The 60,938-nt window shown below is 42.5% G+C and overlaps 1 protein-coding gene across 2 annotated transcripts; it reads left to right on the top strand.

Annotated features, from left to right (window-relative positions):
* Positions 1–35,108: 35,108 nt before the first annotated feature.
* RAC1 (Rac family small GTPase 1) lies at positions 35,109–59,477 on the top strand. 2 transcript variants are annotated; one of them, XM_049904348.1, is made up of 7 exons: positions 35,109–35,380; positions 44,769–44,840; positions 47,984–48,101; positions 55,104–55,160; positions 56,489–56,551; positions 57,356–57,515; positions 57,836–59,477. In XM_049904348.1, the coding sequence occupies exons 1-7, from the start codon at positions 35,346–35,348 to the stop codon at positions 57,964–57,966; spliced, it is 636 nt and encodes a 211-aa protein (XP_049760305.1). In that variant the 5' UTR covers positions 35,109–35,345; the 3' UTR covers positions 57,967–59,477. The 2 variants fall into 2 exon arrangements, with proteins under 2 accessions (XP_049760305.1, XP_049760306.1); XM_049904349.1 differs by lacking the exon at positions 55,104–55,160 and having other exon boundaries at positions 35,120–35,380.
* Positions 59,478–60,938: the final 1,461 nt, after the last annotated feature.

Below are 60,938 nucleotides of genomic sequence, written 5' to 3'. Positions count from 1 at the left end.
ACTGCTGGTGGGAATGTAAAATGGTACAAGCTGAAAGAACTGACGAAAAAATTCAAGCCCCGAGTTGCAACAGTGAAGGTTTCTAGGGGAAAATATTAAATGATGCAGGAAGCATCAAAAGAAGATGGAAGGAATACGCAGAGTCATTATACCAAAAAGAATTACTCGATGCTCAACCATTTCAAAAAGTGGCATATGATCAGGAACCAAGGGTACTGAAGGAAGAAGTCCAAGCTGCTCTGAAGCCATTGGTGAAAAACAAGGCTCCAGGAATTGATGGAATATCAATTGAGATGTTTCAACAAACAGATGCAGCGCTGGAGGTGCTCACTCATCTATGCCAAGAAATATGGAAGAGAGCTTCCTGGCCAACTGATTGGAAGAGATCCATATTTATGTCTATTCCCAAGAAAGGAGATCCAACTGAGTGTGGAAATTATAGAACAATATCATTAATATCACATGCAAGCAAAATTTTGCTGAAGATCATTCAAAAACAGCTGCAGCAGTATATCGACAGGGAACTGCCAGAAATTCAGGCCAGTTTCAGAAGAGGACGTGGAACCAGGGATATCACTGCTGATGTCAGATGGATCCTGGCTGAAAGCAGAGAATTACAGAAGGAAGTTTACCTGTGTTTTATTGACTATGCAAAGGCATTCGACTGTGTGGATCATAACAAATCATGGATAAAGTTGCCAAGAATGGGAATTCCAGAACACTTAATTGTGCTCATGAGGAACCTTTACATAGATCAAGAGGCAGTTGTTGGGACAGAACAAGGGGATACTAATTGGTTTAAAGGTGTGCATCAGGGTTATATTCTTTCACCATACCTATTTAATCTGTATGCTGAGCAAATAATCCGAGAAGCTGGACTATATGAAGAAGAACGGGGCATCAGGATTGGTGGAAGACTCATTAACAACCTGTGTTATACAGATGACACACCTTGCTTGCTGAAAGTGAAAAAGACTTGAAGCACTTATCAATGAAGATCAAAGACCACAGCCTTCAGTATGGATTGCACCTCAACATAAAGAAAACAAAAAGCCTCACAACTGGACCAATAAGCAACATCATGATAAATGGAGGAAAGATTGAAGCTGTCAAGGATTTCATTTTACTTGGATCCACAATCAACAGCCATGGAAGCAGCAGTCAAGAAATCAAAAGACGCGCTGCATTGGGTAAATCTGCTGCAAAAGACCTCTTTAAAGTGTTGAAGAGCAAAGATGTCACCCTGAAGACTAAGGTGCGCCTGACCCAAGCCATGGTATTTTTGATCGCATCATACGCATGTGAAAGCTGGACAATGAATAAGGAAGACCGAAGAAGAATTGATGCCTTTAAATTGTGGTGTTGGCAAAGAATATTGAATATACCATGGACTGCCAAAAGAACGAATAAATCTGTCTTGGAAGAAGTACAACCAGAATGCTCCTTAGAAGCAAGGATGGCGAGACTGTGTCTTACACACTTTGGACATGTTGTCAGGAGGGATCAGTCTCTGGAGAAGGACATCATGCTTGGCAAAGTACAGGGCCAGCGGAAAAGAGGAAGACCCTCAGCGAGGTGGATTGACACAGTGGCTACAACAATGGGCTCAAGCATAACAACGACTGTAAGGATGGGGCAGGACCGGGCAGTGTCTCATTCTGTGGTGCATAGGGTCGCTATGACTCAGAGCCGACTCGACAGCACCTAACAACAATAACAACAACAACACAACCACTTAGGAAATCAATTTGGCGCTTCCTTAATAAGTTAGAGATAAAACTACCATACGATCCAGCAATCCCATTCATCGGAATATATCCTAGAGAAATAAGAGCCTTTACACGAACAGATATATGCACACCCATGTTTATTGCAGCACTGTTTACAATAGCAAAGAGCTGGAAGCAACCAAGGTGCCCATCAATGGATGAATGGATAAATAAATTATGGTATATTCACACAATGGAAAACTATGCATTGATAAAGAACAGTGAGGAATCTGTGAAACATTTCATAACATGGAGGAATCTGGAAGGCATTATGCCGAGTGAAATTAGTCAGCTGCAAAAGGGCAAATATTGTATAAGACCACTATTATAAGAACTTGAGAAATAGTTTAAACTGAGAAGAAAACATTCTTTTGTGGTTACGAGAAGGGGGAGGGTGGAAGGGTGGGAGAGCGGTATTCACTAATTAGTTGGTAGACTACTTTAGGTGAAGGGAAAGACAACACACAATACAGGGGAGGTCAGCACAACTGGACTAAACCAAAAGCAAAGAAGTTTCCTGAATAAACTGAATGCTTCGAAGGTCAGTGTAGCAGGGGCGGGGATTTGGGGACCATGGTTTCAGGGGACATCTAAGTCAATTGGCATAATAAAATCTGTTAAGAAAACATCCTGCATCCCACTTTGAAGAGGGGCATCTTGGGTCTTAAACGCTAGCAAGCAGCCATCTAAGATGCATCAATTGGTCTCAACCCGCCTGGATCAAAGCAGAATGAAGAACACCAAGGACACAAGGTAATTACGATCCTAAGAGACAGAAAGAGTCACATGAACCAGAGACTATATCATCCTGAGACCAGAAGAACTAGATGGTGCCCAGCTACAACCAATGACTGCCCTGACAGGGAACACAACAGAGAACCCCTGAGGGAGCAGGAGAGCAGTGGGATGCAGACCCTAAATTCTTGTAAAAAGACCATACTTAGTGGTCTGACTGAGACTAGAAGGACCCCAGAGGTCATGGTCCCCAGACCTTCTGTTAGCCCAAGACAGGAACCATTCCCAAAGCCAGCTCTTCAGACAGGGATTGGACTGAACAATGGGACAGAAAATGATGCTTGTGAAGAATGAGCTTCTTGGATCAAGTAGACATGTGAGACTATGTGGGCAGCTCCTGTCTGGATGGGAGATGAGAGGGCAGGGGGTTCAGAAGCTGGCCGAATGGACACGAAAGTAGACAGTGAAAAGAAGGAGTGTGCTGTCTCATTGGTGGGAGAGCAAGTCGGAGTATATAGCAAGGTGTATATAGACTTTGTATGAGAGACTGACTTGATTTGTAAACTTTCACTTAAAGCACAATAAAAATTTTTTAAAATATATTGTGTAAGTACACACACATGCACATAAATACACACATGCATATTCATATCTGCTTTCTTGTTCATTCTTTTTTAATTTTGGTAAGCATATATGTAACAAAACATTTGCCATTTCAGCATTCTTCACATTTACAATTTGGCGACATTAATTATGTTTATCATGTTGTTCGACCATCACCATTATCCATTTCCAAATTTTTCCATCACCCTTAACAGAAAGTCAGTGTCTCCTAACAGTGAGTCCACCTCTTTCCTTCCTTCTCCCCTGCCCCTGGTAACCACTAATAAACTTTCATCTCTATATAAAACAAAAACAAAAAACCTGTTGCCATCGAGTTGATTCTGATGCATGGCGACTCCATGTGTTACAGACACTTGTCTATTCTAGATATTTCATACATAGGATCATATAATACTTGTCCTTTTGTGACTGACTTATTTTACTCAGCATCATGTTTTCAAGGTTCATCCATGTAATAGCATGTATCAGGACTTCATTTCTTTTTACGGTTGAGTAATATTCTATGGTATGTGTGTACCACATTTGGTTTCTCTATTCATCTGTTAATGAATATTTAGGATGTTTCCCTGTTCTGAATAGCTGCAACAAGCATTGATACAGAAGTATCTGTTTGTGTTCCTGCTTTCAGTTTTTTGGGTATAGGCCTAAGAGTGAAATTGCTGGATCATATAGTAATTCTATGTTTAACTTTTTGAGGAACCACCAAAATGTTTTCCTGGTTTTTGTTCTTTAAATGAAAGGATAAACCATAAATTTGTTTTAAAATGATTACCTATAGGGAGAGGGAAAGAATATGGTGAAAGAGACAGAGATAAAAATTATACCTCTCTGAATATGCCTTGTTTTGTAGAATTTGACTTTGGAACCATGTAAATATTTTACACATTTATAAAACAAAATCAATTCTTTTAATCACTTTTATTGTGCTTTAAGTTAAAGTTTACAAATCAAGTCAGTGTCTCACATAAAAACTTATATAAACCTTAATACATGCTCCCAATAACTCTCCCCTCAATGAGACAGCCTGGTCCCTCCTTTTACTCTCTCTTTTCGTGTCCATTTTCCCAGCTTCTAAGCCCCTCTACCCTCCCATCTCCCCGACAGGCAGGAGATGCCAGTATAGTCTCAAGTGTCCACCTGACCCACGTAGCTCACTCCTCACCAGCATCCCTCTCCAACCCATTGTCCAGTCCAACCCATGTCTGCAGAGTTGGCTTCGGGAATGGTTCCTGTCCTGGGGCAACAGAAGGTTTGGGGGCCAGGACCGCCAGGGTCCTTCTAGTCTTAGTCAGACCATTAAGTCTGGTCTTATGAGAATTTGGGGTCTGCATCCCACTGCTCTCCTGCTCCCTCAGGGGTTCTCTGTTGTGTTCCCTGTCAGGGCAGTCATCAGTTGTGGTTGGGCACCATCTAGTTCTTCTGGTCTCAGGATGATGTAGTCTCTGGTTCATGTGACCCTTTCTGTCTCTTGGGCTGGTAATTATCTCGTGTCCTTGGTGTTCTTCATTCTCCTTTGCTCCAGGTGGGTTGAGACCAATTGATGCATCTTAGATGGCTGCTTGCTAGCGTTTAAGACCCCAGATGCCCCTCTTCAAAGTGGGATGCAGGATGTTTTCTTAATGGATTTTATTATGCCAATTGACTTAGATGTCCCCTGAAACCATGGTCCCCAAGCCCCTGGCCCTGCTTCGCTGACCCTCGAAGCATTCAGTTTATTCAGGAAACTTCTTTGCTTTTGGTTTAGTCCAGTTGTGCCGACCTCCCCTGTATTGAGTGTTGTCCTTCCCTTCACCTAAAGTAGTTCCTATCTACTATCTAATTAGTAAATACCTGTCTCCCACGCTCTGTCCCTCCCCCATCTCGTAACCACAAAAGAATGTTTTCTTCTCAGTTTAAACTATTTCTCAAGTTCTTATAATAGTGGTCTTATACAATATTTGTCCTTTTGCAACTGACTAATTTCACTCAGCATAATGCCTTCCAGGTTCCTCCATGTTATGAAATGTTTCACAGATTCCTCACTGCTCTTTATCGATGCGTAGTATTCCATTGTGTGGATATACCATAATTTATCCACTCATCCATTGATGGGCACCTTGGTTGCTTCCAGCTCTTTGCTATTGTAAACAGTGCTGCAATAAACATGGGTGTGCATGTATCTGTTCATGTAAAGGCTCTTATTTCTCTAGGATATATTCCGAGGAGTGGGATTGCTGGATCATATGATAGTTCTATTTCCAGCTTTTTAAGGAAGCGCCAAATAGATTTCCAAAGTGGTTGTACCGTTTTACATTTCCACCAGCAGTGTATAAATGTTCCAATCTCTCCACAGCCTCTCCAACATTTATTATTTTGTGTTTTTTGGATTAATGCCAGCCTTGTTGCAGTGAGATGGAATCTCATTGTAGTTTTGATTTGCATTTCTCTAATGGCTAACGATCGAGAGCATTTCCTCATATATCTGTTAGCCACCTGAATGTCTTTTTAGTGAAGTGCCTGTTCATATCCTTTGCCCATTTTTTAATTGGGTTGTCTTTTTGTGGTTGAGTTTTAGCAGAATCATGTAGATTTTAAAGATCAGGCACTGGTTGGAGATGTCATAGCTGAAAATGTTTTCCCAGTCTGTAGGTGGTCTTTTTACTCTTTTGGTGAAGTCTTTAGATGAGCATAGGTGTCTGATTTTTAGGAGCTCCTGGTTATCTGGTTTCTCTTTGGCATTTTTAGTAATGTTTTGTACTAACCCCCAGTACCTGTGAATGTGAAACAGGGTCTTCGAAGATGTTATCAGTTAACATGAAGTCATACAAGGGTAGCATGGATCCTAATCCCATCTGATTGGTGTTCTTATAAAAGAAGAGCCCTTGTATTAGGGCTCCTAACCTTGTCCCTATTTTTTCTTCCATGATCTTCATCGTTTTAGGCTTTACGTTTAGGTCTTGGATCCATTTAGAGTTAGTTTTTGTGCATGGTGTGAGGTATGGGTCTTGTTTCATATTTTCGCAGATGGATATCCAGTTATGCCAGCACCATTTGTTAAAAAGACCATTTGTTAAAAAGAACCACGTATTTTACACATTTATAAAACAAAATAAATTTTTTTTAAAAAATCCCTAAATATGTAAAGCAAAATGAAACACAGGAACCTATGTATCCAGTTGGTGGCATAAACAGAGAGAGAGGATCCAAGAAACACTAAAACTTATACATCATAGGAACATATGCCCTAAGGATAAAAAATCAAAAACTGCAATAAAATCCTAAACTCTTTTCAGTAATTATATTGCTGGTGGTGGTACTACTATTGTTATTCTGAAACTATTATGTGTTTTTATTGTAGGGTAAAGCAAATCAGTAATTATGTTAGTTTGGTTGAGAACAAGGATTTTTGGCATGGGAGAAAGTAGTTATGAATATAAGCTTGATGAGATTAAGTAAAAATCTTGTAGTCCTGAATTTGAATCAGAAGTATAGAATGAATTCTGATATATATTTAATACAAACAAACAAACAAAAAAAACCAAACCCAGTGCCGTCGAGTCGCTTCCAACTCATAGCGACCCTATAGAACAAAGTAGAACTGCCCCATAGAGTTTCCAAGGAGTGCCTGGCGGATTTGAACTGCCAACCCTTTGGCTAACAGCCGTAGCACTTAACCACTACGCCACCAGTGTTTCCATACATTATATACATTTATCTTAAAATCTGTGTGTGTGTATGCGTGCATGTGTGTGTTTCACAGCTCTATTCATGGAAAAGACCTAGAAATCTTGTAGCAATGAGTACCCCTAGTGCCCAGACTGGAGTCTCCAAATAACATTTCCCACTAAAAGGCAGATACTAGATCTGGGGCAGACAATGTACTAGATGGCCCTGGAACTTCTTGTCATGCCAGAGAGAAAAGACTAGGACTCTGTCAAAACAACCCAGGAACCAACTTTAAAAAGCTTCCACAGGTCAAAAGTAGGGCAATTTTCGTATCAATAAGGTAGGAAGGATAATAACTATAATGGACCGAAACACATCACATGTGTGCAAGTTCCTGAGTTCATTATGGTACTCAATAGCACAAATGAAAACAAAAAAACCACACTGGTCACTGTTATGGACTGAATTCTGTCCCCGAAAAAGATATGTTGAAGTACTAACCCCCAGTACCTGTGAATGTGAAACAGGGTCTTTGAAGATGTTATCAGTTAACATGAAGTCATACAAGGGTAGCATGGATCCTAATCCCATCTGAGTGGTGTTCTTATAAAAGAAGAGAAGAAATACAGAGACCCAAGCAGAGGGAAGAAGGCCATGTGATAATGCATCTACACTACACGCTAAGGAACACCTGAGGCTACCAGAAGCCCGGAAGGACGAAAAAAGCTCTTCCCTTGTTAAATTGGTGTATGTTCTGCTGTGTATTATTCTCTACAACAAAAATAAAATAAAATTATTTTTAAAGGAGGAAAAAAAAAAAAGGATCTTCCCATAGAGACTTCAGAGAGAACACGACCTTGCTGACACCCTGAATTTGGACTCTGAGTCTCCAAAAGTGTCAGACAATAAATTTTGGTTTTGATACCAAACTCACTGCTATCAAGTCAATTCCATCTCACAGGGTTTCCAAGGAGCAGCTGGTGGATTCAAACTGCCAACCTTTTGGTTAGCAGCCAAGCTCTTAACCATTGTGCCACAGGGCTCCTTAGTCATGATAACCCAACCAATTTGTGGTACTTTGTTTTGGCAGCTCTAGGAAACTAATATATCCTTCAAGCCAGAACTGGGGTGTCTGGGGAAGAATGCTGGCTGGCTTGACATCCTCTTCTATATTGGGGCTCCCTGGAGAGCATCCACTTGGTGGTTGGTCTCTGAGGAAGCCGTATGTCCACTCTGAGAAGTCTGTCCACAAGCGCCTTCCCTAGTAAGCCTACCTCCAGACCTCCAGTAGTGTACTTTCAAAGTCTCTGACAACGTGAACACAATGTTGAGCCCCCGTCCAGAAAGCAGTGAGGATCTTAAATCTTAGCTCATCTCTCTGGCTAGGAAAAGTGAACAATGAGATGTTCTGCTCAAAATTATGCCCATGAGAGGATTTCTCTGGGTGGGACTACAATACTATAGGCATCTGGTCTGGCTGGTGACAGCATGTCATGCAAACCCAGTTGCAAATCAGGCTCACAGTTTGTTACTGTTAGTTAACTGGTTATAGTATGAATGTGAGTCACCTGCTTATGGTGGGATGGATCAAATAGTACCAAGGTCATGGGGGGGGGCTCAGGTCACAGGGTTACCTGGTGTCCCTTGGTCAGTCTCTACCAGGACTAAGAGGCAAATTTTACAGTAGTTTCCCAAAAGAAATAGACAATGTTAGTTGCTAAAGAGGCTTTGCTCCAAATCCTGTCATCTGCCTGTGATTCTGCAAGCTCTGTGTAGTATCCCTGTCTGCCACAGGTTGAAAGAAAAAAAGTAGTGACAATGTTGGCCAGGTTGAGTAACTCAGGCTGCAAAGGGAAATTTGGCTGTTCCTATGCAATGTGAGCAAGGTAAAGGATAACTTTAACTCAGGAAACTCTTCGGATGCCATTGTTGTGCCTCCACTCCCAAGTATGGCAGTTAGCCTCCAAGATGGCCCCACTGATTTCTGAATCTTGGTATTCACACCCTGGCATGGTCCCAGCCCACACTGTAAAGAGCTGACCTCTACAACCATTAGGATATTGGGGAAATGATCGTTTGTGGCTTCAACCTTGCTCTTTCTTAGATCGCTCAATCTGGAGGAAGACACTGCCATGTCATGAGGACACTCAAGCAGCCCTATGGAGAAGTCCACATGATCAGGAACTGAGTCTGCCTTCCAATAACCAGCAAAGAGCTGAGGCCTCCTGCCAACAGCCACATGAATGGACCATTTGGAAGCAGATCCTTTAGCCCCAATCAAGCCTTCAGATGATGGCAGCCCCCGTCAACATCTTGACTGCAATCTCATGAGAGACTCCAAGCTATGATGTCATTGATTGAACTGTGTCCCCCCAAAATCAACGCCCATGAAAGCAGCAGTCAAGAAATGAAATGACACATTGCATTGGGCAAATCTGCTGCAAAAGCCCTCTTCAAAGTGTTGAAAAGCAAAGACGTCACTTTGAGGACTATGGTGTACCTAACCCAAGCCATGGTATTTTCAGTCATCTCATATGTATGCAAAAGCTGGACAATGAATAAGGAAGACCAAAGAAGAATTGATGCCTTTGAATTATGGTGCTGGCAAAGAATATTGAATACACCATGGACTGCCAGAAGAACGAACAAATGTGTCTTGGAATAAGTACAGCCAGAATGCTCCTTGGAAGTGAGGATGGAGAGCTTTGTTTCAGGTACTTTGAACATGTTATCAGGAGAGACCAATCCCTAGAGAAGGACATCATGCTTGGTAAAGTACAGGGTCAATGAAAAAGAGGAAGACTCTTGTTCAGATGGGTTGATACAGTGGATGCAACAATAGGCTCAACAATATAACAATAATTGTGAGCATGGCACAGGACCGGGCAGTGTTTCACTCTGTTGTACGTAGGGTTTCTATGATTCAGAACCAACTCAACAGCACTTAATAACAACAATACTGTTTGTCATAGATTGAATTGTGTCCCCCCAAAATATGTGTCAACTTGGCTAGGCCACAATTGTGTGGTTGTCTACCATTTTGTGATCTAATGTGATTATCTATGTTTTCTGAATCCTAACCTTTATGATGTTACTGAGCCAGGATTAGCATCAGGTATGTTCACGAGGCAGGACACAATCTATAGGATGAGGCTGTATCTTGAGTCAATCGCTTTTGAGATATAACAGAGAGAAGCAAGCAGAGAAAACAGGAACCTCATGCCACCCAGAAAGAAGCCCCAGAAGTAGAGCACATCCTTTGGACTGGGGGTCCCTGTGCTGAGAAGCTCCTAGACCAGGGGAAGATTAATATCAAAGACCTTCCCCCAGAGCTGATGGAGAGAGAAGGCCTTCCCCGGGAGCTGGCACCCTGAATTCCAATGTCTACCCTCCTAGACAGTGAGAGAATAAATTTGTTTGTTGAAGCCACCCACTTGTGGTATTTCTTTCTTTCTTTCTTTTTTAATAGTTTTTGTTGAGCTTTAAGTGATCGTTTACAAATCAAGTCAGTCTGTCACATATAAGCTTATATACACCTTACTCCATACTCCCACTTAATCTCCCCCTGAGTCAGCTCTTCCAGTCTCTGCTTTCATGACAATTTTGCCAGTTTCTAACCCTCTCTACCCTCCTATCTCCCATCCAGACAGGAGATGCCAACACAGTCTGAAGTGTCGACCAGATACAAGTAGCTCACTCTTTATCAGCATCTCTCTCCAACCCATTGTCCAGTCCCTTCCATGTCTGATGAGTAGTCTTCAGGAATGGTTCCTGTCCTGGGCCAACAGAAAGTTTGGGGACCATGACCGCTGGGATTCCTCTAGTCTGTCAGACCATTAAGTATGGTCTTTTTGTGAGAATTTGGGGTCTGCATCCAACTGATCTCCTGCTCCCTCAGGGGTTCTCTGTTATGCTCCCTGTCAGGGGAGTCATCGGTTGTGGCCGGGCACCATCTAGTTCTTCTGGTCTAAGGATGATGTAAGTCTCTGGTTCATGTGGCCCTTTCTGTCTCTTGGGTTCATAGTTATTGTGTGACCTTGGTGTTCTTCATTCTCCTTTGATCCAGGTGGGTTGAGACCAACTGATGCATCTTAGATGGCCGCTTGTTAGCATTTAAGACCCCAGACGCCTCATTACAAAGTGGGATGCAGAATGTTTTCATAATAGAATTATTTCGCCAATTGACTTAGAAGTCCCCTTAAGCCATAGTCCCCAAACCCCCGCCCTAGCTCCGCTGACCTTTGAAGCATTCAGTTTATCCCGGAAACTTCTTTGCTTTTGGTCCAGTCCAGTTGAGCTGACCTTACATGTATTGAGTATTGTCCTTCCCTTCACCTAAAGTAGTTCTTATCTACTAACTAATCAGTAAATAACCCTCTCCCACCTTCCCTCCCTCCCCCGCTCATAACCACAAAAGTAGTGTGTTCTTCTCAGTTTATACTATTTCTCAAGATCTTATAATAGTGGTCTTACACAATATTTGTCCTTTTGCCTCTGACTAATTTCACTCAGCATAATGCCTTCCAGGTTCCTCCATGTTATGAAATGTTTCACAGATTCGTCACTGTTCTTTATCGATGCGTAGTATTCCATTGTGTGAGTATACCACAATTTATTTAACCATTCATCTGTTGATGGACACCTTGGTTGCTTCCAGCTTTTTGCTATTGTAAACAGAGCTGCAATAAACATGGGTGTGCGTGTATCTGTTCATGTGAAGGCTCTTATTTCTCTAGGGTATATTCCGAGGAGTGGGATTTCTGGGTTGTATGGTAGTTCTATTTCTAACTTTTTAAAAAAACGTGAGATAGATTTCCAAAGTGGTTGTACCGTTTTACATTTCCACCAGCAGTGTATAAGAGTTCCAATCTCTTCGCAGCCTCTCCAACATTTATTATTTTGGGTTTTTTGGATTAATGCCAGCCTTGTTGGCGTGAGATGGAATCTCATCGTAGTTTTAATTTGCATTTCTCTAATGGCTAATGATCGAGAGCATTTTCTCAAGTATCTGTTAGCTGCCTGAATATCTTCCTTAGTGAAGTACGTGTTCATATCCTTTGCCCACCTCTTGATTGGGTTGTTTGTCTTTTTGTGGTTGAGTTTCAACAGAATCATATAGATTTTAGAGATCAGGCGCTGATCGGAGATGTCATAGCTGAAAATTCCTTCCCAATCTGTAGGTGGTCTTTTTACTCTTTTGGTGAAGTCTTTTTTTTTTATTATTATGAGCATAAGTGTTTGATTTTTAGGAGCTCCCAGTTATCTGGTTTCTCTTCCTCATTTTTGGTAATGTTTTGTATTCTGTTTATGCCTTGTATGAGGGCTCCTAACATTGTCCCTATTTTTTCTTCCATGATCTTTATCGTTTTAGTCTTTATGTTTAGGTCTTTGATCCACTTGGAGTTAGTTTTTGTGCGTGGTGTGAGGTATGGGTCCTGTTTCATTTTTTTGCAAATGCCAGCACCATTTGTTAAAAAGACTATCTTTTCCCCAATTAACTGATACTGGGCCTTTGTCAAATATCAGCTGCTCATATGTGGATGGATTTATATCTAGGTTCTCAATTCTGTTCCATTGGTCTATGTGCCTGTTGTTGTACCAGTACCAGGCTGTTTTGACTACTGTGGCTGTATAATAGGTTCTAAAATCAGGTAGAGTTAGGCCTCCCACTTTCTTCTTCTTTTTCAGTAATGCCTTACTTACCCGAGGCTTCTTTCCCTTCCATATGAAGTCGGTGATTTGTTTCTCCATCACATTAAAAAATGTCATTGGAATTTGGATCGCAAGTGCATTGTATGTATAGATGGCTTTTGGTAGAATAGACATTTTTACTATGTTAAGTCTTCCTATCCATGAGCAAGGTATGTTTTTCCACTTAAGTAGGTCCTTTTTAGTTTCTTGCAGTAGTACTTTGTAGTTTTCTTTGTATAGGTCTTTTACATCTTTGGTAAGATTTATTCCTAAGTATTTTATCTTCTTGGGGGCTACTGTGAATGGTATTGATTTGGTTATTTCCTCTTCGATGTTCTTTTTGTTGATGTAGAGGAATCCAAGTGATTTTTTGTATGTTTATCTTATAACTTGAGACTCTGCCAAACTCTTCTATTAGTTTCAGTAGTTTTCTGGAGGATTCCTTAGGGTTTTCTGTGTATAAGATCATGTCATCTGCAAATAGAGATAATTTTACTTCCTCCTTGCCAATCCGGATGCCCTTTATTTCTTTGTCTAGCCTAATTGCTCTGGCTAGGACCTCTAGCACAATGTTGAATAAGAGTAGTGATAAAGGGCATCCTTGTCTGGTTCCTGTTCTCAAGGGAAATGCTTTCAGGCTCTCTCCATTTAGAGTGATGTTGGCTGTTGGCTTTGCATAGATGCCCTTTATTATGTTGAGGAATTTTCCTTCAATTCCTATTTTGGTGAGAGTTTTTATCATAAATGGGTGTTGGACTTTGTCAAATGCCTTTTCTGCATCTGTTGATAAGATCATGTGGTTTTTGTCTTTTATTTATATGGTGGATTACATTAATGGTTTTTCTAATATTAAACCAGCCTTGCATACCTGGTATAAATCCTGCTTGGTCGTGGTGAATTATTTTTTTGATATGTTGTTGAATTCTATTGGCTAGAATTTTGTTGAGGATTTTTGCATCTATGTTCATGAGGGATATAGGTCTGTAATTTTCTTTTTTTGTGATGTCTTTACCTGGTTTTGGTATCAGGGATATGGTGGCTTCATAGAATGAGTTAGGTAGTATTCCGTCATTTTCTATGCTTTGAAATACCTTTAGTAGTAGTGGTATTAACTCTTCTCTGAAAGTTTGGTAGAACTCTGCAGTAAAGCCGTCGCGGCCCGGGATTTTTTTTGTTGGGAGTTTTTTGATTACTTGAACAAATAGAAAGTGAGCAACAAAAGAATCCATCAGGCACCAGAAGAAAACAAATAATAAAAATTAGAGCTGAACTAAATGAATTTTAGAAAACAGTTATGGGTCTATTTAGTTGTTCTACTTCTGATTGTGTTAGTTTAGGTAGGTAGTGTTTTTCTAGGATTTCATCCATTTCTTCTAGGTTTGCAAATTTGTTAGAGTACAATTTTTCGTAATAATCTGATATGATTCTTTTAATTTCAGTTGGGTCTGTTGTGATGTGGCCCATCTCGTTTCTTATCCAGGTTATTTGTTTCCTTTCCTGTATTTCTTTAGTCTGGCCAATGGTTTATCAATTTTGTTAATTTTTTCAAAGAACCAGCTTTTGGCTTTGTTAATTCTTTCAATTGTTTTTCTGTTCTCTAATTCATTTAGCTCAGCTCTAATTTTTATTATTTGTTTTCTTCTGGTGCCTGATGGATTCTTTTGTTGCTCACTTTCTATTTGTTCAAGTTGTAGGGACAGTTCTCTGATTTTGGCTCTTTCTCCTTTTTGTATGTGTCCATTAATTGACATAAATTGACCTCTGAGCACTGATTTTGCTGTGTCCCAGAGGTTTTGATAGGAGGTGTTTTCATTCTCGTTGCATTCTATGAATTTCTTTATTCCCTCCTTAATGTCTTCTATAACCCAGTCTTTTTTCAGGAGGGTATTGTTCAGTTTCCAAGTATTTGATTTCTTTTCCCTAATTTTTCTGTTATTGATTTCCACTTTTATGGCCTTATGGTCTGAGAAGATGCTTTGTAATATTTCGATGTTTTGGATTCTGCAAAGGTTTGTTTTATGACCTAATATGTGGTCTATTCTGGAGAATGTTCCATGTGCACTAGACAAAAAAGTATACTTTGCAGCAGTTGGGTGGAGTGTTCTGTATAAGTCAATAAGGTCAAGTTGGTCGATTGTAGCAATTAGGTCTTCCATGTCTCTATTGAGCTTCTTACTGGATGTCCTGTCCTTCTCCGAAAGTGGTGTGTTGAAGTCTCCTACTATAATTGTGGAGGTGCCTATCTCACTTTTCAATTCCATTAAAGTTTGTTTTATGTATCCCGCAGCCCTGTCATTGGGTGCATAAATATTTAATATGGTTATATCTTCCTGGTCAATTGTCCCTTTAATCATTATGTAGTGTCCTTCTTTATCCTTTGTGGTGGATTTAACTTTAAAGTCTATTTTGTCAGAAATTAATATTGCTACTCCTGCTCTTTTTTGCTTATTGTTTCCTTGATATATTTTCTTCCATCCTTTGAGTTTTAGTTTGTTTGTGTCTGTAAGTCTAAGGTGTGTCTCTTGTAGGCAGCATGTAGACGGATCGTGTTTCTTTACCTAGTCCGAGACTCTCTGTCTCTTTATTAGAGCATTTAGTCTATTTACATCCAGCGTAATTATAGATAAGTATGTGTTTAGTGCTGTCATTTTGATGCCTTTTTATGTGTGTTGTTGACAATTTCATTTTTCCACTTACTTTTTTGTGCTGAGACGTTTTTCTTCATAAATTGTGTGTTCCTCATTTTCATAGTATTTGACTTTATGTTTGCTGAGTCGTTATGGTTTTCTTGGTTTTTATTTTGAGTTATGGAGTTGTTATACCTCTTTGTGGTTACCTTAATATTTACCCCATTTTTCTAAGTAAAAACCTAACTTGTATTGTCCTATATCACCTTGTATCCCTCTCCATATGGCAGTTCTATGCCACCTGTGTTTAGTCCCTCTTTTCAATTATTGTGATCTTTTACATATTGACTTCAATGATTACCTGTTTTGAGCGTTTTTTTCTTTTTAAAATTAATCTTAATTTGTTTTTGTGATTTCCCTATTTGAGTTGATATCAGGATGTTCTGTTCTGTGACTTTGTGTTGTGCTGGTATCTGATATTATTGGTTTTCTGACCAAACAATTTCCTTTAGTATTCCTTGTAGCTTTGGTTTGGTTTTTGCAAATTCTCTAAGCTTGTGTTTATCTGTAAATGTTTTAATTTCGCCTTCATATTTTAGAGAGAGTTTTGCTGGATATATGATCCTTGGCTGGCAGTTTTTCTCCTTCAGTGCTCTGTATATGTCATCCCATTGCCTTCTTGCCTGCATGGTTTCTGCTGAGTAGTCTGAACTTATTGATTCTCCTTTGTAGGAGACCTTTCTTTTATCCCTGGCTGCTTTTAAAATTTTCTCTTTATCTTTGGTTTTGGTAAGTTTGATGATAATATGTCTTGGTGATTTTCTTTTTGGATCAATCTTAAATGGGGTTTGATGAGCATCTTGGAAAGATATCCTTTCGTCTTTCATGATGTCAGGGAAGTTTTCTGCCAACAGATCTTCAACTATTCTGTGTTTTCTGTTATCCCTCCCGGTTCTGGGACTCCAATCACACACAAGTGATTCTTCTTGATAGAGTCCCATGTGGTTCTTAGGGTTTCTTCATTTTTTTTAATTCTTTTATCTGATTTTTTTCAGCTATATTGGTGTCAATTCCCTGGTCCTCCAGATCTCCCACTCTGCATTCCAATTGCTTGAGTCTACTCCTCTGACTTCCTATTGCATTGTCTAATTCTATAATTTTATTGTTAATCTTTTGGATTTCTGAATGCTGTCTCTCTATGGATTCTTGCAACTTATTAATTTTTCCACTATGTTCTTGAATAATCTTTTTGAGTTCTTCAACTGCTTTATCAGTGTGTTCCTTGGCTTTTTCTGTAGATTGCCTAATTTCATTTCTGAGGTCATCCCTGATGTCTTGAAGCATTCTGTAAATTAGTTTTTTATATTCTGCGTCTGGCAATTCCAGAATTGTATCTTGATTTGGGAAAGATTTTGATTCTTTAGTTTGGGGAGTTGTAGAAGCAATCATGGTCTGCTTCTTTATGTGGTTTGATACCGACTGCTGTCTCCGAGCCATCACTAAGATATTGTAGTGATTTATTCTATATTTGTGCACTGAGTCTTATCTTGTTTTGTTTTCTTTCAATATACACAGATGGGCTACTAGATTGCGCTATCTTGATTGTTGTAGCCCTTGAATCACTTATGTCCTATTACCAGCTGGTTTGGGTTGTTACCAGATATATAAGCCTGAGTCCATTCACTATTCTTGAGTAGAATCTGATTTTGGGTCATCAAGTGTGTGGTGCAGACTGTCACCTATCCACCTAGAGAAGTAGTGGTGATAGTTGTGTGCACCAGATTCTGGTAGCAGCAGGGGTTCACACTCCAGTGGGGGCAGGATGCTGACAGGCTTCCCCCAAGTGTCAGTGAGGTAGGTGTGTCTCTATTCCTAAAGCACTTTGGTGGGTGGGCTCTGCAGCTGTACCTTAGGCCCCCAGTGCAAGTACCTGTACAGATTGGTAGGTTCCACCCTCCTTAGACCCCTAAGGCAGGAGGCTAGGTGGTCTGGGGGGAGCTTCAGCCCTCAGTTCCCTGTTGTGGGTCAGTAAGGGCTCTGTTGAATATGCAGAGGTATCAGACCTGGGAAACTTGTCTTTCCAGTAATCCGCTAAAACAATTACAGTCAGATCCCTATCAGAAATGCCTTTGCATTATAATAGCCACCTTGTTCCCTGTGGGGATGAAAGCTCAAGACTGTGGATCACATATGCTTGGCTGGAGCTGGTTCTGTGTTTTTAGTCCAATTAGGGAAGGATTTTTGGTCCTGGGGTTTTTTGTAGCTGCTTCTCTCAGGCCAGGAGAATGGGTTAGGAAAAGACCAAAAAAAAAAAAAAAGAAGAAAGAAAGAAAAACCGCAGCGCAGTTTACTCTCTGGCTCAGGAAATTCCAATGTTAATGAAGCCACCTGGGAAGGGGAGGGGAGGGTTCAGATAAATAGGAGAGAGTAGCACCCCGGAATATAGACAAAGTTACTTATCTTGCTTGGGATGACTGTTTTATCTGAGATTCCTGAGGGGCGTGTCAACTGTGTGCACTGGCTGGGTAGAGATTGCCCCCGAGGGTCAGGCCTGCGTCCTGTGCTTGTGCTGTCCCAGAAGCCGTGGTTAGTTCCTCCGCTCCCAGTCCAAAGCCCAGCGCCAAAGTTCCCTGGCTGGGATGCTGCACTCCCGGCTCCAAAACCAGTCGCTGCCTCCCGGTGACTTCTCCTCCTGTCAGCCGCGTCACTGCGCTGCCTGTATGCACTGGCTGGGCTTCCCCTGAGGTCACTTCTGGGGGCTAGGGCTGCACCCGTGTTTCCACCGTCTCGATGCCATGCTCAGCTCCCCTGTGCCCAGTCCAAAGCCCAGCGCCAAGGTTTCCTGACTGGGACGCTGGCTCCAGGCTCCGAAAACAGTCGCTGCTTCCCCATAGTTGTTTGTTCTCAGTCTCTGTCACTCAGGTCAACTCTTTAGATCTGTGTTTGATGGTCAGGGTTCATAGATTGTCATGTTATGTGATCGATTCACTTGTTTTTCCGAGTCTTTGTTGCAAGAGGGATCCGAGGTAGCTTCTACCTAGTCAGCCATCTTGGCCCCCTCCTCGTCACTTGCGGTATTTCTATTACAGCAGCAGTAGATACCTAAGATGTTGTTTTAAATCTCTACGTGTTGGGGTAATTTATCACTCAGCAACAGATGACTGATAGATCAATGACAAAGTTTTAAAACATGCCAGAATCCTACCACGACTACCAAGGGCTCAGACATTTCAGGGATGAAGTTTTGGGTTACCCAACTGTCTTAGTTATCTAGTGCTGCTGTAACAGAAATACCACAAGTAGATGGCTTTAACAAACAGAAATTCATTCTCTCACAGTCTAGGAGGCTAGAAGTCTGAATTCAGGGTGCCAGCTCCCAGGGAAGGCTTTCTCTCCCTGTTGGCTCTGGAGAAAGGTCCTTGTCATCAATCTTCCCCAGTCAAGGAGCTTCTCAGCACAGGGACTCCCAGTCCAAAGGAAGTGCTGTTCTCCTGGCTTTTGATTTTGGTGATATGAGGTCCCCATGTCTCTCTGTTCACTACTCTCTTTTATATCTCAAAAGAGTTTGGTTTAAGATACAATCTAATCTTGTAGATTGAGTCCTGCCTCATTAACATAACTGCCTCTAATTCTGCCTCATTAACATCACAGAGGTAGGATTTACAACATATAGGAAAACACACCAGATGACAAAATGGTGGATAATTACACAATACTGGGAAGTACAGCCTAGCCAAGTTGACACACATTTTGGGGGGACACAATTCAATCCATAACACCAACTGTTCAAAGAACCTCAACTAACTTTGGTGATAGCCAAAGGAAGAGAATCTTACAAAAGGCAGTGAACAAGGAAGTGATAAATGCCAGATACTGGTTTGTGACTGTAGAAATGGGAACTGTAATAGTATCTACCTGTATTTCCTTGTTTGTTGTGTCATATTATTATTTTTAAAATTTCCCGTCTCTTTCCTCCACCTTTTCCTCATTGTTTTATATAGGGTTGGTTAGTGGTGATTAAACTTTTGTTTGGTTCACAGGTTGCAAAATACTGAGATGGGATTGAAGAAAGAGGACATTGCCCCTAGGTCCTAGACTTAGACCTTCTGTGTACCCGGACCTGACTGTGTTGTATCTCTTGAGGAGGGGTAAGTTCACTCTTGGTTGAGTATGAAATTATGATGGTTCTATTATGATGGGTGGGAGCATTTAGAAATGTTAAACGTGTGAAAAGACTGTATACATGTAAGTACTAGGTACTCAGGTTGCACGTGGTAGATATGGCAGGACCTAATAATTACCCAGTTGCTGATGAGTCGATTCCAACTCATGGCAACCCTATAGGACAGAGGAGAACTGCCCGTGGGAGCCCTGATGGTACAATGGTTAAACTGCTTGACTGCCAACCAAAAGGTCTGCAGTTCAAACCCACCAGCTGCTCTGCAGGAGAAAGACACAGCTGTCAGCTTCTGTCAAGGTTACCCCATTGCTGTCGAGTTGATTCCATCAAGCCACCCTATAGGACAGAGTAGAACTGCCCCCATAGTTTCCAAGAAGCACCTGGTGGATTTGAACTGCTGACTTTTTGGTTAGCAGTCATAGAACTTAACCACTACACCACAAGAGTTTCCTCTGTAATCATTACAGCCTTGGAAACCCTATGGGGCAGCTCTACTCTGTCCTATACGGTCCTATGAGTCAGAATCAACTTGACGACAATGGCTTTGATTTTTTGGTTTTAATAGTTATCCTCTAGGGATCATTCTTCTCTTTTTTAGGGGTAACAGAAGTTTTGGTGGGGCAATGGCTGTCAGCATAAAGCCTATGTTTCCCAGCCTCCATGGCAGCTTGGTGTGGTCATAGGACTAAGTTCTGCCCAATGGGATTTAGGAAGAAGTATGACACCTTCCCAGAAACATACTGAAGAAACATTCTCTTTGCTTCCTTTTCTATTTTTCCTTCCTGTTCTTGGAACTTAAATGGGATGGCTAGAGCTCCATCTTGGCCCATGAGGAAGGATCTGGGCCTTGAGGCTTCATGGATAAGAGCCATTTAAAACAACCCTGAATTATTTACCTCTGGATTTTTACATGCACGAGAAAGAAACTTTAATCTCATTCAAGCCATTGTCACTGTAGTTCTCTGTCATTCGCACTGAACCTGATCCTAATGAACACGATGATATCTTTTATTTTTGCCTACCCAACCACAACTTCCCATTCTTTTGCGTTCTTTTGGGGGGACTTCCTCTGCTTCATTCCTTGTGGTTCTGGTGGACTGTGAGTCATTGTGTCCATCCCTTTTCCCCAGCTGGCAGGTGACCAAACCAGACCAACCACACTTCCCCTTCTTACTCCTGCCAAGAATGGACCTTGGGTGAAGTGGCACCGGGGCCCCGAGGCAGGTGGGTGTAAGTTATTGTGATAACAGTGCCTCAGAAAGAACGTACTCCAGGGTGTTGAGCCAGAACAACAGGAGCGGCTCTGGTTCCTGTCATTCCTGAGTCCTGGTTACTCCATTTTTCCTTTGTTTTTCGATTCTGCACGTTGCCTGGTATTCTTTCCATTAATATCTTTTCTTCCCCCCTGAATTCAGAGTAGCTTTGTGTTTTCTGCAGCCCAAGAACCACTCCTGATGGATAATGATCTCCCACATGCTCTGTACCTTCCCACAAGGGTGTCAGCAGGGCCATGTTCTCTCCAAAGTCCCTAGGGGAAGATCCTCGTCCCTCTCAGCTTCTGGTAGGCCCAGGCATTCCTTGGCTTGCAGCTAAGCACAACTCTGTGTTCACATGACTGTCTTCCCTCAGTGTGTTTCTCCACGTTTCTTCTCTTTTATTGGAAACCACCTTACTCCAGCATAGCCTCATGTTAACTGATAACATCTTCAAAAACTCTATTTCCAAACAAGGTTACATTCACAGGTACCAGAGGTTAGGCCTTCAACATAACTTTTGGGGGACATAATTCAATCCATAACAAACGGTGACCAAGAGAAAAACTAAAATAGTGATATATACAGTAAGGGGGGAATGAATTGTGGTATCAGTGAGGTAAATCCTCACTGATCAATGCAGAATGTCAAGAGATAGTGTTTATAGTTGAAAAAGCAAGAAATAGTGGCATAAGCTTGTTACATGGAGACATAAAGGAAATTACCACAAGAAAACTGATACAGTTAAAAGTGGTTACCTACAAACAGTGCATTTAGGTTTTATGTGCTTTTCTTTGGAAACCCTGGTGGTGTAGTGGTTAAGTGCTGTGGCTTCTAACCAAAAGGTCAGCAGTTTGAATCCACCAGGTGTTCCCTGGAAACTCTATGGGGCAGTTCTGCTCTGTCCTATAGGGTCACTATGAGTCAGAATCAACTTGACAGCAATTGCTTTGGGTTTTTTTGGTTTTGGTCCTTTTCTGTGCTTGTATTTCACAATTTTTAAAAAACTAGTTGCCCCTTAGGGACAGGACTGGGGGTAGGGAGACCCAGGGAAAAGCTGGACAGGGGATTGTGGTCTTTAGAATAACTCTGCTGTACTAGTTGATGTTTTAACAATGTGCATGTATGACTTTAACAATAATAACTTATAAGTCGTTGGTACATTCTTGTTCCTTCCCCTCTTTACAACCCTTGCTGGACTTGTGGACCCATCACGTTGAGATCACAAGGTTCATTCTCCTTGTTGTCCAGATTAGCAAAAAGGCTTAATGACTTAGCAGTCAGAGCCCACTGGTGTGGAAGCTGGGGGCAGGCCAGGGCAGCAAGGAGTAACTCCTGGGCTCTGAACTCAACACCCCTTCTTCTGTATCCTAATTCCAATGTTAAATGTCAACAAGCATTACCTGATTAAGAGAAGGCTTTCTATGGGCCACTAGGTGCTCATATTTGAAGGAGTCTAGATCCTACTTTGGGATTTTTACTTTTTTCACCAAAATAGCAAAATATGTTTACACACTTTAGAACTTTTTTTAATATACTTTTTAAAACCTATTAGAGTCAGTTTAATTTTTATTCCTATCTTGATCAGGTAATACGTTCTGGCAGTACGAAGTTTGAAAGGAGCAGAGGGTAATCAGTCAAAGTCTCCCTCACACCCTTTCTTACCAGCCCCCTCCATGAAAGCCACCACTGTTACCAGCTTCTGGTGTCTCTTTCCAGAGAGAGTCTATGCATGTGTAGCAAGTATATATAATGGAGATCCCTGGGCGGCAAAAACAGTTTCCATTCAACTACTAGCCTAAAGGGTGGTGGTTTGAACCCACCCAGCAACACCTCAGGAGAAAGGCCTAGTGATCTGCTTCTGGAAAGAGTACCTGTCAAGTCAATTCCGACTCATAGCGCCCCTATAGGACAGAGTAGAACTGCCCCATAGGGTTTCCAAGGCTGTAAATCTTTACAGAAGCAGACTGGAACATCTTTGTCAGCGGACTGGCTTGGGGGTTCAAACCACTGACCTTAGCAGTTGAGCGCTTAACCACTGTGCCACCAGCACTCCTTTCCATAAAGATTACAGCCAAGAAAACCCTATGGGGCAGTCCTAATCTGTAACACATGGGGCTGCCATGAATCAGAATCAATTCAACAGCAACGAGTGTGGTTTTTTAAGACAGAATTTTTATTATTTGGGAAAATTTGTGTTTTGTTTTACCTGCAGTCCACAGGGAACAGAAGGCTCTTGCCAAGTTATTGGTTAAAAGAGGGGTACACTAATAAATACACACTCACACAAATATTCAACATCGTTAGCCATAAGGGAAATGCAAATTAAAGGCATAATGAGATACCACTAGAAACCAATCAGAATGAGCAAAATTAAAAAGACTGACAATGCCCAGCATTAGTGACACACATTGTTGGTGGGAATGTGAAATGGTACAATCCATTTGGAAGTCCCACAATTTCTAATAAAACTAAATATACACCTACCTTATGACCTGACAATTCCACTCCTACATACTTACCCAAGATAAATAAAAACATGTATCTAAAAAAAGACTTGTACAAAAATGTTCTTAACAGCTTCATTTATGATAGCACGAATTGGAAACACCCCAGGTGCCCATCAACAGGAAATGGATAAACAAACCATGATGTAATGCTACAAATGGATTACTACTTACAGATAGAAAGGAAAGTATTTCTGATAGAAGCAACAACACGAGCAAATCTCCAAAGCATTACGGTTAGGGAAAGAACTCAGACACAAAAGAGTACATACTGTATGGTTCCATTTATAAGAAATTCTAGAGCAGGCAAATCTACTCTATGAAAAAGATCACAGCAATGGTTGCCTCTGGGGGTGTGGGAAGGGGCATGAGGGAAGTTCCTGGGTGATGGTAATGTTTTATATATTGATGGGGTTTTGCATTTCACTGGTGTTTGCATTTTTCAGTGAAAGGAACTTTACATTTGCGCATTTCATTGTATATAATTTTTACCTATAAAAGAAAGGAACTATAAACAAATGTTGTTATTAGGTACCGTCAGGTCGTTTCTGACTCATAGCGACCCTGTGTACAACAGAACGAAACACTGCCTGGTCCTGCGGCATGCCCACAATCGTTTTTATGCTTGCGCCCATTGTTGCAGCCACTGTGTCAATCCATCTCGTTGAGTGTCTTCCTCTTTTCCAGCGGCCCTGTACTTTACCAAGCATGATGTCCTTCTCCAGGGACCGATCCCTCCTGACAACGTGTCCAAAACACGTAAGGCGCAGTCTCACCATCCTTGCTTTCAAGGAGCACTCTGGCTGTACTTCTTCCAAGACAGATTTGTTAGTTCTTTTGGCAGTCCATGGTATATTCAATATTCTTCTCCAACACCACAACTCAAAGACGTCAATTCTTCTCCCGTCTTCTTTAAGCTTTCGCATGCATATGAGGTGACTGAAAATACCATGGCTTGGGTCAGGCACATCTTAGTCTTCAAGGTGACATCTTTGCTTTTCAACACTTTAAAGAGATCTTTTGCAGATTTGCCCAATGCAAGACCTCTTTTGATTTCCTAACTGCTGCTTCATTGGGTGTGGACTGTGGATCCAAGTAAAATGAAATCCTTGACAACTTCAGTCTTTTCTCCATTTATCATGATATTGCTTATTGGACCAGTTATGAGGATTTTTGTTTTCTTTATGCTGAGGTGCAATCCATACTGAAGGCTGTGGTCTTTGATCTTCACCAGTAAGTGCTTCAAGTTCTCTTCACTTTCGGCAAGCAAGGTTGTATCAGCTGCATAATGCAGGTTGTTAATAAGTCTTCCACCAATCCTGAGGCCCATTCTTCTTCCTACAGTCCAGCTTCTCAGATTATTTGCTCAGCATATAAACTGAGTAGGTATGGTGAAAGGATACAACCCTGGCACACACTTTCGTGACTTTAAACCATGCAGTATCCCCTTGTTCTGTGTGAACAACTGCCTCTTGATCTATGTACAGGTTCCTCATGAGCACAATTAAGTGTTCTGGAATTCCCATTCTTTGAATGTTATCTGTAATCTGTTATGGTCCACACAGCAGAATGCCTTTGCACAGTCAATAAAACGCAGGTAAATATCTTTCTGGAATTCTCTGCTTTCAGCCAACATCTACCTGACATCAGCAATGACATCCCTGGTTCCACGTCCTCTTCTGAATCCGGCCTCAATTTCTGGAAGTTCCCTGTCGATATACTGCTGCAGCCGCTTTTGAATGATCTTCAGCAAAATTTTACTTGCATGTGATATTAATGATATTGTTCAATAATTTCTGCATTCGGTTGGATCACCTTTCTTGGGAATAGGCATAAATACAGATCTCTTCCAGTTTGTTGGCCAGGTAGCTGTCTTCCAAATTTCTTGGCATAGACAAGTGAGCACTCCAGCACTGCATTCGTTTGTTGAAACATCTCAGTCGATATTCTGTCAATTCCTGGAGCCTTGTTTTTCGCCAATGCCTTCAGTGTAGCCTGGACTTCTTCCTTCAGGACCATCAGTTCCTGATCATATGCTACCTCTTGAAATGGTTGAAAGTCAACCAATTCTTTTCGGTTTAATGACTCTGTATATTCTTTCCATCTTCTTTTGATGCTTCCTGCATTGTTTAATATTTTCCCCATTGAATCCTTCGTTATTGCAACTTGAGGCTTGAATTTTTCCTTCTGTTCTTTCAGCTTGAGAAATGCTGAGTGTGTTCATCCCTTCTGGTTTTCTATCTCCAGCTCTTTGCACACATCATTATAATACTTTACTTTGTCATCTTGAGCCACCCTTTGAAATCTTCTGTCCAGTTCTTTTACTTCATTTCTTTCTTTTGCTTTAGCTACTCAATGTTCAAGAGCAAGTTTCAGAGTCTCTTCTGACACCCATTTTGGTCTTTTCTTTCTTTCCTGTCTTTTTAATGACCTCTTGCTTTCTTCACGTATGCTGTTTTTGATGTCATTCCACAACTCATCCGGTCTTCGGTCATTAGGTTTGAACATATCAAATCTATTCTTGAGATGGTGTCTAAATTTTTTTTTTTAAATAATTTTTATCGTGTTTTAAGTCAAAGTTTACAAATGAAGTCAGTCTCTCACATAAAAACTTACACGCACCTTGCTACATACTCCCAATTACTCTCCTCCTAATGAGACAGCCTACTCTCTCCCTCCACTCTCTCTTTTCGTGTCCATTTCGCCAGCTTCTAACCCACTCTACCCTCTCATCTCCCCTCCAGGCAGGAGATGCCAACATAATCTCAAGTGTCCACCGGATCCATGAAGCTCACTCCTCACCAGCATCCCTCTCCAACCCACCGTCCAGTCCAATCCATGTCTGAAGAGTTGGCTTCGGGAATGGTTCCTGTCCTGGGCCAACAGAAGGTTTGGGGGCCATGACCACCAGGTCCTTCCAGTCTCAGTCAGACCATTAAGTCTGGTTTTCTTATGAGAATTTGAGGTCTGCATCCCAGTGTTCTCCTGCTCCCTCAGGGGTTCTCTGTTGTGTTCCCTGTCAGGGCAGTCATTGGTTGTAGCTGGGCACCATCTAGTTCTTCTGGTCTCAGGATGATGTAGTCTCTGGTTCATGTGGCCCTTTCTGTCTCTTGGGCTTGTAATTACCTTGTGTCCTTGGTGTTCTTCATTCTCCTTTGATCCAGGTGGGTTGAGACCAATTGATGCATCTTAAATGGCTGCTTGTTAGCGTTTAAGACCCCAGATGCCCCTCTTCAAAGTGGGATGCAGAATGTTTTCTTAATGGATTTTTTTATGCCAATTGACTTAGATGTCCCCTGAAACCATGGTCCCCAGACCCTAGCCCCTGCTACGCTGGCCTTCGAAGCATTCAGTTTATTCAGGAAACTTCTTTGCTCTTAATTTAGTCCAGTTATGCTGACCTCCCCTGTATTGTGTGTTGTCTTTCCCTTCACCTAAAGTAGTTCTTATCTACAAACTAATTAGTGAATACCCCTCTCCCACCCTCCCACCCTCCCCCCCTCGTAACCACAAAAGAATGCTTTCTTCTCAGTTTAAACTATTTCTCAAGTTCTTATAATAGTGGTCTTATACAGTACTTGTCCTTTTGCAGCTGACTAATTTCACTCAGCATAATGCCTTCCAGATTCCTCCATGTTATGAAATGTTTTACAGATTCCTCACTGTTCTTTATCAATGCGTAGTATTCCACTGTGTGAATATACCATAATTTATTTATCCATTCATCCGTTGATGGGCACCTTGGTTGCTTCCAGCTCTTTGCTATTGTAAACAGTGCTGCAATAAACATGGGTGTGCATATATCTGTTCGGGTAAAGGCTCTTATCTCTCTAGGATATATTCCAAGGAGTGGGATTGCTGGATCCTATAGTAGTTCTATTTCTAGCTTTTTAAGGAAGCGCCAAATAGATTTCCAAAGTGGTTGTACCATTTGACATTCCCACCAGCAGTGTATAAGTGTTCCAATCTCTCCACAGCCTCTCCAACATTTATTATTTTGTGTTTTTTGGATTAATGCCAGCCTTGTTGGGGTAAGATGAAATCTCATTGTAGTTTTGATCTGCATTTCCCCAATGGCTAATGATCGTGAACATTTCTTCATGTATCTGTTAGTTACCTGAATGTCTTCTTTAGTGAAGTGTCTATTCATGAGATGGTGTCTAAATTCAGGTGGGATATACTCAAGGTCATACTTTGGCTCTCACAGATTTGCTCTAATTTTCAGTTTCAACTTGAACTTGCATGTGAGCAACTGATTGTTGTGCAGTCAGCCCCTGGCCTTGTTCTGACTGATGTGTTTTTCCATCATCTCTTTCCACAGATGTAGTTGATTTGATTCCTTTGTATTCCATCTGGCAAGGTCCGTGTGTATAGTCGCTGTTCATGTTGGTGAAAAAAGGTATTTGTAATGAAGAGTCATTGGTCTTGTAGAATTCCATCATGTGATTTCCAGCATCGTTTCTATCACCAAGACTGTATTTTCCAACTACCAATCCTTCTTCTTTGTTGCCAACTTTCGCATTCCAATCACCAGTAATTATCAGTGCATCCTGATTGCACGTTTGATCAATTTCAGACTGTAGAAGTTGTTAAGAATCTTCAGTTTCTTCATTTTTGGCCTTAGTGGTTGGCACGTAAATTTGAGTAACAGTTGTATTAGCTGGTCTTTCTTGTTGGCATATGGATGTTATTCTATCACTGACAGCACTGTACTTCAGGATAGATCTTGAAATGTTCTTTTTTGATGACAAATGCAACACCATTCCTCTTCAAGCATAGTAGACCATATGATTGTCTAATTCAAAATGGCTAATACCAGACCATTTCAGCTCACTAATGCCTAGGATATCGATGTTTATGTGTTCCATTTTATTTTTGACAATTTCTAATTTTCCTAGATTTATCCTTTGTACATTCCAGGTTCTGATTAAAATAGATGTTTGCCATTGTTTCTTCTCATTTTGAGTCATCCCACATCAGCAAATGAAGGTCCCGAAAGCTTGACTCCACCCACGTCATTAAGGTCAACGCTACTTTGAGGAGGCAGCTCTTCAGCTCTTCCCCAGGGGGCTCATCTTCCAGCACTATAGCAGACAAAATGTTCTGCTGTTATTCACGAGGTTTTCATTGGCTAATTCTTTTCAGAAGTAGACTTCCGGGTCCTTCTTCCTAGTCTTAGTCTGGAAGCTCAGCTGAAACCTGTCCGCCTTGGGTGATCCTGCTGGTATCTAATACCAGTGGCACAGCTTCCAGCAAGCCCCCACAGTATGACAAACTGACAGACATGTGGGGGCAAATAAACAAATATTGACCTCAAATTAATGATATACATTCTGAGGTGTCTAGGGGTGACATGTACTGGTTTCTATAACTTATTTTGAAATGCGCCAAAAAATTACATGAATTGTTAAAATGGATAGATACATAGATGTGTAAAAAAGTAAGTACAGAAAAATGTTAATTGTATCTATAGAGACAGGGGAGAGATCAATGGTTGCCAGGGGGAGGGCAGGGTGAATAGGTGGTGCACAGGGCATTTTTAGGGCAGTAAAATTGTTCTGTATGATACTGTAATGGTAGACACATGACATAAAGCATTAAGCATTTGTCAAAATCCATAGGACTGGACAGGACAAGGTCAGCAGTTTGAATCCACCAGGCACTCGATAGAAACCCTAGGGGCAGTTCTACTCTGTCCTATGGGGTCACTAAGAGTTAGAATCAGCAGAGGGTTTTGGTTTGGTACAACACAAAGTGAACCCTAACGCAAACTATGAATTTTACCTAATAATATATCAATATTGCTTTATCAACTGTACCAAATGCACTATAGGAATGCAAGATGTTAATAGGAGAAAGTACGCGCAGGGGCAGGTTCCTGGGTAGCGTGAATGGTTGCTAACCGAAAAGTTGTAGGTTCAAGTGTAGCGAGTGGCACCTCAGAAGAAAGGCCTGGCAATCTGCTTCCAAAAATTCAGCCGCTGAAAACCCTATGGAGCATAGCTCTACTCTGACACAACCATGGGGTTGCCATGAGTCGGAATTGATTCCACAGCAAGTTTTTTTTTTTTCCTGTGTGCAGGGGGGGAGAAGGTAGATGAGAACTCTGTACTTTTCGCATAATTTTCCTGTAAATCTAAAACTGGTCAAAAAACTAAAGTCATCTAAAAATTAAATTTATTCCTGAATCTAGATGAACATATGGGTGTTCACTGTATATTTCTTTCAACATTTCTGCATGTTTGAAAATTTTATAACAAAATGTTGGATACAGAAAAAAAGCCCAGGCTCCAGGTTAACCATTCCCATCAAGCACATACTTCTCTATCGTCTCACTGTTGTCACATCCCTGCCCTGTCTTCACAGTGGAGCTGGTCAACAAGAGTGCTGGTTTGTCTTCACTCTCCCTGGCCATCTACCCTGGGGTAAATGGCCATGGTCTGGACACAGACCTCAAAGTTTTCTGCTCTAATGTGGGCTGGTCTGTGCCACAGTCACCATCATCCAAGGGCCCCAGCTACCTTCTGCTGTGTGGATCTCTGGTTTCTGGGTCTCAAGGCTTCTTCTTGCTTTCTTTCCACCTCCTGGAGAAACACATGTTCCACCAGCTTCCTGGGAAATGGTGTGTGGGGTTCCGCCAGCTTCCTGGGAAATGGTGTGTAGGAAGTAAAACTTCTTGAGAACTTCCTTGTCTGAAAAGGCTCTCATTTTATATTACTTTTAATTGTTTGTGGTTTTATACATACATATATAACAAAACTTTTGGTGATTCAACATTTTTTTGTGTACAATTCAGTGACACTGATAATGTCCATCACATTGTGCAACTACCGCCACCATTAACAGAAATTCAGTGCCCCCTAAGCCGGTTCCCCTTTCACCTCCCTCCCACCCTTGGTAACCACTAACAAACTTTGGTTTCTATGTATCTGCCTACCTCATATAAGCAGGATCATATACTATTTGGCCTTTTGTGACTGACTGACTTCACTTAGCATCATGTTTTCAAGGTTCATCCATATTGTGGCATGCATCAGGGACTTCATTTCTCTTTATGGCTAAGTGATATCCCATTGAAGGTATGTATCACGTTTTGTGTATCCACTCATTTGTTGTAAACCCTGGTGGCGTAGAGGTGAAGAGTTATGGCTGTTAACCAAAAGGTCGGCAGTTCAAATCCACCAGGTGTTCCCTGGAAATCCTGTGGGGCAGTTATACTGTGTCCTAAACTATAAGTTGGAACTGACTGGATGGCAATGGGTTTTTTTTTTTTAATTCATTTGTTGATAGACACCTCGGTTTTTTCTACCTTTTGGCTACTATGAAAATGTTATTTTACCCTCCCACTTGATCAATCCTTTGGCTCTGAGGAGTTCTTCAGGATTTTGAAGGCATTTTACTCTAGTAGGGTAACTGGAAACCTGAAGCCATTCTGTTTCCTGTTTCCTTATGACCTGTGTTTTCTCTTTGGAAGCTTGTAGAATCTTATCAATTCCATTGTTCTGAGATTTTACAATGTGGTGGGTCTGTTTTCCTTCTCTAGACTGGCTCTTTCAATCTGTAAACTCATGTCATTCTGGTCTGGAGAATTTTCTTGAACATTTTCATTGATGATTTCCTCCTTTGCTTTCTCTGTGTTCTTTTTTTGTAGAACTTCCTATTATTAGTATGGTTGGACCTCCTGGGCTGTTTCTAATAATGTTCTTACTATTCCCTCCTCCATTTTTCTATCTTTCTGTCTTTTGGGTCTTTTCGGGAAATTTCCTCAAGTTGATGTTTCAACCTGTCTATTTTTTTCATTTTGCTAGCTTTCTTTTATTTTCCAAGAGTTTTTTTCCCCTTAATCTTCTGAATGTTCTTTTTTTGTAATACAAAAAAAAAAAAAAAATTGCCATAGAGTCAATTCCAAGTCATAGAGACCCCATATATCTTATTTAAATTATATTATTTTATCTGAATATTCTGATAGCTTTAAAAAAAAAAAAAAAGTTCTCTTCTCCCTGCCCTGTTTTTGTTTTCCTCAACTTTATTTTCTAGCTTCCCTTCTGGAGGATTTCCTGAGCTACCTGCTTAGGAGTACAGGCTTGCTGGTGATCCCTCCCCATATTGTATCTGTTTTTCCCGTCTGCGCAAGGCAGGTTCTCCAGAGAAGGGCCCTCCACACTCTTAGGGAAGGGTGTATCTCTTGGGCTTCCTGGAGCCATAGGGGCAAAGTGAAAGCTGGGAGGGACTGAGGTCTCTGCCTAAGGCTACTAAGTTCCTTTGTTTTTGTCTCATTATCTAAAGATTCCCTGGTTCATCTTGTTTTAGAAAGGAATCTCCAGTCTTTTGTAGAGGGGAGGGAAGGTGGCCCCTCTGCTTAGTGCATGGTGGGAGGCAAGGTAGGGGGCTCCAAGCTTCTCAGCTTTCGCCCCATCCTCCTTATCTTTCCCTTCATCCATAAAGACCCAGTGCTGCTGGTTTTGAGCCTCTGATTTTCTGCTACAGAGCTGGTGTGGATCAGCTTTTCTCACTACCAGTCTAGGTCTGTTTCAGGTGGCTAAGTCAGTTGCAACCACTCTGTCCCCTCATCTACTTATCTGGTTTCAGCTTCTGACATCAGGATGTCTTTTTCCCCATTCCCTGTTCCAAGATTCTTTCTTTCTTTCTTTTTAATTCCTTTATTGAAGTTCTTACAAGGTTTTTGGTGGACATGAAATTAGATCTCTGTGATCCACCATCTTAACCTGGAAATGAACTGCACTGTATTGTATATTTACTTGCCCATTATGCACCTCCCCTACTAGAATGTAGATTCTCTGATGATAAGACAGGGCTACAGCCATTTTCTTAAAATTGTTGTCTCCTCAGGACAGCCCCTCACCCAGCCCATTTCCTAAAGTTGTTTTTCTTCTCAGAACTTCTTTGAAAAGAAATAGCCACCGGCTAGCCAAAATCGACCAAAACAGGTCCTGCCCTCCATCTTGGCACTAGAGATAACCTTTAGCTCATTAACTGCCTCATGTGTGGTAAATTCTCTGCACCTGGGTTGAGAGCTAACATGCTAACAAACAAAAATGGCTAACTTCCTCCTCCATGAGGAATTGAACCCAGGACTTAGAAAATGCTTACTCATTTTAAAATGCTCTGTGCCTGCACCATTTTGTATTCTGAAACTAATCTTTCCTATATAAACCAGCCTTTTTTTTTTTAACAAACTGCCCGCCAGGCAGTCTTGGATGGCACAAAGTCGCGACTGTCTTCTTGCTTGCCTTTCCCTCTTCCCAACTCAGTCTCTGTGATTTTGGATGGAGTAGTGCTGAGCAGAACCTGGAGCTCCTAGCAACAATGGCAGGGCTCTGTTTTGTTCATTTCACACTTTCAACGCCTAGACAGTGAATGGAACAGAAGTGGGTGCTCAGGAAATGAGTAAATGAATGACCTTGAATGAAGGACCTAAACAGGGTACAGGATTCCATACACTTGATAAATGAGTTAACCAGGTAGCACGTTCAGAAACACGCATGGTCTAATTGAGTATTTATTTGCTTTTATTAATTTTAATTGGAACTTTTTTTGATCACTTGTTTCTGTGGGGAAAATTATAAGTAGATACTGAAGGAAAAACTTGGAGAAGGGTGATCACTGAGTTTTAAATTAAGAATGATTTTTATATGTGCACTGAACATTAGTTTGGTTGCTTCGCAGTCGAACCTCTTTATAGTGGACTTCTACTTTACCAATCTGGAGAAATAATAATTTGAATTTTATTGTGTCACTTCTTGAATTAATAAAATGAGGAATATAAGAATAAAGTCCAGATTCAATGCAGTTTGTCATCCAGCCTGTGAATACTTCTCTGGATTCGAGACCTGAACAGTGCAAACGCTTGTCTTCTCTGTGTCACATCTGAGGACAGCCTACTCTTCTGCTGGCCATGTAACCTATGAATAAAGTCCTCTCTGTGGAAAACTCTTTTCTTCTTGCTCCATCAATACCCACTAAAAATCCTATCCAAATCCATCTTCCAACTCTCAGCTCAACTGTCATCTCTTTGAAGAAAACCTTTTTGTAGGCATGAATATCTTTTCCATGCTTTGCCTTCTGATAACCACCATACTTGTAATCTACTTATAACAATGAGCACAGTAGGCCTGGTGTCCTGGCAACTATGTCTCTGTCTGGTTTATTTACTACCAGTTCATTACAAAACAACAGCACAACACTGATATTTCTTGAACTGTATTACTGATGAGTCCCCACCCTTTTATCTGGCCCTGGTAACACATGAAGGTAATCATGCTGAGTAGTTAGGTTTGTCAACTAGAAAATTTTTTCAGCAGTGACAGAAAACAGGATGTTGTTTCTCTATCACCTTTGAAATTTCAACTATTCCTCAAGGGTGATCTTTATGAACAGAGCAAAAAGAAGGTGCCCTTTGCCCTGGGAATATGTTTATTTTGAAATAATTGTAAGCCAAAAATGCTTTAAAAATTAAAAAAAATATATACTTGTATTCAAAGGGTCTGATTTCAGAAAACTGGTTCAATACTGGGCAAAAGAGTAAGTCATAGGGAAAGAAGGTCCTACTAAGATGAAAATACAAGTGGAAATTAACTTCTCTGGAGGGTCCACTCTCAAACAGTGCTGATAGGAGTGTAAACTGATTATCAGCTTCCAGGAGGGCAATTCAACTACATGTATGTATAAAAGCTTTAAAAACATTCACAGGTACTGACCCAGTAACTGCATTTATGGTAAAAGTAGTCATGCAAATGGTTAATGAGCTTGGCTGCTAACTGAAAAGTTGGCAGTTCAAGTCCACTCAGAGGCACCTCAGAAGAAAGGCCTGGCAATCTACTCCGGAAAAGTCAGCCCCTGAAAGCCCTATGGGGCATGGCTCTAATCTGACATACATGGGCACACATGGGACTGCCATGAGTCAGAATCGCCTAAACAACAACTGGTTACTGGTAGTCCAAAGAAATAAAACTATAGGAAAACATTCTTCCATAAACACGCTCATTCCAGCATTGTTTATAATAAAGATTAGCGACATTCCAACTGTCCAGTAACAGAAGAATTGGTTAAGTTACGTGGGCATAATAGAATAGCAAGCAGCCATTAACGATGTTCTAACATTGATCTCTCAATTTTATTAAAACCATGTTCTCTATGTACGTACGGAAGACCTGGCGGTGTAATGGTTAAGTTCTACGGCTGCTAACCAAGAGGCTGGCAGTTCAAATCTGCCAGGCGCTCCTTGGAAACTCTATGGGGCAGTTATACTCTGTTCTATAGGGTCGCTATGAGTCAGAATTGACCCGACGGCAGTGGGTTTGGTTCTCTACGTATATAAAAAATTAACTAGGAAATATACCGAACTTTAGTGCTTTGGTATAAAGACAAGGGCATTTTTGTTCAGTTTCATCTCTAGAACTTGGTACAAAACATAGGGCACAGTTGGCCCTCAATACATTTTAAAAATAATACAAGATGATAACACAGAAGAAGAAAATTAAACACTTTCTTTTGCTGAATGAACATGGGTTCTCTCTGAACACTGGTGCGGTGTATGTTTTGATATAGTTTTCGGTTCCGAATTTTCTAGAAAGACCTTAGGTGACTATCACAATAAAATGGATAATAAAAAGTGTGGGCTGGAATCAATACCCTTCAGATGACCTCGGACAGGAGCTGATCTGCGTAAGCGTGGCTCCTGGAACTCAGTGCATCTTTCAATGCCTAAATCCTGGGGGCTGTGCCGAGAAGAATCCCCCACTCCAAGGCCGGTCCCCGAGGCGCAGGGCGCCCCCACAACCTCGACCGGCCAGAGACAGGCTCGTGACCCCAAGATGGCAGCCCTCCCCGCAGCCGCCGCCGAGCGCTTCCGGGCGTTCCCGAGCGTCTCCGAAGCCAAGAGGAGCCCCGCCCGCCAAGCGGCCCTCTGAGGCTCGCCCTGCGGTCGCAGCCGAGCGCTTCCGAGAGCTTCCGGGCGTCTCCGAAGCCCAGAGGAGCCCCCCGGGAGCCGCGCGGGCGGGCCGGCGGGCGCTGCCCCGCCCCGGAGCCTGGGAGCGGCGGCGCCGGCGCGGGGGAGGGGAGGCCGGATGTGAGTGGAGCGGCCATTTCCTGTTTCTCTGCAGTTTTCCTCCAGCTTTGGGTGGTGGCTGCCGCTCGGCTCCGGCTCGCAGTCTGCTGAGCGCAAGGCGGCGTGGACAGCGGCCCCGGCACTTCGCGCCCCGCCGCCCGCAGCTGCGCGCCTGCCCGCCGCGCCCCGCGCCCGCCGCTTCTTGCTTCACCGCGCGGCCGCCGTCGCCTCCCCGCGAGCGGCCCAGATGCAGGCCATCAAGTGTGTGGTGGTGGGAGACGGGTGAGTGCGCGGGGCCGGGCAGGGCGGCCGCGGGCGGGGGTCGGGCCGCGGGCGGGGGGCGGCCCTGGCCGGGGAGGCCGGAGCCGCGGGCTCGCCTAGGGGCCGGGCCCGGCCTCCCCTCCCCGGGCCGGGCGGCGGCGGCGCGGACCCCCTCCCCTCTTCCCGGGACCGGGCTGCGCGGGCCTGGTTCCGCCTTTTTTTGTACGTGGAGGAGGGAATGAGCGCCGGCTGGAGGGAAAGTGAACTCCACCCTCCAGCTCCTGCCCTGCTCCCGGGCCCGCGGTGGGCGCCGGGGCCGGAGTCGCCGAATGCCCAACTCCCCTCCCAGCGCTGCTCCCCACGCTCCCCTTACTTGCCTGTCGGTTAGGTGGGATTTAGAGTCGCCTTTTAAAAAAAAGAAGGACCGTCGGCTTTTATAGGATCCTCTCGTGCCCCATGCACCCCATTGAGCGCTTTCGTGGGCAACAGTGGCCAAGTTAATAATGTTGGATGAATGTTTTCCTGGGCGGGGTTGGCGACCCCAAACTTCTTTGTGATGAGATATCTTCGACTTGCGCTTCGCCGGTTCTAGGGCTTTTAGATGATTATTTTTGCTATTTCTTAGAGAAACTTTTTAAATATATTTCATTTCATTTTGTTGTTGGGAATGTGCGCAGAGCATTCATCAATTCACCAATTTCTACACGTCCCATTCAGTGACATTGATTACATTCTTCGAGTTGTTCAACCATTCCCCCCTCTCCTTTTCTGAGTTGTTCCTCCCTCGTTACCATAAACTTACTGCCCCCTAAGTTTCCCATCTACTCTTTTTGTGCTGCTTTTGTCAATTTGCTCTCTGGGAGAAGCGTTTAAGATTTTAGCTGTGAAGAAAGGAGCTGGGTGTGATTAAGATTGTTCCCTTCGTTGAACATGATGTGGTCCCCCCACCAGAAAAAAAAAAAAAATTGGCCTTCGCTTAATGCGTTAGGTATGGGGTGTAGCAGAACAGGCTGCCAGAGCGGAGCTGCCCTGTGACTCAAGGCATTTCTTTTCATTACTGTCTGGGGGGGTTCCAGGCCCTAGAGGAAGACAAGACTTGTCTTATGCAGGTTTTTTTTCCTCCCATAGAAACAAGACTCTCAGTATAATCCGAGCGGTGTTGTGCGTCTCAGCCTCGCTCGTGTAGTTTGGTGTTAACAGGGAAGCTTGAAAACTCACTACCAGTTTCGTCACGTTCAGAACGCAACTGATACATTCTCAAGTGTGTAGAGTCGAAGGAGACGTTCTGGAGTCACTGATCTTTTAATTAGCGTGCTTCAAACTTGTCATCAGTACTGATTGTGCGTGTATGCCTCTAAGTGAATTTATTAATTCTAAGTTTGACATTTGAAATGATCTCTGTGACAATTGAGATGCAAGAACAATTAGACATTTGATTGACTTGTCGGACTTAGAGGTGAGAAGGGTGTTAATACTTGGTGGTTCTATACATATAACTGAAAATTGTTTCTCTCACTTAAGAATTTGTAAAAATTTTTTGTTTTTCTGTTTTTAAACCTTTTAAAAGCTTTAAGGCCCCTGCGTGGCGTAAACGGTTTGCACTCAGCTGCTAAGCTAAGGGTTGGCCAGTCAAACCCGCTCAGCAGTACCTCAGAAGAAAGGCCTGGCAATCTGCTTCTGTAAATATTTCAGCCAAGAAAACCCTATGACGCAGTTCTACTCTGTAACACATGGTGTCACCCTGAGTCGGAACTGACTCCACGGCAACGAGTTAGGTTTGCTTTCTGTCATTTGACTAAAACACGTTCAGTTAATTGGCTTAAGTGTGAGATCAATAGATTCAGTTAAATGAAGTTTTGATATTTGCATAATGAATTAATTAAACATGTCACTTTTTCTTAGGAACATTTTTAATTATCTGAATTTCCTTTAAAAGTTAGAAATGCTAAATCTATAATGCCTACGACAGCCAAACTCATTGCCACTGAGTCGATTGTTACTTATAGCGACCCTATAGGACAGAGTAGAACTGCCCCATATGGTTTCCAAGGAGCGGCTGGTGGATTCAAACTGCCAACCTTTTGGTTAGCAGCCATAGCAGTACCACAGCTCCCAATACTTTGAATATGAACTAATACATAGTATTTTTTTAAGTCAATGAATTGCTGATAATTCCATATTCAACCATAGGATGTAATATTCTTACCTTAAAATATCAGAAGGGAAACCATAAGTGCTAGCAGATATGTTTAGCTACTATTTGTATTGACTAGTTTATAGTCCAACAACTTATTGACTGCCTACCATGAGATCTGAATCCTCCCTTCAAATCCCTGCCCACCACTTATGGGGTAACCTTGAGCAGATCATTATCCCCCAAGAGAGGTGCCTCAAGGGGAAGTCTCGCGGATTAAACAAGATGCTGTATATTAAGTACCTCCCAGGTGCCTGGCCCCCGGGTGAGTGCTTAGTAGTGCCAGCTTCCATTATTCTTATTTTTGCTGCTTCTGTTACTGTGAGGCACAGCTAGGCTCCGTGAGGGAGTGCTAGGCATAAAACACAGTTCCTGACCTGAGTTTTCAATAAGCCTTCTAATGCTGTACTTGGTATTCTCGATGTTGTAGTCAAGAAGCAATATTAGGCTAAGGCTGAGCAACATTAGAAGTGAAATGTACCTTTACAAAAAACTGAAGCTGTATTACTTGAAATAAGGACTGGTAAGGAGCAAATGGAAACCCTGGTGGCGGTAGTAGTTAAGTGCTGTGGCTGCTAACCAAAAGGTCTGTCGTTTGAATCCGCCAGGCACTCTTTGGAAACTCAGTGGGGTGGTTCTACTCTGTCCTGTAGGGTTGCTATGAGTCGGAATCCACCCAATGGCAATGGGTATGGTTTTTTTTAAGTAGCAAATACAACATAGGGAAAATGTAGATGCATGGCTTTCCAGACCAAAAATACTTTTCAGCTTTTAATGGAATAAAATATATTCCTGATGATACAGATGGAATGTTCTTTTATTCAAAATTTGTTAAAGCTGTAAGTATGGATCTGAATTTTGTGGGGCTGAGAAGTCAGTGTTGTGGAATTTCAAGCAATTTGAGCGCAATTTAAGCAATAATGGAAAACTGATTGAAGCTTGCCTGTGTAAAAATACTTATTGTACATACAAAAAAAAAAAAAAAACCCAGTGCCGTCAAGTCGATTCTGACTCAAAGCGACCCTATAGGACAGAGTAGAACTGCCCCATAGAGTTTCCAAGGAGCGCCTGGTGGATTTGAACTGCCGACCCTTTGGTTAGCAGCCGTAGCACTTAACCACTACGCCACCAGGGTTTCCTAACCTACATACCAAAAAAAACCAACATAGATAACCTAAATATTACATATTACATATCTAAATATCAAATATTTAGACTATTTTAAAATATTCTTAAGAACTATAGTTAAAAGCTGTGTTATAACTATAAAATCAGTCATCATGTGTTCTAAATGGAATATTTCCCGTATAGTAGTCTGATGATATTTGGTATAAAATATGAGATGAAATTGGATACTTTTTTATTCTGTTAAAATAGTCCTTCCAGAACTCAGTACTTATTAGCTCCTTGTGGGGAACCTCTGCCCCTAGATTTTACCTGGGGAAGACAGCATCTCATATTCAAATAGATGTAAACAACCATTTTTAATTGGCTTTGTTTTGCATTTTGGCTTTGGTTGTATAGAAAGATGGGAGAGAATGAACTGAAGTCCTCCTTATTTTACTCATACAAAATGGTGTCTGCTTTGGGCCGGTAGTCTATTCAGCCCAGTGTCTAACATTGCTGTCCAGAAACTCAGTTGATCATGATAAAAGCTTCCCATGATGTCATCCTCACAGGAATGTATACCGGTTACTCTACTTCCATTGAGCAATCAGGGGTAGTGTGACCTGTGAATTTGTTTAAGCTGTTCATGAATGGTCTTTGTGTGTTTTCCTTTTGCGACGTGGGATTCAGTATTTATTCTTAACCTATCGCAAAGGTATTTGGATTCTCTACTGGTTTCCAAATTTAGGTTTAGTATTTGACTGTGGTCTAGTTTCGTAAAATTATACATCATTATTTATTTTTAAATTTCAAACGGGAAAGTTTGGGATTGGGTTAAGTGGGGGGGTATCAAAAATCCATTTTTGGAAACCCTAAGGTCAAGTTTTTATAATGCTCTATCTTTTACATTAGTCACCTAAACTCTTGGTACTTCCTGCTTTTTTACCTCTGCGTCATCAGGTAGCTCTATCTTATAATTGCTGTCTTCCTAGAAAGGAGATGTTTTTTCAGAGTCCTGCTTCCAAGGCAGTTACTACATGTCAACAGAGAGAATGTTTTTCCTCCAACATCCTACTAAGAAAATTCAAACATACAGAAAAATTTGAAAGAATTGTACAGTGAACACCCGTATGTTATTACCTATTTTCTGTAATCACCATTTTGCTCTATTTGCTTTATCACATACCTCCCCAATATCAGAAGGGATGTTTTAATAGAGGATTTGATTTCAAAGGAGATGGGGGTGGTGTGCAGTTAGGAATAAATTCTTATTTTTGAACTCTAGATCTTTGGCTGACTTAAATGCCTGCAACCCGAGGGTTAGACTTGATGGTTCTAGGAGGGTGGTCTAGAGTAAAGCCTGTTTCAGATTTGAAATCTGTTGTAGATAGTATCTTCAGCCTTGACTATTCTAGAAACTTTACACAGAATCTTATTTTTGGAAGCCTGTAGTGGTGATAATGGTTAGCTTTCTGTAAGTTGGTTGTGATGTCTCCTGATAGTAGCAGAACATCAGATTATCAGATTGGGTTTGGGGTTTTTGTAGTACTAAACTGCTCTGTTAGTTCATATATTTTCTGAACATATTATCTGCAGTTATGCATTTATTAATGGCCTACTGGTACAGAATCCCCACGCCCTTTTTCTCAGTGTAAATCAAGCACCTTCAGGGTCTTAAAGTTATTCAGCAAGTATAAGTATCTGTTTGGTCGTTAAAATTCACATTTCTACTGCAGATCTAGGTACTTCTAGAGAGCAGTTGTTGTTGTCCAGTCATTTCAGACTCATGGCAATGGCCATGCGTGCAGAGTAGAACTGCTTCATAAGATTTTCAAACGCCGACTTTTTGGAAGCAGTTTGCCAGGCCTGTCTTCCAAGGCACCTCTGGGTGAGTTCTGACTGACCTTTTGGCTAGTGATCGAGCATTTGCCGTTTGAGCCACCCAGGGACTCCTCTGGATAGCAGTACTGGCTCCATATTTTGCTTTATAGTTGTCTTTAGAGTCACCAAAAGGTCAGCAGTTTGAATCCACCAACAGCTCCTTGGAAGTCCTATGGGGGAGTTTTACTCTGCCCTGTAAAGTCGCTATGAGTTGGAATTTACTCCATGATAATGGGTTTTTTTGGGTTTAAGATCAGTTTATAAGGAGGACAAAAACAGAAAATTCCTGAATCTCCTCCCCGCCTTTTTTTTTTTTTTTTAATGTGAGGAAGTCGACACCGTTTCTAGATTTATTGGTCAGAGTACTGTTTAGTTTTGGCTTGTAGATTTCATGAAGTAACATCAGAATTTGTAAAGAAAAAAAAAGTTTAAAAAGTTTTTAAAGTTCTTCTTAATGGAAAAATGAAGACCAGAATAGGAGCTTAAGTTACTGTTTTGAATCTTGGTTATTTCTATGAGCTGGGGTAGGAGAAACATGCAAGTTTTTTGTGTTTTTTTTTTTTAAATGTAATGTCATGAGCTAGGGGCAAATCCAGTGTAGAGCCAAGTGAGCTTTCTTCTGATAGACTCATGTTTATTTTCTAGAGTTACAGCATCTTTCAGTGTTTCAGAGAAGTTGAACCAAGTGGCAAAATATATAAAATTTGAAATTCCAGAGCAGCTGTAACTTCCAAAAATTCTGGGCAGCATCAGTCAAAGCCGTGACGAAATACAGCTTCCATTCTTTACGGGAAGAAGGCTGTTACTTTGCCTAGTGCTGATGTTGACTTTGGCCCCTAGAGTTTATTGTGTAGTGTGTTTATTAAAAGGAGTGAGTAAATACACTAACGGGAGGTGAACAACCGTTTTCTCTTTTTTTGTTGTCCATTAAAAAAAAATACTTAATCAAAGGTAGAATGTACACTTATTTTAAAAAGTCAGAATTCTACAATTTAATCATTTTTTATGCACTAGAGATTTGTAGCAAATAAAGGACTGGGTGGGTAGGTGAGGGATAGCTGGATAGTACCTTCACTACAGGGCCGACGTCTGAAGGTGAGCCCAGTCATGCAGTCCTGATTTAGGTTTAGGGCTGTGGAGCCACAGCAGGGAGCGAAGTGAGCTTTAGGTGGATGGGCCCTGCCAATGCTCGCTGGCAGAAGGGTGAGGGCAGTGGTATGGTAGGGGAATGGGCTGGTTGGGCCAAGTTAGGGTACCACTACTGAATGCTTACTATCTGCTAGGCATCATGAAGTTGGAGACCCACCCAACAGGGAGCAGTAACAGCATTTTTACGCAGTGACATTTGTAGTTTTGAAAATGCTGCTGGTTGTGCCTAGCATGTTTCTTCTTATCCTGCCCCCACTTCTCATAAGCCTCAGCTGCATTGTGGCCTCCTCACCACCCCGGGACCAGGTCAGGTCCTTCTTCTGTACATTTCCAGTGCATCCTCAATAACACTTACCATGCTTGAAGTCCTGGTGGGAGAGTGGTCAAGAGCTACCCTGCTAACCAAAAGGTTGGAAGTTCAAATCCACCAGTCGCTCCGTGGAAACCCTGTGGGGCAGTTCCACTCTGTCCTGTGGGGTCGCTGTGAGTCAGAATCAACTCAACAGCAACGGGTTTTACCATGCTTATCATTTTTTACGTAATGACAGTATTCTTATTGTTTTTATTTAATAACCGAATAAACTCCATGTGGTTCTGTTCATTGCAGTATCTTTTTTTTTTTTAATTTTTGTGCTTTAAGTGAAAGTTTACAAATCAAGTCAGTCTCTCGTACAAGAATTTATCATTGTAATATCTTCAGCATCCAGTACACTTCTGGCATGAAACATGATTTGCTGGCATGAATTGCAATTGAATTAATGTCCCCAATAGTTCTGTGATGGAGCTGGCATAAGGGAGTTGAAACTTGCCAGTCAGTTACAGCCAGTAAGTGATAGAGTTGTCTGTGGGTCTCACATCCAGAGTTGTGACTCCAGAGCTTAGGTTTCTGCTCATAACAGGTTTATTTGACACTCTGAGCTTTTCAGAAAAAGTATGTCCAATGAGTCATTTCCGTGTAGAAAAGCTTTTAGGAGTTAGAAGTTACCTCCTAACTGATGATGTAATGTTTGACTCAGTGAGGTCTTTGGGTTGGACAGTTCCAGCTTTTTGTTAAGACTTAAACAATGTTAGGAGTGAAACAAGTCTTGGCAAGACTGGATGGGCCTGTAGTCTCTTGTTGAGAGGTTCTTGCTTTAAGCTAGGAGTGTGAGGGAAAATAGAAAAACACTTTCTTCGTGGTGAACATACTGATTTATAGTAATCGAGGTTGAATGACAAAATATTGTAAATCAGAGCTTCATCGTATCACCAGGACCTTAGTATGCCAACAGAGGATATCAGGGCCGTTTAAGGAGACCATCTGGCAGATCCTTAGGATGTCAGTGAATGAGGCGTTCAGACGCCCCTGTGGTGGCCATGAATGTTGTAAAAGTTGGAGACCTTTTCTTTGCTAATGGTGCAATGATCTTCATTTTTTTTTTTTTAATTAATTAGGTGAAGGTTTACAGAGCAAATTCCTTTCCCATTGAATAGTTTGTGCACAAATTGTTCCGTGACATAGATTGCCCTCCCCATAATGTGTCAGCACTCTCCCCGTTATCACCCTGAGTTCTGCATTTCCATTCGTCTGGGTTTCCTGCCCCTTCCTGCCTTCTCATCTGTGCTTTTGGGCATATGTTGTCCTTTTGGTCTCATGTAGATGATTGTTCTAAGGAGCACTTTCCTCACACTTGTTATTGTGACCTTAGTTTTAGCTGAAAAATTTGCGAGCAGCTTGGACCTGGCACCCACCCCTCTGAGTTCTGTCCGTTGGCATCATACTCCGTATCCATCACCAGCTATGCAGGCGGAGTGTCCATCTCTGGAGTGTGTCCACATGTTTCTCGTTTACTTTCTTCTCTGCAGCTTTTTGGGAAGTTTACTCCATTGTCCCTGAGCCACATATTGATATGTCTGCAATACACTGCGTTGCCAGGACTTGCCTGCACATTGTGCTATAGCCCTTGCTTTAAAAGCTGGTGGTGCCAATTCTCGTAAAAAGACCAGACTTAATGGTCTGACTGAGACTACAAGGACCCTGGTCGTCATGGCCCCCTGACCTTCTGTTAGCCCAGGACGGAAACCATTCCCAAAACCAGCTCTTCAGACAGGGATTGGACCGGACAATGGGATAGAAAAGGATGCTGGTGAAGAGTGGGCTTCTTGGATCAAGTAGATACTTGAGACTATGTTGGCATCTCTTGTCTGGAGGGGAGATGGGAGGGCAGAGGGGGTTAGAAGCTGGTGGAATGGACATGAAAAGAGAGAGTGGAGGGAAGGAGCGGGCTGTCTCATTAGGGGGAGAGCAATTAGTATATAGCAAGGTGTATATAAATTTTTATATGAGACTGATTTGATTTGTAAACTTTCACTTAAAGCACAATAAATATTTTAAAAAAAAAAAAAAGCTGGTGGTGCCCCGTGAGGATTGGGGGTGAGGGAGGGGCACACAAAAACAGGTGAATGAATGTGAGAACAATTAATATGTGTGGTGTATTGACTAAGCATGGCTTCTTAAGAGCGCACCATTACTGCCTGGCAGAGGGAAGGCTTTAGAAAGGTGGTGGGATTTTGAGCTGTACCACTTAAAGGTGGCAAAATAAGTTACTTATAAAAGTCACAAAGTATTACGTTGCAAGAGGAAGCTATGTTTGCATATTAGTGTTACTCACAAAATAATTTGAAGATAGAATTTAAGATTCTTGGATGAAAGACACTTATACGGATCTTTACAAAAAGACTTAAATTTTAAAGTATTTTCCCTCTTGAATAGGACCTTGTGCTTATTTAACAACTATTTCTTGACTGTCAGAGTTAATACTATGTACCTGGACAGAATGAAAAGGTTCCTGACTCTACCTTTCTGAGGAACTCTAGTTTGTTTACTTTATATTTCAGGATAAAACTGGGTGTGTATTGTTAAATAAAAGGTTATAGAAACTGATTGTTTTCTTTAATGCTAAGCACTTAGTGTGTATTAGTTGATTTTCTAAGCAATTATTTTAACAGAATAATGAAAGCTAGGGTTATATCATAATGGTAGAAGTTCAGTATTTATGTTGACGAAGCAACTTACACCTTTTCTCTCTCTCTCTTTAGAGCTGTAGGTAAAACTTGCCTGCTGATCAGTTACACAACCAATGCATTTCCTGGAGAATATATCCCCACTGTGTAAGTATCTTTGGTTAAATCGGGAGTTAACTTGGATTCCTTTGACCATTTGTTTTGCCATAAAGCCAACAGATCACATCAGTAGATATGATTACTTTTCCTCTCATTCACTGAAGTCTAATTAGAAAGTATTTTGCCCCCCCCCCCTTTTTTTAACTACTTAGACAATCTGGTATAAAGTTTCCTCATACTGATAGAACAAATGCAGCTTTCCTAATTGATTTTTAGTCACTGAGGGAACAAAAGAAGGTTTACAAATTAATTCTCAAGTATAGAGAGGAAAATACAAGCATTTGAGATCCGCTTGGGTCTCTGGGCTCTGTCCATGATGGAGCAGGGAATGACCGTGAAACATTCCTTTATGTTTTAATTGGCCTTTTCTGGCAAGGAATCATGTCAGTGTTGAGTTAAGGGGCTTTGGGATTGAAACCAGAGTGTGGGGGCCGGTGTGTGGGAGGACGAAATTGGCGATTGGCTTCTGAGTGGCTTATTCCCAATGGGCAGCACCATTGGGTGGAGATGACAAAGTGCTTTCTGATGCTGGGGTTACCAGGGAGCCCCGTGTAGCTAGGGCTGCTGATGCAGGCCCTGGTCCTTCTGCGTCCCCCTCCTGGTGGGGGCAGGATGCTGGTGGGAGGGAGCCCCTAAAGTCCCACCTGTGCACTGTCTCTCACACGCGTGCACGCACGCACACGCGCACACACACACACACACACACACTCTCTCTCTCTCAGATGTGCTCTCTGAAGTGTCATGCAGGTTTTTTTTGTTTCTTTGTTTTTTGATGTAAGTGGGATCATACCGTCCTGAATTTATTGTGGACGACTTCCTTGTCTGCAGATGTAGACAGAGCTCAGTCATAAACAGCTGTTAATGATTATGAAGTACTGTGGCTGACTTAACCACTGGTCATTTAGGTGGTTTCCTTTTTTTTTTTTTTTGTCTTTACAAACACTGCTGTGTTAAACAGCATTGCACACATTTGCCAGTATTCCTGTAGGATATGTTATTTGAAGTGGATTTGTGACAAATCAAAAGGGAATCTACGTTTTAAAGTTTGAAAGATTTTACCCAGTTGGTCTTCAAAAGGTTGTCACTATCACTGGTGGTGACTGAAACCAAAAGCCCAAACCTGTTGCCGTCGAGTCGATTCCGACTCATAGCAACCCTATCAGACAGAGTAGAACTGCCCCGTAGAGTTCCCAAGGAGCACCTGGTGGATTCAGCTGCCGACTTTTTGGTTAGCAGACATAGCCATTAACCACTACACCACCGTGGTTTCCAGCTGTGACTGAAGCTGCCCCTTTATACACACTGTGGTTAACCTGAGTAAAAAAAAATTATCTCATTACTGTCATTTGCATTTCTGATCATCAGTGAGGTCAGATCTTACTCAAAAGGTTTACTACCCATGTGTAGCCTTCTGTGACTTGCCCACAAAAAATCCTTTGCTTAGTTTTCCACTTTAAGTTTTTCCTGCTGGTGGAACTTTTTGTACATGAGAAATATCCATCCCCTCTGTCTCTCGCTTGTCTTTGAACTTTGTTATGGTGTCTCCTCCCATCTAGAAGTGACCATTTTTATGTACACATGCCACTTGTCCCCTTTCCTGCTCTTCGGTCTGAGTTTTTATGTCTTATTTAGGCAGGCAGTCCTTGAATGATGCAAAAATATTCTCTAGTATTTTTTTCTAGGCTTTTCATGGCTGAAGTTTTTTATATTTAATTCATTTAGAATTTGTTTTTGGTGTAGTATGAGGCAGGCAGATCCCTGGTAGCACAGTAGTTAAGTGCTCAGCCGCTAACCAGAAGATTGGGAGTTCCAACCCACCAGCCACCCTGTAGGAGAAAGACCTGGCAGTCTGCTCCCGTAAAGATTACAGCCTTGGAAACCCTGTGGGACCGTTCTACTCTGTCCTATACGGTCCTGAGGAGTCGGAATCGACTTGACAGCAGTGAATTAGTTTGATGAGCCAGGCATCCTTTTCCCAGATTGAAAACGATTGTCATGGTACCGGTTCTTGAATAATCCCTCTTTACTGAAGGAGGATTACCACATTCATCAGACCTTTCCTTTATGAAAGTTAATCTGGCCTTAAAACTGTATAGGCCACGTTGGAACCTTACTCCGACTTTGCTACTGTAGTGTAGTAAGATTCCTGAAGTTTTGGTCTGAAAGGTATATACAAAGAAGTTCTTGGGTTTTATTTTAAAGGCTGTTATGTTTTCTTCTCAGTTTGGCACTTGCTTGGTTTGAATTGCAGTGCCAGTTTTTTGTTCGGTTTTTAATGACCTGCTCTCTGGGACAGTTCAGCATACTTCGGCAGTGATTTTACAACATCAGTTTTATTTTTTCTCTCAGCCAATAGGCTTTTCTAGGCTGCCTCTTCTAATTTGTGTGTAGTAGCAACTCGAAGTTAACTGAAATACTTGTGTAATCTGGTACACTCACTTGACCGCTGTATGCAATAGCTTCTAAAATCAGGTTTGTGTCATGTTACAAGCACTCTGGTTACAGGCCCAGATGACCAAGACTTTACTAAGTACCAGCCTGTAAGCCCTGGTGGTGTAGTGGTTAAGAGCTCAGCTGCTAACCAGAAGGTCTGCAGTTCGAATCCACCAGGTACTCCTTGGAAACTCTATGGGGGCAATTCTTCTCTGTCTAATAGGGTCGCTATGGGTTGGAATCAACTTGACGGCAGTGGTTTTTTGTTTTGTTTTGTTTTGTTTGATGCTCAGGTAGGCATTCTGGAAACAGCAGAGGACAGCTACAGTACCATGCTTGTTGAAAATGAACAAAATATGTATGTGAAAACGTACAGTTGGGTCTTGAAAGAGGGACTAATTTTATACTTTGTTTCTTCCTGGAGGGAAAAGTCTTGAAGACTTTTTATTCCTGATGGTAATTTGCTTTCCTTAAATTCAGTAGCTTGTCCTTTGTTTCTCCCGCCTGCATTTGTTTCCCATACACTTCAGCCCCTGCTTCCTCACTTTGAAGGTCTACGGGTTATCCTCAGGCCTGCAGGGCATTTGCTGGCTGGCAGCCTCAGGCCCATCCAGCCTTCTCAGCACCCAGCTCCTCTCTCCCACCTCTGCCTTTGTGCTCCAGGGTTAAAGACGAATCGTTCTTGTTCCACCCCACAGCTTCGACAACTACTCTGCCAATGTTATGGTAGATGGAAAACCCGTGAATCTGGGCTTATGGGATACAGCTGGACAAGAAGATTATGACAGACTACGCCCCCTCTCCTATCCGCAAACAGTAAGGAGCGCAACTGGTTTTTACCGTGTCCTTTACGAGGCACAGTCGCTGAATGTTGAGTTGCATGCCACCTGTGGGTTTGCTCATCCGGCTGTCATTGGGTATATCAAGTAATCGCAAATCAAGTTAAATTAGTTAAGTTATAAATATTCCCCTGGATGCAAACTAGGTTGCTTTTTTTCGTTTTGCTTCTTTTGAGCATTACCAGTTACTGAACACAGGCACTGTGTATTTTACATACCTTCTTTCATTTAGTTTTAGGATAACCGTATGAAATAGGTACTGCTTTGTTTTGGTTGTTTGTTTGCCTTGTGACAGTTTTATACCACAGAATCAAATTACGAGGTTAAGATTAAGGGTTCTGAAGTCACCTTGGTAACTAATCCTATGGGTATTACACTGTTCTCTCTATAAAAAGACCTATAGGTGGTCCCCAACTTACGACATATTTGAGTTAAACAACAAACCACAGTTAGGACTGCCTTTTTTTGGTACATGATATCATTAGTAATGTGTACTACATACAACGTTAAAATATATCTCTAAGTTCATATGTAACCCCCAAAGACAAAGATTGGATTTGTAAAGATGTTAATAATAAAAGGCAATAATAATGAAAGCTTAAAGAGATACTCAACATGTGAAAACCCTTTTCCCACAGAGTTGGTGAAAGGGAACCCTGTCATAAGGAGGGGACTACCTGTAATTATCTTCTCTGGCTTCAGTGCCTAAATCTTTTCGGTGCAGATTGAGGTTTCAGTTTTGTTAAGATTAATTTCGCATCTACATCAGAAACCAAATGTATTTACCACAGCCAGTTAGAGCAGGAGCTGGTTAGAGTAGGCACTTGGAAGACAGTGGTCAGGGCTAGAAGCAGCCTTTCTTTAAAAGGGCGAGTGGTTTTTGTTTTATGTTCCATATTCTTCATTTAAAAAATGAAGTTCCATATTCTTCACTTAAAAAAATACATTTCAAAACAACTTTGGAGACAGATCAGTAACTAGTAGAAGCAAAACAAATATGCACGAGAGATAGTAGAGCAGATTCCTTGAGTTCATATCCCAGGTCTCCCACTTCCTAGCTGTGTGATATTTGGAGGTTTCTTCTTCACTAGTTTTTACCTATTTCGTTGTAGGATCAGATGAGTTAATGCCTGTAAAGCACACATCACAGGCCTGTAGTAGAAGCACTTTATTGACAGAGCCCTGAGCTACTGGTTTTTAGTTGATAGCCAGAACCCATTGCCATCAAGTCGATTCCAACTATGGCAGTCCTATGTGTCACCAGGTAGAACTGCCCCATAGGGCTTTCTTGGCTGTAATCGTAATGGAAGCCAATTGTCAGGGTCTCTTTTGCAGTATTGCTGTTGTTGTATGCCGTCGAGTTGATTCCGACTCATAGTGACCCTATAGGACAGAGTAGAACTGCCCCATAGGGTTTCCAAGGAGCGGTTGGTGGATTAGAACTGCCAACCTTTTGGTTAGCAGCCGTAGCTCTTAACCACTGTGCCACCAGGGCTCCGGCAGTACTGCTAGGTGGGTTCAAGCCACCAACCTTTAGGTTAGTAGTTGAGCGCAGACCCTTTGCATCATCTAGGGACCTAAGTTTCTAGCAGAATACACTAAAATCCTTCCCTCTGAGAATGGCACATTTAAGCTTTCTGAATTGCTTTCCCCGCCTCTTAATAAAGCTACCCAGTAACCATCTTACTTTGGCTATAAGGTGACTGTTATAAAGAATCCTGGGTAATTCCAGCCCTGGGGTCTACTCATTGAAGCTGCCGATTATGACAGTGACTCCTGCCCTTTCTGGAATTGCAAAAACTTGAGGATCTTTCTCTGCCCTTTCTTCTACTAAAAAAAAAAAAAAAAAAGAATTTGAAAATACGCCAGAATCCCACTCCCCCTGCTTGAGGAATCACAAACCAGAACCAGGCGTCAGGGCCCCCTGTGGCACGGGGTTTTGTAAAAAATTGATTCATATGAACCTCAAAGAATTTTATTTCAAGAACTAATAGGACATTTTTATGTGGCAGTTTCTTTTGAACCTTGCTTTAGCAGCAACGTTGGGCACTGAGGACTTCAGTAAGCCTTTAATACAGGCACAGTTGAGAAATATGCTTAGAGTTTTTTTTTAGTTCCTCATTCAAAAATTTATGTACAAATTGTTTTTGCAGCATTGGTTGCAGTCCGTGCAGTGTGTCAGCACTCTCCTCTCCCCTTTTCATTTACACTCAGGGTCCCCGTGTCCAGTTTTCTGTTGCTTCCTGCCTTCTCATCTTTGCTTTTGGGCAGGTGCTGCCCACTTGGTCTCATATACTTGATTGAACTTAAGAGGCATGTTCCTCACATGTGGTATTGTTTGTTTTATAGGCTTGTCTAATCTTTGGCTGAAAGTGAACTTGAGGAGTGGCTTCAGTTCTGAGTTAGCACCGTGTCTGGAGGCCATAGTCTTGGGGGTTCCTCCAGTGTCTGTCAGACCACTAAGTCTGGTCTTTTTTGTGAATTTGATCATATGTTCTATATTTTAATCCCGCTCTGTCCAGACCGTCTATTTGTGATCCCCGTCAGAGCTGTTGGTGGTGGTAGCCAGGCACCATCTAGCGCTTCTGGGCTTAGGCTGGTGGAGGCTGTGATTCAAGTGGTCCATTAGTCCTTTGGACGAATATTTTCCTTGTGTCTTTGATTTTCTTCCTTCTCTTTAGCTTCAGACAGGATGGGACCTTTAGATGTATCTTAGATGGTCGCTTGCAAGCTTTTAAGACCCCAGATGCTAGTCACCAAAGTGGGGTGTAGAACATTTTCTTTATGAATTAGGTTGTGCCATTTGAGCTAATTGTCCTTCAAGACCATGGTCCAGCCTCTAGCCCCAGTAACTCAGTCCCTCAAGGTGTTTGGATGTGTCTAGGAAGCTTCTATGACTTTGCCTTGGTCAGGTTGTGCTGACTTCCCCTATATTGTGTGTTGTCTTTCCCTTCACCAGAGGTAACACTTAAGAGATTTTTGAAGTTGTAATTGGGGTTCCAGGACCCCAGTTTAACAGCTGGACGGGCAATATTACCACTTTGTCTTCTGGTAGAATTTAGAGTAATTTGCAAATATGTCCAAGTTGAGCTTGCGAAGCTGAATCTAATCCACTGGATAGGTCTGAAAGGGCGTGGTGTCACTTCTGAGAAATGAGACTCGCCCTCCTGTGACTCAAGGGCCGCAGGGTGGGGTGTGGCCTTTTCTCTGAGGGAGTCGCTCACAGTCACAGGTGAGTTGGCAAGCTCCCACTCTGTGCTAAAGAACACATAGATAAGTAACACGTTTAGACTCCCCTCAGACTGAATGAAGCCGTCACGTTTAAGGCCTGAAATCAAAGTCCTTATGGGGTTAGGACATTGCATTTGTGTAACACCGCAGACTAGTTTCCTATAAAATCCTTGAAAAGCAGAAAGGGAGTAGGAAATGATCTTGTCATCAAGTAGCTCACAAAAGGGTAAGTCGATGGCTGTGTAATATGTCACATACCTGCGTAGAGGTGTGAGTAGGGTACTTAAGGAGCAAAGAGGGGAAAACACTAGCTAGCAAAGACATGTCTGTGTGGACACTTGGAGATGACATCTAAGGAGCAGGAACCCTGAATGCTGAATTCCTGGTGCCTGAAAGATCTTGTTCCTTTGGTAGTCGTGGCTGGCACCTTCATCTTTTGTTGGCAAAGAGAAAAGTGCTAAGCTTCATGTTAAATGGAACACGATCTCGGATTGTCGGCTGTGTTGTGTGGTCTGCAGGCTTATCTGTGTGGCTCAGACATGACCCACACCGGAAAGACCAATTAGAAGGCGTCTTATCTAAGGCATTCTAAAAAAGAGACCTTCCGTTTTCTGTGGTTATTTAACATAGGCGTCCTTCTCAGTTGGGTAGTTCCGGGGAGCTCAGTCATTAGCTTTTGTTTAGCTCTCTGTGCGGTGGTGAGCAGGTCCTCGTCATTACCAGGGTAAATTTCCTTTCAGGTTTTTGGTTTTCCAAATTAAATGCAAGACTTCTACCGCTTAATAAGTTATTTTTATTTTCTAAATAAATAAATAAATAAAATTTTTTGTTCCGTGAACGAAATAAGTCCATTGCAAAAAGACAAATACTATATGATCTAACTTATACGAAATAAGCAAATATAGAGAAACCAGATGATCAGTGGTTCCCAGGCGTGGGAGGGAGGGAATAAGGGAGTGTTCTTGTCTGGGGGACATTGACCTTACGTAATTATGTAAATGGTGTTGGAATGTTTTGGAAAAGGACAGTGGTAATGGTGGCAGGACATGAGAAATGTAATCGGTGTCATTGAATTGTAAATGAGGAAGTTGTGCCGGTGAATGTTTTGGTGTATTTTCACCACAATAAAAATGTTTCATAAGTTCTACAGACTCGTCTTGACTTTGCATGCTCAGCAGCAAGGTGTGACCAATGTAATGCTCATGTCCAGCATCCTGTACCATGTCAGGTGCCCTGTGTCTGCCTCCTTGTACCAGGATTTAGTGGTGTGGGTGGGAGCAGAGTGACCTGCCGGAGTCACACAGGTTTGTTCTCTATGTGTCTGAGAGACCCACGCTGCCCAGCCCATTCACTCGATCCTGGGCCTCTGCCTTGGGGAGCTGAGGGGTGGGATTGGGCTTGTGTTGGGTAATTTAGGAGAGGGTTCAGGGTAGCAGGGGTTTGCTCTGGATTGGGTTCTGTCAGAAAGCAAGGGCGATTCTGTGATCGGGCACCTTCAAAAACCATCGGGATGTGGGGGAGTGAAGCAAGGCTAATTAATTAAGGCTGTGACGGGTGAAGGGGGAGCCGTCACCCACTCTCCCAGTGGGGAAAGGGATGTTGGGTGTGTTTGTAGTTTGCACAGGGACCTTGCACTTGTCTATACTTAGCCAAGATTATGCAGTGGTCTTTTATTTATTCATTGGGTTTTGGTCTCATTTCATCATGGTGACAGAGTGTCCTGGTCTGATGTCGGAGTTCTGGGAGACTGTTCTATTGAAAAGGAACATGCTGAGGCCTGGCTGTCAGGGGCTGTGTTCCCCTTTTTCCTAAGATTGTTCTAGCAGCTCCACATTGACGACATGTGTGCCGCTTTGGGGACGCTTTTATTTCTGCCTTTCCTCCGCGTGTTTATATACTCTGGTCCTTTCCCCTGTGCATAGTATACCTATGGAAAAAAAAACCCAAGCCTGAAAGTAAAAACCAGGTGGAAAGCATTTGGAAAAGAATAAAGTGAAAGAAAGAAGTGATGCTGTTTTAGAGTAGGGTGAGTTCAGCCATCCACACGTCTGCCCGGTCTCCTTGCATTTGAGTGAAGCTATGGACCAGTGAAGGTAGAGAAGGCAGCAGGAAAAACGGCTGCTCTGACTATAGCTTGAGCAGTGAGGAATAACTGTCTGTGGGGTGGAAGTCACAGGGAAATTAAAGACCTGACTGCATTCATAGTAGGCACAATTGGAGTCCGCTGTAGTCCCTGAAGGTCTAAGGGAAGTAGCGTACAAGTCCAGAGGACAGATGAGACAGCTTGGGCAGAAAAGGGGCTCTAACGCACAGGTGATCCTGCAAGGAAGAGAAGCAAGTGTCCCTCAGGAGCCGCACAGGTGGTGCTTTTGAGAGCTCTGAACTGTCAAGGACCCAGTCCAGGTGAACAGCCCAAGCACCATGTGGGGTGGCAGGAAGGCACAGGGGCAGAACCAATCAGTGCTAGAAAACACACCCCAGAAGCGCTAGAAATGTCTCCTGAATGCTATATTTAGGCTGGGGAAAGAAGGAGTGAAGAAGGAACAGGCCCCCACTTGGGACAGATGGTGTGACGCTGGCATGTGATGGGTGAGGAACGGCTCCTGCTGTGCCTGTTTCTTCTGTCAGAAATGGTGCTCTTAAAAGCAGAAAAGGTAGAGCCAAGGAGGAGCTTTGAAGCGGTGTTTCTGTGCCTGGTCCCAGGTGGGGCGCAGGCAGGTTGCTAATCCAGGGGCCGTTTACACAATACAGATCGGGCATCATTCCAGGTCCTCGGGAGGACAGATCTTCAAAAATCCTCTGTAGATTCAACCCAAAAAGCTATGGAAACCTCCTGTCACGTGAATTGGAAATCGCGGAAGCTTGAGTAGGTGAAGCGCAGATAATTCTCTTGTCTTTTTCTTGAAAGAATTCCAGGGTTCTATATTGTCTCACAGGGAATGGCTGAAGAGCAAATCTTTGCTTTGATTAGAACAAAGGAATGGACTGAAAGCGCTGTGATGAGCTGCAAGTGCTGTCAGCTCCATCACTTGGAGCTGAGGGCAGCCTCCTCCAAAGCTGTCAAGGGTCCCACGATCACAGGGCTTGGTGGCAGTATCCCTGTCATGTCAGTAGTGCAGGCCCATTAGATTCACGCCCTTCCAGAACTCGGTGGAGGAGAGGAACACAGTCTCTGCAGGGGATACTCCTGGTGCTCAGAGACTCTGAGCTCTAAGCTCTCAAACCTGGAGGCGTCCTGAGATCTTCCTCCGGCTGGGCATGGTTTATAGACAGGACGTCCCTGTGTGCTGTGGCTTCCACTGTGCTTGTGGAAGAGCTTTGAAAGGCACGACTGTCCCTGTGGATGCCAGGAACAGTGTGTGAGCATGCATGGTGTCTGGGGCTGGCATACTGCCTCAACAGTTCTTGACTGTGCACAAGCTGTGGGCTTTGCGGGCACGTTCTGACTTCTGGGTGGAAAGGAGCATTCCTCATGTGCTGCCACAGGTAGTTGTGGCGCCTTGGTCTCATCCCCATGGTTTGCTGGATCTCTCTCTCCCCACCCTCGTTAACTGCACAGGGACACCCACTGTGGCCAGGTCTGATGGAGGGTTCGGTGGCATTTGGCTGCCTAGATGTCTTAGATCGTTGTCTGCCTTTAGAGCCCTTGGGAAGGTTGACAAAATTCTGATGAAGACTAACAGGTTATATGTATTGTTCTTCTCTTTAGTTCCTACTAAACTCAAACAAAGTTCTCATGCATTACTAGGTTGGAGACACGTATGGTAAGGATAGCGCCACCAGGGGCAAAGACAAGCCGATTGCCGTATGTAAAACCTTCCATGGACCTCAGTTTCCAGCTTTATCTGTTCTCTCATCTCACTTAGTTTTCCTAGGACATCTTACTGCGCCTCAGTTCCTTCCTTGAGTGCCTTACATCTAACTCCCTCAAGGTTGGGGCCGTGCTTGGTGAGATACGCTTCTGTTAGAGCGTGCCTATTTACCTGCCAGTTTGAATGAACGCCCTTAGTCAACTGCATCTTCCCTCTTCCCAAGTCAAGGGGGGACTTCTCCTAAGAAGACCCCTCACCTGGCCCCAGGGGACACTGGTGCCGGCGCAGGGTTAACCTCTCTGCTCAGGGTCTCCTCTACTGCCGCGGTGTCTGGGTGTGGTGACATGGGCCTGTCGGGGGCATGGCTGTGCCGGGCTGGTGAGCTAACCCAACCGTGCTTGGAAATGGTTTGCAATCAACTCCGATGCCAGGACGCACTGGTGATTCTTGGCCAAGCTTGTGCATGCGCCAGCATTTACAAATGTCCTTTATAAAAAGCCACTGTGTGGGTTTCTCTTTCCCCTTCAGGTGCCATATCTCAGTTGGATAATTTAAAGTGCTAGCCTGAGAATTGTGTGCATTTCACAAAGAAACATAGTTGCCCTTTTCCAGAAAAATGTCTTATAAACCTAGCATTTTAGAAACTCTCAGGCATTGTTTAATACAGGTAGATATTTAAATTTGACTTCCTACACGATAGAGAATGGGAGGAAACCCCTAAGTATTGTACAGCTAGCCAGAGCACCTCTCCAGGTACCTCTGCTGCACCTGCCCTTCCAGCCCAGGGGTGGCTGTAAACCAGGGAGATGGCTCCGCTAGCAAGGATTTGAGCCCCCACTCAGTGGCAGGACTGTGATGAACCGCTCCCAAAGAAGCGGTGTCACTGGAGCACAATGACAATTCTGAAAAGTGCAAATGGAGCGTCATCAGAAGGATACCATTTGTTGTTGGTGTCTTTCCACTGGACTCTGCTTTTGAGAAACAGAGAGCAGTCTTACTGGTATGTTAGAGGAGGACCTTCTCAGTAGATCTGCCCCTGTTGGTAGCAGAGAATTAGGTTTCCAGTTGAGGGTGGGATCCCCATGGTTGTTAAGCTGAAGCGAAGAGGCCCCCCGGGGGTTGCCAAGTCACTAGGTGCTCCTTGTGCTGGTTCTGCTTTGGGAGCCGTGGACAGGCCGGAAGGGCACGTGCAGGGACCGAGCTGTAGACTTGGCAGCCGCCGGCCTGAGGCCCGCACCCGACTCTGCCTGACAACATTCAGAAAGCACGCGTGCTCTGCACCTTCGGTTCCTGTCTAAGCTTCCCCGTTTCCTTTTCATAGGATGTGTTCTTAATTTGCTTTTCCCTGGTGAGTCCTGCATCATTTGAAAACGTCCGTGCAAAGGTAAGTGGGGATTTATTTTTTTAATATATTTTTACATCATGTCACTCTTGGGAAGAAACATTAAAATGCCTTTTACTGCTAGGAGTTGTCAGTTATTTAAATTTGTTTTTGTAATTGTAGTATTTAGGCAGCTAATCCATTTTGTGAGTAGGTTGCCTAAGATTCCAGGGTAGGGCAGTCAGGGTTCTGGTTGGGAAGGTTGTGTGCTCCATGTTGTTAAAATAATGACATACTTTGAAGTTAGTCTAAGAAAAAATAATGACCATTACTTTCTAGTCCTGCATCTTTTGCAAACTTCTTAGGGAAAATTAAGAGTGAGAGCTGCCCTTCGCTTCTAGTGATGAGGGAACTTTTCAGTCGGGGATCCGGGTAGCCCATGTTTTCTCAGCCCTGACTACATGATGAGTTTTCTGAGGAGACCTTAAGAACTTGACTCATTTTACCAAAAACTAAGTGATTTCCTTTTGGGGCACCTCCCTCCCTCCCTTCCTTTTCTTTCTTACCTCTCCACCCTTCTTCCTTCCTTCCCTCCCTCCCTCCCTTCCCTGACAAGCAGAGCCTGTTCGTAGGGTCATTAACCTTGTAACCAGACACTCACGGGTATTCCTTGTGGTTCTGTAAGGTGTGACTGGATGTTAGCGAGGCTGAGGAGCAGAACGTGTTTCCTGCTTGGAGGTGCCCTTGAGAAGGCAGTGATGGGTGGAGATAGTCACACCGTGTGGCACCTGGTGGCTTTAATGTAGAGATAGGTGAAGGGAGTTTTTAAAGGAGATGGAAATGACCTTGGTTCCTTTCTCCCTCTAGTGGTATCCTGAGGTGCGACACCATTGTCCCAACACTCCCATCATCCTCGTGGGAACTAAACTTGATCTGAGGGATGATAAAGACACGATTGAGAAGCTGAAAGAGAAGAAGCTGACTCCCATCACCTACCCCCAGGGCTTAGCAATGGCTAAGGAGATTGGTATGAAACTCCCTTTTCTGTTTCCCTGTCTGCTTTGCAGCTGTGATTTTAGTGGCGGACACGGGTTCTGTCTGGGAAGATAAAGCGTGTGTGTTCCTCCTACTCGGGGTTGGGCTGACTTTTGGGGAACCAGCTAAGCCAGGACCTTACAGGGTCTGGGTGGTAACATTTGGAAGGTGAAGGCAGGGTCTGAAGTTGGCTCTGCCATGCTGTGCGGCGGGCAGAGGTGCCAGACCCAGGGGAGCAGCCTCTTGGCCTTATTCTGATAAGAGTCATCTGAGTGTGAACCCCCGGGCTGTAATGGCCGTGTTTCCCGGCAGGTGCTGTAAAATACCTGGAGTGCTCAGCGCTCACGCAGCGAGGCCTCAAGACAGTGTTTGATGAAGCCATCAGAGCCGTCCTCTGCCCACCCCCTGTCAAGAAGAGGAAGAGAAAATGCCTGCTGTTGTAAATGCCAGAGCCCCCCATCCTTGCCCCGCCCCCTGACCCTTTGTATGCTTTGCTCAAAAACAGTGGAGCCTTCGCACTCAATGCCAAGTTTTTGTTACAGATTAGTTTTTCCATAAAACCATTTTGAACCAATCAGTAATTTCAAGGTTTTGTTGAAAGCATAAGAGTTTGAACTTTCACATTCTATTAAAATTTAGCCCTAAAACGACAAGCCTTATTAAAGCCTTATTTTTCAAAAGCCCCTATTTTGCTCAGATTAAGAGTTGCCAAAACACCCTCTGAATTAAGTTGCATTGTTGTGCTACAAACACTAAGCACTAAACTGTTTGAAAGACCTTTGTCTTTAAAGACTGTAGCTTCTGATGTCAGTAAATGCAGCCACTTTCTGACTGGTTTTCAGACATGTTGAAGCGGTTACAGCCTCCTTAGTGAACTGTTGCCATTTAACGCATTCAGTAATTTATCAGCCCACGTTCACAACGTAACCTTGTACTGTATGTTGTAATGGAATGAGTCTAACAGCTCAACCTTTTGGATCAATCTTTTTGATTTTGTAGTGAAATTTTTTAAACTATTAGTTTGTTAGCTTTTGCTGAGATTTTGAACAGAGATCTTGTCCACGTGTTTCCTCTGATGAAGTATTCTGCTGGGGTGGAGTGTGGGGGACACTTGATGTGATCAAAGGATGAAGACAGTATTTTGACAAAATATGAAGTGGCGATTGATTTACACTACATTGTACATGGAATCATGAAACTGAATAAAAGCGTCACGGGTAAAATCTTGTAAAGGTTAATTTCTGTCCAATACAGTAGATGATACAGAAAGGTCGGTAGTATCAGTGAGTGTTTTCTTCGGCTTTTCCTTTCTCCTGCGCCTGCCATCCCTCACACTTGGGCATTTAATTCACCTTTGGTCATTCCCACAGATGCTAACTTAATAAGTGCTTTCCTTCTAGAATCTCTTCTCAATGAGCAATACGTCTCCTGTATGATAAAACTTTTCTGATAATGAATTAGAATTTGGTTTTCTGTAGACGAGGTCAGTGCATTCCATTTTCACGTTACTTTATTCAACGCTAATAAGTGCTTTCCTTTTTAGTTTCCTAGTGACTAGGTATAGAGATCCTGTGTTGCCGCTTTACAGTTTTTAAAATATTTTAGCTATCCTTAAACTATGAACCTTCTTAACATCACTGTCTTGCCAGATTGCCAACACTGTAACTTGACTAATACTGACCCTCCGCCTTACCTCACCTACATGGACACACTTCCTGTTGTTGCTTTTCCTAAAATGGTTTCTTGGGGTCTGTGAGGTTCTGTAAACTCAGTGCTAACGATGTTCTGTACACCTTACACACTGGCAAGAATACCATGTTGGACCTTTGAACCACTAGAACAAAATTTTTTAAATTGACAGTTGCAGAATTGTGGAGTGTTTTTACATTGATCTTTTGCTAATGCAATTAGCACTATGTTTTGCATGTATGACTTAATAAATCCTTGAATCATATGAATGGTAATACTTGAATTTTTTTGCGGGGGGGGGAGCTTGCAGAGGGTATGCCTCTTTTTTTGTTTAAACAATGTTTTATTTTAGGTGAAAGTTTACACAGCAAACTAGACTCCCCTTTTAACAGTTTTTACACAAGTTGTTCTGTGAGACTGGTTACAGTTTTTACAGTGTGTCAGCGTTTTCATTATTTCCATTGTCATTTCACTGATCTAGCTTACCTTCCCTTCTCATCTTTGCTTTTGGTTAACTGTTGACTGTTTGGTTTCATATAATTGTTGAAGGGAGCACACTGCTCACGGGTGATAGTTTATTTTATAAGCCAATCTATCATTGGGCTGAAAGGTCCCCTGCAGAAATAGCTTCAATTCCAAGATCAAAGGTTATCTTACGCTGATAGTCTTGGGGGTTCCTCTAGTCTCTTAGCAGTCCAGTAGGTTTGGCCTTTTTTGGGAATCTGGATTTTGTTTTACATTTTTCTCCCATTCTATCTGGGACCATCTATTGTGTCGCTGGTCAGAATGGTCGGTAGTGATAGCTGGGCACCATCTAGTTCTGGTCTCAGGTTAGAAGAGGCTGTGTTTCATGTGGGCTGTTACTCCCATAGGCTAGTTTCTTCTTAAGTCTTTGTTTTCCTTCATTCTCATTTGCTCCATATAAGTGAAGACCAATAGTTGTATCTTAGATGGCTGCTTGCAAGCTTTTAAGACCCCAGATGCTACTCACCAAACTAGGATGTAAAGCATTATCCTTGTGAGTGAACTGTGTTATTATGTCAGATGATTTAAGCTGTCCCTTGAGACTGTGATCCCAAGTCTTTGAACCCAGTAAACCAGTCCTGCAAGTTGTTTGGCTATGTCTAAGAAGCTTCTCTGACTGTGCCCCATGTGGTTTTTTATATATGTGGATTTATAGGCAGCACACACAAATGTGTATATACATACGCCTACAGATAGACCTATACATGCACGTGCACTTACGCTTTCTATACATATATGTGCACCCACATCCACATAACCACACACACTTTTGGTTGTCTTTACTGTTGCAATATTGTGTATGTTAGTAGCATCTACTGAAATTGTTCCTTTTTCTCATGTACTTCTTAAGTGTTTTTGTTTACTTTGGTCAGGTTGTGCTGACTTCATCCTTGCCGTTCCCATCACCAAAAGTAACAAGTGCCTGCTATCTAGAAAGTGAACTCCCATCCCTGGTAACCATCAAAGGATTTTGCTTTCTGTGTGTATATTCTTTTATAATAGTGGAACCATACAATATTTGTCCTTTTGTGATTGACTTATTTCACTAAGCATAAATGTCCTCCAGGAGACCCTGGTGGCATAGTGGTGAAGAGTTTGGCTGCTACATAAACCAGAGACTACATCAGCCTGAGATCAGAAGAACTAGATGGTGCCCAGCTACAACCGCTGACTGCCCTGACAAGGAACACAACAGAGAACC

This window comes from Elephas maximus, chromosome 12 (assembly GCF_024166365.1).
Source record: "Elephas maximus indicus isolate mEleMax1 chromosome 12, mEleMax1 primary haplotype, whole genome shotgun sequence".
NCBI classification, from domain to species: Eukaryota; Metazoa; Chordata; class Mammalia; order Proboscidea; family Elephantidae; genus Elephas; species Elephas maximus.
Note: the sequence above shows the minus strand (reverse complement) of the source record. Positions and strands in the feature narration are given on the sequence as shown.

Coding starts and splice junctions, on each gene's coding strand:
- RAC1 (XM_049904348.1), top strand. CDS start 35,346: ATGCAGGCCATCAAGTGTGTGGTGGTGGGAGACGG. Junction 48,102..55,103: donor CCCTCTCCTATCCGCAAACA/GTAAGGAGCGCA, acceptor ATGCATTACTAG/GTTGGAGACACGTATGGTAA. Junction 56,552..57,355: donor TTGAAAACGTCCGTGCAAAG/GTAAGTGGGGAT, acceptor TTCTCCCTCTAG/TGGTATCCTGAGGTGCGACA.